General features: G+C 40.3%; 3 protein-coding genes across 8 annotated transcripts in view; all 3 read left to right on the top strand.

The window, feature by feature from the left end:
• Window positions 1-5,100: 5,100 nt before the first annotated feature.
• On the top strand, window positions 5,101-34,629 carry LOC113425497 (ubiquitin carboxyl-terminal hydrolase CYLD-like). 2 transcript variants are annotated; one of them, XM_087947601.1, is made up of 16 exons: window positions 5,101-5,213; window positions 7,327-7,799; window positions 10,182-10,511; window positions 11,548-11,653; window positions 13,071-13,444; window positions 14,527-14,695; window positions 16,443-16,587; window positions 17,455-17,577; window positions 20,191-20,282; window positions 21,373-21,436; window positions 22,057-22,189; window positions 25,816-25,924; window positions 27,539-27,657; window positions 29,441-29,657; window positions 32,005-32,191; window positions 33,493-34,629. In XM_087947601.1, the coding sequence occupies exons 2-15, from the start codon at window positions 7,371-7,373 to the stop codon at window positions 32,187-32,189; spliced, it is 2,595 nt and encodes an 864-aa protein (XP_087803727.1). In that variant the 5' UTR covers window positions 5,101-5,213; window positions 7,327-7,370; the 3' UTR covers window positions 32,190-32,191; window positions 33,493-34,629. The 2 variants fall into 2 exon arrangements, with proteins under 2 accessions (XP_087803727.1, XP_026543453.1); XM_026687668.2 differs by having other exon boundaries at window positions 5,142-5,213; window positions 32,005-34,629.
• Window positions 34,630-37,117: 2,488 nt separating this feature from the next.
• Window positions 37,118-49,595, top strand: LOC113425498 (vomeronasal type-2 receptor 26-like). 5 transcript variants are annotated; one of them, XM_087948329.1, is made up of 7 exons: window positions 37,118-37,594; window positions 41,536-41,677; window positions 44,092-44,280; window positions 45,664-46,527; window positions 47,093-47,320; window positions 48,091-48,217; window positions 48,554-49,595. In XM_087948329.1, the coding sequence occupies exons 2-7, from the start codon at window positions 41,636-41,638 to the stop codon at window positions 49,462-49,464; spliced, it is 2,361 nt and encodes a 786-aa protein (XP_087804455.1). In that variant the 5' UTR covers window positions 37,118-37,594; window positions 41,536-41,635; the 3' UTR covers window positions 49,465-49,595. The 5 variants fall into 5 exon arrangements, with proteins under 5 accessions (XP_087804455.1, XP_087804453.1, XP_087804454.1 ...); XM_087948327.1 differs by having other exon boundaries at window positions 43,989-44,280; XM_087948328.1 differs by lacking the exon at window positions 37,118-37,594 and having other exon boundaries at window positions 41,375-41,677; window positions 43,989-44,280.
• A 10,300-nt stretch (window positions 49,596-59,895) lies between these two features.
• LOC148129257 (vomeronasal type-2 receptor 26-like) overlaps window positions 59,896-65,223 on the top strand; it is a 19,766-nt gene continuing 14,438 nt past the window's right edge. The window contains exon 1 of the mRNA XM_087947251.1: window positions 59,896-60,600. Within this exon, the coding sequence (XP_087803377.1) occupies window positions 59,896-60,600 (705 nt within the window). The remainder of the gene's footprint in view (window positions 60,601-65,223) is intronic.

The raw sequence follows: 65,223 nt of genomic DNA, 5'->3' as shown, positions 1-65,223 counted from the left end.
CCTATTATAAGTGATTGACAAATCAAATAAATAAATAAAAATAAAATAAACAAAACACGGGAGGCAGCAAAGCCTAGATTTTAGCCAAACTGGCTCAGTTCATACAATAACCTAAGGGACAAATAAGTGAACTCTATTTGGAGTTAGCATGTTGTGTGGATTTGGGGTGGTATACTAGTTGTCAGCGTTCCAGAAAAAACAAACTCCAATCAAAAACTCCGATACAGGCATTTTTTCAAAGTTTTATTTTCTTAAGAGTTGTCATACTGGCACATCTGGGAAAACCTGAATCTGGGAGTTCCAGGTTTTCCTTCAATAATTAAAAATACAAAATCCATCCCCCGCACCCATCATTCCATCACATGGTCTAATCACCATCTGTTCCAACTTGAGACATCCCTTCAACCACTCCTTACCCAGGTGTAGGAATAACATAAACTTGACTGTAAAGAAAAATGCTATTATGTGATAACCACATACGCTCCAAGAAATCCTCCCTTTCAATTTCCCAAGCACAAGAATGTGGCAGCGTGGGAGCCTCTGGTGATACTATGGCTTTCAAAGCTGACACCAGTCTTGTACCTTTCATAGGGACACTTATCATAAGACAATTTGGGCCAGTGTAGTAGCTTATTGTAAACTACTCTTTTACAATTGAACACCTATTGCAACTCATGAAGACAGGCTGCAAACTCCATTCCTAACTCACTGTCATCCATCCAAGTTTCAGCATACAAGGGAAAGACATACCCTTCACAAAGCAGCAATGAGGGATACTACAACTTCATTCTCTTTGCTGGATTTAAGAGATTTAGAAAACTTTTAAAAATAATGCCAAACCCCTAGTAGAATATTTCCAGGAAGAAGAAACTCCCAGATAACAACTTGAACAAAGGCAGCATTTTGTTTTAAAGGGTCATACATCCCCTATAAGAATGGGAAGACATTTGGATAAGAATTTCTTTTTCTTTTTTTATAAGGATATATCATTGTTTCTTTTTTTAACTCTCATCTTAGACTGGGTCTTTTTAAAAATATATAATTTAATTGATTTTCAGAAACACCAGATTAAAATATAAGCAAAGAAGAAAAAATAATTTTAAAAATAAAAAAAGAAAAAGAGAAGATAGATGTTTAAAAAGAAAATAAAAACTGATTTCCAAGTAGAAATAAAATTAGTCAAAGTCTTTTCTTTAATCAAAGCTGCCAATGTCTCCATCTCTTCCAATCCCATCAGCATTGTTACCAATTCTTCCATTGTAGGTATTGCTGAGTCCTTCCATCTTTGTCCGCATAAAAGATTCACTAGTATTATGATACATTAAAGCAAAGTTCCATAAAACTAAGCCTTCTCTTCTGAACTGAGATATAATTTGGAAGTAGGAAGAAAGGGCTTGCTAATTGTAACATATGAGTGCCATATTGTGGTCCATTGGTTGCATGTTTTTGATGTTTGCATCTTTTTAAAATTGCTGTCCCTAATTGGTATGTCTCTAGCATGTATCTTTATCTACTTTGACTTTTTTGTAGAGAGAATGTTTCAAGTTAGGATAAGTGCTTCACACTCTTTCTTCTTTCTTTCTTTCTTTCTTTCTTTCTTTCTTTCTTTCTTTCTTTCTTTCTTTCTTTCTTTCTTTCTTTCTTTCTTCTTTCTTTCTTTCTTTCTTTCTTTCTTTCTTTCTTTCTTTCTTTCTTTCTTTCTTTTCTCTTTCTTAGCTTGATTTTGCAGATCATTTGGCATCTTTTCTCGCCTTAGTTAAGTGTTGACCTAGATGTGTGGGATGGCTGCAACCTCTAGGACAAAATTTCTCAATCTTGGCCATTGGAAATGGGTGACTTTCAATTCCCAGAATGCTCCAAGCAGCTAAGCTGGTTAGACTATGAGGTCTATGGAATTCTGTGAGTTGAAATCCATCCATCTTCAAGTGCCCAAGTTTGAGAAACACTGCTCTAGTTACATATCTCTGTGCTGAAGAGGGAGGAGGTTATAGAACTGTATAAAAAAGATTCCACCTGTAACTTTGTTAATAGCTAGTAAAGCAGGCAGTGTTGGGGGAGGCCAATCTCTCTCCCATATTAATTTTTTGGGAAAAGGTTAGGAAAGAACATCTCTTGCCAGTCACATTAGAGCAGGGAGGCAGGGAATGTTGTGGGTCCCATCCCTGAGGGAGATACACCTGGTGGGACCCAGAAGAAGGACCTTCTCCGTGGTATCTCCCTCTCTCTGGAACACCATTCCCCCAGAGATTAGAACAGCCCCCACTCTAATACTCTTCTGAAAGGCACTGAAGACCTGGTTCTGCCAGCGGGCCTGGGGAACCCAGAGCAGGATGGAGCCCATCAAATGGCTCGTGTGATCTGCTGCCGTCGGGGTGGTGTAGTGGGAGTTGGGGGGGTATGATTTTTTTCCAGATTTCATTCTATTGTACTTTATTAATTTATTTGATTCTTTTTGTTAGTTTTTTTTTTTTTTTAAATTTTAAATATGGTTTATATTCTGTAAGCTGCCTCAAGTTGCCATGGGCATATAGGCAGCAATATAAATTCAATAAATAAATAAACAAACAAACAAACAAACAAATAAATAAATAAATAAATAAATATACATCTCCTTGAAGACCGCTAATGGCCTTAATAACTACTAAGCAGATACACCATGACAGATGGTGGCCTTAAGATGGGGATACCCACCCTAAAGAAGAATTGGATACATGACATACGTGTATGTAAATGTGTATATATGTAAAATACTGTAAATATATAAATATGGTAATTTAATAATAACATAAATAAGTAAGAACTTGGTAAACAAGCAATAGATTTATTGGTAGTAAATGAATCGAATTGTCACTGAAGAATATGCATACTATTATAACAATGCTGTAAAATGTGAGAACTTGTTTCTCTTTTTAAAATTTTCTTGAAATCTTGAATAAACTTTATAAACAAAAAACAAAAAAGATGGGGATACCCAGCAGCTTTCTGGAGAAGGGGTTTTGAAACTTTCCACCCTAGAGGGCCAACTGTGTTACCACATATGTTCATTTTAATATATAGTATGTATGCTATCATTTGAATCCAGGAATGGCCTGTAGCCTTGAAAGGCTTCTGGGCCTCTATTTCCCTAATTTTATCTGCCATGAGAGAAAAAGTCTCAATTTTAATTCTGAAGAAGCAAAATACTTTTTTATTTCAAAAGAAAAAAAAAACAAGAAAGTCCAGTTGCCTCCTAAAAAAAAAAAAAACCACCTTTGGGACTAAAGCAAGGTGGTTTAACTGAATTGTGTCTAGCTCCTGATCTTTTTTTTTTTTTTTGCCATGGTTGTTAAGCAAATCACAGCAGTTAAGTGAATGATGTAATCATTAAGGAAATCCGGCTTCTCCCATTGATTTTGCTTGTCACAGGGCAGCTGAGAAACTCACCAATGGCAATCTGAGGTGCTGCAACCATTGTGAATACATGCTGGTTACCAATCACCCAAATTTCAACCACCTGATCATGGGAATGCTGCAATGGTCATAAGTATGAGGACTGGTGGTAATTCACTTTCTTCACTGGTGTCCTTAAGTTCAAACTTGTCTCTAAACAATTGGTTTTAAGTTGAAGGCTACCTGCACATGCCTTTGTGTATCCTTGAGATTCTCTATTGCCCCCTAGTGGATGAAATATGTTTCTTTTCATTGAGAGATTTGTATCACCCCCACCCTGATTTCAAAAGAACTTCATCAGTATTTGGAAGGATTTAAAGAAAAATAGATAGTAAATTACATTTGGGTGTGAGGGGAGATGCCCAAGAAAACACACGTGCTGGAAGAATTCCTCCTTCACAAAATCATAGAGCTGGACCCAGAGACCATCAATTCCATCTCTTGCAATGATAACAACCCCACATAAAGTATCCTGTAACTGATTTGAAGCAATCAAGTGAAAAAGACAATTCATTAGAATAGCATAAGTCAGAAGCAGCCTATAAAACAAGGCAATAGTCAGGAATCAGCAAAGGAATCAATGAGTTGAATTACAACTCAAATAACAAAGTTGGAAGAGATCTTGGAGGTCTTCTAGTCCAACCCCCCCTACTTCACAAGGAAACACTATTGGACAAATAGCTGTCCAATCTCTTCTTGGAAGCCTCCAGTGATGAGACACACACTACTTCTGGAGGCAATGCCTTTCCACTGATTAATTATTCTCACTAGGATTTTCCAGCATTGGTGGATGGCATCAAAACTTGCCAATTTTTGTCTTGGATGAGATCTCCCCCCTCCCTCCACACACACCATGCCATCCTCGAGTGCTGGAAAACTCTGAATAGGATTGGCAACTTGCATAGCAACTGTCAAAATTTCCTACATATTTGTTGTTACTGTAAATGAGGTTCTATTTCAGCCCTCTCCATCCATTTGCCTTGCTGCCTTCATGTGGCTGTTGGTGGGGAGTTTCCCTGACTCTTTCCCCTCTCCCTATGACAAACGGAGGGGTTCTCCCGCTCCCCCTCCCAAGGCTGCTGCAACTTCCCTTTTGTGCACGTGAGAATGGTGCTCTGTTGGCTCCGCAAAGCTTATCGGGACGCTAAAGACAGTCAAATGCGCGTTCTTGCCTTCTCCCTCTTCGAAGATTTGCGCTCCTGGACAGAGACGGACATTTCTTAGCTCCAGGCGATTGAGCCTGGCCGTACCCGAAATTGGGAAGCATCGAAGGAGGAATGGGCAAACGTGTCGTGGGAACCCAGCCGCGTTCACGTGCTAATGGCTGCAGATCGCTGCGTGCGTCGCGCCGTCGAGAACAGGAAGAAAGTTGGCATCTAATTGTTCGGTGGGGTATCCAAGCCGAATTAAAACTCTTTCATCCTTTGCCTTGCCTCTCTCCCTGGCCAGGTCGCTATTTGAGCGCTCGAGCACGTTTACATCTGATTCTGCCCCCTTTGTACCAGTATAAATGCTATTTCCCCCCAAAACGATTCAATAATTGGGGAAAGAAAAGAAAAACCGGGGAACTCCTGTTGTTTAGACTTCTTCCCCCATCAGGCACACCTACACTCCGTTTTGATTGGCTCCCTTCCCCTCCACCTGGCTTCTCATTGGTTCCCGATTTCCGCCCCTTTAAAAACTTTCAGCAAACTTCCTCAACTTCATTTTTTCTTCCCGCGGCGGCTTTTGAGGGTGTTCATTCTCCGTGCAGTCCAGGAAGTTTAATCCGCTGGGCTTTCCAGGTGAGTTTTTCAGGGTCTCGTATTGCGGAGTTTATTGCTATACATCTTTCTTGGTTTGCACGCATTCTCACGATCTCTTGCCCGCGGAATCCTGGTCTGCTACAACGAGGGGAAGGATGCGGAGATTGCGGTTCGGTGCTTGCTAAGAAGGCCTTCATTCTGCCATCTCATTTGAAATTAAACAGCATGAGCAGGTTTTAAATACGTCAACTTACAGAGTTGTCAGCAGACCAGATCAGTGGAGGCTGTCCTGTTTTTGTTTTCTTTTAAAAGCAACTTTGACCCGGAATGAAAGTGCAACCAGGGGACGCTTTAGAGATATGGTTTAAATAAGCAACTCTTAAAAGACAGAATTACAAGGCTCAGTTTCGAAACTGGCACATTCTGCGGAAGAAAGGGTCAGGAAAAGTGAGGAAGGAGAAAACTAATGGATTAGACTTAATTCTTTAGGGATGCCTTTTTATCCACTTCTTCCTTTTAAAATAATAATAATAATAATTTAATAGAATAACAGAGTTGGAAGGAACCTTGGAGGTCTTCTAGTCCAACCTCCTGCTTGGGCAGGGAACCTTATACCATTTCAGACAACAGTTATCCAATTTCTTCTTAAAAACTATCAGTGTTGGAGCATCCACAACTTCTGAGGTAAGCCTTTCTATTGATTAATTGTTCTAATTATAACAAACTTTCTCCTTAGTTCTAGGTTGCTTCTCTCCTTGATTAGTTTCCATCCATTTCTTCTTGCCTTGCCTTCAGGCACCTTGGAGAATAGCCTGACTCCCTCTTCTTTGTGGTAGCCCCTTAGATTCTGGAATACTGCTATCATTTCACCCCTTAGTCCTTCTTTTCATTTAACTAGTCATATCCAATTCCAGCAACCGTTCTTTTATATGTTTTAGCGTCTCCGGTCCTCTAATCATCTTTGAAAATATAAAATAAAAGTAACAGATACGAGATAAATGTACACGCTGTTTTTTTAAATCAGATTGAACAATAGTTTTCAAAATTCATCACCTGTTTCCTAATACAAACTCTGAAATAAAAATTGGCTGCCTTTAGAGTGACATCATTCTGATGAGAAGAAATGAAAGCTTAAGATTTCATCAGGGAGTTCACTTAGAAGTGGCGTGAAATGTGAGCAACAGGTTTTATCATAAAATTGGCAGCACAGTATCATATTAATGAGATCAGAGATGGAAGAGTTCAGTCGTACAGTGTTAGTTGAAGATATGTCTCAAGGGCTTCCTAATCAGTAGCCATTGAACTTCATATGGATTGAGATGTTCATTGTGAGCTATTTTTTTAACCTTTTGTGATGATGGTGTTGCCAAGAAAAGAGACCGAGAGGGAACTTTTTAAACTACAGGTGCAAACTAAATAAGATACCTAGACTATAGGGTACTTGGTGCTGTCCGAGTTTGGTTGTTTTCTTCCAGACATTTAATTATGCAACTAGGTAACACATCAGTGCTAGAAGGGCACTTCTAGTACTGATGATGTTACTTAGTTGGGTAATGAAATGTCTGCAAGAAAACAACCAAATTCAGAAAGCATCAAAGCTACAGATATTCTCACGAATGAAGGCAAATAAGATATTTGGGGCCATGGTGGCACAGTGGTTGGAATGCAGTATTGCAGGCTAATTCTGACTGCAGTTGGCAGTTCAAATCTTACCAGGCTCAAGATTGACTCAGCGTTTCATCCTTCCGAGATTGGTAAAATGAGGACCCAGATTGCTGGGGGCAATAGGATGACATTGCATATGGTGCAGTGGTTAGAGTGCAGTACTGCAGGCTACTTCTGCTGCCTACCGGCTTCCTGCAATTTAGCAGATCAAATCTCACCAGGCTCAAGCTTGACTCAACCTTCCATCCTTCCGAGGTGGGTAAAATGAGGAGCCAAATTGTTGAGGGCAATATGTTAATTTTGTAAACCACTTGGAGAGGGCCGTAAAAGCACTGTGAAGCAGTTTATAAATCTAAGTGCTATTGCTATTGTAAACCACTTAGGGAGGGCTGTAAAGCATTGTTAAGTGGTATATAAGTCTAAGTGCTATTGCTATTATCTTCTATTGATACCTGAACTGCTTCACTTCCTTTTTTTCCCCTGGCAGGTAATTGGGGTGTCTCTCTTTTGTCAATATCACCATCCAAAGCAATGAAGCCGCGACGACTCTATATAGCTGTGAAAGATTTCACAGGGGAAGCGAAAGCAGGTGGAGAAGTCAAGGTACCCAGGGGTAGCTTACTAAGCCAGGAAGATGCCCGCGTGGTCTCCCCCAATGGAACATTTTGGGCCAAGGTCTTGGATGCAGAAAAGGTGGTGCGGGTACCACCCTCGATGGCCAGAGAACTGAGCGGAGCCCAGTCTGGATTGCTAGAAGCCGTGACCAATGGAGACGAACGCCTGGCACTCTTCAAGCAGGAGCGGTTGATGCAGAAGCTCAGCGCCCTGGGGAAGGGTGACCAAGTGAGGGTCCAGATCACCTCTGCTTCTGGGCAGAAAGTTCCAGGCATCATCCGATACCGAGGACCCATAGACAAGAACAAGCAAGATACCAGCATCATCTTTGGGGTCGAGCTGGTGGTGAGTAATACCGTTGGCAGAGCGTGACAAGGGTTGTGCAAACGCATCTGAATGGAAATCCCAAGCCATTTGGACTATGTTGATCACATGAGCCGCGGTGGCACAGTATTTAGAGCACACTACTGCAGGCTACTTCTGCTGGCTGCCGGCTGCCTGCAATTTGGCAGATCAAATCTCACCAGGCTCAAGGTTGACTCAGCCTTCCATCCTTCTGAGGTGGGTAAAATGAGGACCCAAATTGTTGGGGGCAATAGGCTGACTCTATAAAACACTTAAAGAGGGCTATAAAGCACTGTGAAATGGTATATAAGTCTAAGCGCTATTGCTAACTCTGCCCACTGCCAGGAGTTCAATACTGACCGGCTCAAGGTTGATTCAGCCTTCCATCCTTCCGAGGTGGGTAAAATGAGGACCCTGATTGTTGGGGGCAATATGCTGATTCTGTAAACTGCTTAGAGAGGACTGTAAAGCACTGTGAAGCAGTATATAAGTCTAAATGCTAATCCAAGCTTGGAACCAAAACACATTGTATTTCTAAGTTTTGTTTCACATGCAGGTAAGTCCTCAACATACAACAGTTCCTTTAGTAACTGTTTGAAATTACAACGGCACTGAAAAAAAGTGATTTATGACCACTTTTCACATGGCCGTTATAGCATCCCCATGGTCACGTGATCAAAATTGAGATGCAACTGATTCATATTTATGACAGTCACTATGTCCCAGGGTCATGTGATCCCCTTCTGCAACCTTCTGGCAAGCATAGTCAATGGGGAAGCCATTGACCACGTTACCGACTTAACAATTGCAGTGATTCATTTAACAACTGTGGCAAGAAAGGTCATAAAATGAGGCAAACTCACTTGGGCTAATTGTGATCATGAGGATTACCTGTAATGTAATTTAGAATGGGAAGTCACTACAACTTTCCTTTTTTATATCTTGGCTGCAAAAATAGCTGATATGATAGTTCACGTTAAGTGCTTTTAAAGAAAAATTGGCCAAAAGGGTGATTTTAATATCCCTACAGCAAACAAATAAGCCACTATTTGCATTATGCTGCCTTGCTTATTGTGGGAATCTGTAAACACCTTTTTAAAGGCTAGTTTTATTATGCCTTCAGTATGTTTATGGGGTCAGAGAGAAGTGTTGCTCAAAAAAGCAAGCTGGGTTTGACTGTTCATCGAAGAATCTTCTATTTATTAAAAAAAATAGTTTAACTCCTACATATGACAAAACTTTGTCAATGATTCTGTGCATGGTTGGATTTTTATTTGAGAACCAGTCAGAAACAAGAATTTGGGAAAGGAATCAAATTGCATGCCCACCATTTGAAAATTATTTGAATATTAAAATCATAGAATGCAATAAGATTTCCTTGTTGAGCCTGGCACATCGCTATCTTCTCTTGAATAACCAGAGCAGGATTGAATAGATAATTCTGAAGAGATTTTCTTTAAAAAAATTGTATAATGGTCTCGAGCAATGTTTCTCCACCTAGCCAATTTAAGAATAACAGAACAGAATAACAGAATTGGAAGGGACCTTGGAGGTCTTCTAGTCCAACCTTCCTGGGTCAAGCAGGAAATCTGATACCATTTCAGACAAATGGTTGTCCAATCTCTTCTTAAAAACCTCCCATGATGGAGCACTTAACAACTTCTGGAGTCGTTCCCTGATCAATTGTTCTTATTGTCAGGAAATTTCTCCTTAGTTCTAAGTTGCTTCTCTCTTTGATTCGTTTCCATCCATTGCTTCTTGTCCTTCCTTCTGGTGCTTTGGAGAATAGCTTGACCCTCCCTCTTCTTTGTGGCAAATGGGTGAACTTTAACTCCCAGAATTCCCCAATTCCCCAGGAATTGTCCACATAGCTTGCTGAGATCAAGAAATATTGATCAAAAAGATTCTCATCCTCATTTGACCACCAGAATTCAATGGTTAAACTGAGGTGCAGTTTCTCAGTTAAATCTACCCCCTGAGGGATGGAGACAGAGGTAGTATTCAGCAGGTTCTGACCAGTTTTGGAGAACCGGTAGCAGAAATTTTGAGTAGTTTGGAGAACCAGAAAATACCAACTCAGACTGGCCCCGCCCCCATCTATTCCCTGCCTCCTGCATCCCAGCTGATAGGCTGGGTCTTCTTTTGTTGCCCTGCATAGGAGAATGGAGCTGGAAAGTAGGTTCGTGGAGTGGGGAAGGAATGGAGATTTTGCAGTATCCTTCCCCTACCATGGCCACCAAGCCACACCCACAAAGCCATACCATGCCCACCAAGCCACGCCCACAGAACCGTTAGTAAAAAAAAATTTAATCCCACCACTGGATGGAGAGAGAGATAAGGAATAGATTATCTTTCTGGAAGAGCCATTGTCCTCTTTTATAGGGCTCAGCCACCGGGAAGGGTTTCACAGATGGCTCCTTCAAAGGACAGAAGTTCTTCTCCTGCCGTGAGAACTGTGGTGTCTTTGTACCCGTCAGCCGGATTGAACCTGACAGACTGGTTGAGGGTAGTCCAGCAGCACCTCAAAAAGGAGGGATCCGGAAATGTAAAAGAGTCCAGCTTACCACAGGAGATCCCTTGTCATCCCCAGAGCTAACAATTGGAGACCGAGTCTCCTTCAAGATGGAAAACAGCACCCCTACTGGTACTGTGGTATACTGCAATCATCTTCCAGAGAAATTCGAAGCAGGAGTATTTGTGGGAATATTTCTAGTAAGTACTTGTCTGGTTGAGAGAATCTCCTGAACATTAATTTGACACCCTTTTTCAATATTCAGTATTTCCTCCCACTGTTTCAGCATTTCTAAAAATGTTGAAACAGTAGGAGCAGGGGAAAGTTAGATGTTTGTTTCTTCTACCAGTGGAAATTAGGACAAAAATGGAAAACGTTTGTCATGCTGAATTATCAATAGCTTTTCAGATCTAAACTCATGTTAGTATTTTGTAGACTTTGTTAAATGTCATGGGTTTTTTCCCCCAAAACGTTTTGAGTTGTGGATGTATGTCTGTATAACTAATTGAAATATATTGTTGATTTGGCCAATTATGCATACATTTTTATTTTAAAGTAAATATTGATTACTGTATTTATTGATTAGATTTGTAAGCCGCTCAACACTGTGCTAATTCTTGGCTCCTTGCAAAATAGAACTACTTTAAGAAAGCAACTTATATAGAAAGAAACCTTTATTTTTTATTTTTGTTGTAGATACAGCTACAAGTAGTTGAAATGTAATAGCATTGGAGCCTTTTCTTCCTGTTTAAGAGAAACAAGCAGAAAAAAGGTTAGCATTGAAAATAAAGAGGTTATCATTTTTAGATTTCCTCTACATCAAACCAAGAAAAGTTTTCAGCAAAAAAGAAAAGTTCAGATAAATGAAAAGAAGGAAATGAAAGGTCACAATTAGGGATCTGAAGCCCAAAAAGTGGTTTAATGTGAGCCCACAAGAAATAACTGCCAGCGTCATAGCTGTGTCTTTTGCTTGACTTCCTTGGTGAGGTTTCCTTAACTTAAAGGTCTCTTCATTTATAATTACGGAACTACCCTATGAACCCAAGAAAAGATGCAACATCTTTAGAGAGGTGCCAACAAGGTTAGTCTGCTCTAAAATATCTGGACTTTACATCCAATGCCTTTGGATGGCTGGGGAATTCTGGGAGTTGAAGTCCACATTTTTCAAGTTGTCAAGACTTAGAAACTCTAAATGAAGTATTCCATCATCTTCACTACTTTTAAATCCTGCTACAGGATCAGCCTGTGGGATCCTGGGATGGTTACTTCAAAGGCACACCTCTCTGTCATTTCCCATCACCCAAATATGGGATATTGCTCCCTCTTTCCAAGGTATATAAAGGTAAGATTTATACTAATCAAGGTTTGGGGATATTCTTGCATTTTTCACATTTTGCCAAAACATTGAACCTTTGTGTTTTTTGAATAAACTTTGATTGTGGTAATAATTCATTATTGTCCCTGTCAAACACTGACATCTTGGTTAGTGATGCATTATTTTTCAAAACCATTGCATATTATAATGTATAGAACATTTTCTGCAAATTATTTGAATTTTCAGCCAACAATAGAGCTTTGTCTATCTCCATATGATTTGTCTCCACAACCGGCACATCTTTAAGGCACAAGCATTCCTTATGTATCTGTTCATAAATAGATTAAATAACCAAAGGGGCTTTCACTCTTCTTTTTCTTTGTGAGGTTTTATTAGGTACTGCAAAGCTTTAAGAGTTCTCTGCTAAACAAAAAATTCCCTCAACACTGTCCAACTATTTACAAAGTCTGTATTACTATTACTCCTCTCATCACTCTTGATCACACACCCCATCCCACTTTTGACTGTATGACTGTTAACTTTGTTGCTTGTATCCTTACGATTTATATTGACTGTTTCCTAGTATGATTGGATTGCTTATTGTACCTTATGACTATCATTAAGTATCGTACCTTATGATTCTTGACTCTTGACGAATATATCTTTTCTTTTATGTACACTGAGAGCATTTGCACCAAGACAAATTCCTTGTGCATCCAATCACATTTGGCCAATAAAGAATTCTATTCTCTTCTCTTCTCTTCTCTTCTCTTCTCTTCTCTTCCTATTCCTATTCCTATTCCTATTCCTATTCCTATTCCTATTGTATTCCTATTCCTATTCCTATTTCTATCTTATCCTATCCTATCCTATTCTAGAAACTTGCTCTGGAATTGTTGAGATTTTCATTTTAATTCAGATTGTTAAAAGGATAAATTGTGTGTCCAAAATCCAAATTGCACATTGGGAGGAATTGAACATCAAAGACATACACTCTTCTAAAACTACTGGTTATCCTCTTCTTACAACAGTTCATTTAGTGACTTTGAGGGGGGGGGAAAGTGATTTATGGCCATTTTTCACACAACAGCGGCAGCAACCCCAAAAATTCAGGGGCTTTGCAACTGGTTCATATTTCTGATGGTTGCAGTGTCCTGGGATCACGTGATCATCTTTTGAGACCTTCTGACAAGCAAAGTCAGTGGGGAAATTCAGATTCACTTAACAACCATGTTACTAACTTAACAGATGCAGTGTTAAGAACTTAAGAATTATGGCAAGAAAAATGGGGCAAACTCACTTAACAAATGTTTTACTTGAGCAACATAAATTTTGGCTCAATTGCGGTCGTATCTTGAGAACTACTTGTATATTGGCATGAGATTGTGGTTAAAATATTTAGTTTTCTCTCTCCCTCTCTCTCCCCCCCCCCCTCATATTCAAGAACAAGTTGATAAAAGTAAAGAGGTCCTGAATAGCAGCTCCTCCACCCCTACCTCAGATGAATATGAAGACTGCCCATCCCCTTCCTCCATCAGATATCCTCCACCAATGAAGGAGTGTTTCTCCCAGAATTCTCCACCTTTAGCCCCTTCATCAAATTTTGAGGACCTCAAGGAAGAAATAGCACAAGTTTTTGAGAGGAAGAAGAAGAAAAGCGAGGCAGAATCCGAGGAGGACCAGGACAGCAGAGAATATGACCACCATTCCTTGGAGATCAATTCCATGGTGGAGGTTTATAATCCACCCATCTATGGTGTGATACGTTGGATTGGAGACTTACCAGATGCAGATGAGACAGTTGCTGGCTTGGAGCTGGTGAGAGGGGAAAAAATAGGAGAAGAGGCACACCCAAAGGTGCTTTTCCAAAACGCAACTGGACTTCCTTATTTTTTCCCTTGGAAACATTTCACTTCTCATCTAAGAAGTTTCTTCAGTTCAGAACTGAAGAAGTTTCTTGGATGAGAAGTGAAACATTTCAAAGAAAAAAAACCAAGAAAGCCCAGTTGCCTTTTGGAAAAACATCTTTGGGACTACCGTGACCAGGATGATTGAGCATCTCCATAGACAAGAAGAGGCACATTTGCACATTTTATTCTTACTAGTCTAGTTTTCCATAGATATGCAGTGATTCCACATCACTTTCAGAAGGTTATTTCCCAGATGAGTTAGATGCCTGCTAATTCCTTGATGCTAATAAAAATGTATCTGTAAATCAAAATCAGTCCTATTATGGCCATTCAATTAGAGAATAATAATGTAGTGCTTCTCAACCTTGGAAACTTGAAAACATGTTGACCTCTTGCTGGTTGGAGAAGTTGAAGTCCATACATCTTCGAACTGACAAGTTTGAGACACACTGGCATATTTTAACATATTATAACACAGGGCCATCTGAATCCTCCTTACCTCTGGGCCAGCAAGATGTTCTTTTAATTATGATCATAATCGGGACCAGAATTCTTGTTACTAAACTTCAGAATTTCTAGGCTGTTGGTTTGAGCTCCAAGCTTGGTAATTTGGTTGCAAACGTTTCATCACCATTTGAGGAGACATTGTCAGTGTGTTTTGAGTTGTGCTTGTCTGTCAGAACATAGGTCTTTAAATACCTTTTAATGAGATGTGTTCTGACAGACGAGCACAACTCAAAATGCACTGATGATATCTCCTTGAATGGTGGCGAAACGTTTGCAACCAAATTGCCAAGCTTGGAGCTCAAACTAACAGCCTAACTACCAATACAAGCTACTAATATTAAAACACATTTCAGAATTTCTGGTTGCTAACAGTAAGGTATGTTAATAAACAGAATTGAAAGATGTTATAAATTGTATGACAGAGGGAATAGGTTGAGGGCAATTGGGGATGTACAAGCTCACCTCTTTTTTACTTTTTCCTAGGAAGAACCGCTACCAACAGGCTGCACAGATGGACAATATAAAGGGATCCGCTATTTCTACTGCCAACCAAACAAAGCCCTCTTTGTCAAGCTGAGCCACTGCCATCCTGACTCACGTTTTGACACCTTGCAAACTCCTGAAAATCCTGTTTTGCGATGCAACTCCTTGGGTATGGCTTACAGCAATGTTGCTCAAGCTTTACAGCAATAAGATATGTGGAATCCAATTCCTGGAATTTCCTACTCACTATGCAAGGTGTCATGCCCCTGTTGGAATCTGATTCCGAGGGGAAGGCTGAGCAGCTGACAGGGAGTGTGAGCGTGGCTTCGATGGCTGTGGAAGAAACTGGGGAAGGGCAATATCTGGCTGGGCAGAGCAGGGGATAGGTAGAGCAAGGCAGAAGAAGATCCAGGCCCAACCCCTCTTCATCCTAGTTCATGCAGGGAGGAACGGTGAAGGGAGCAACATGAGTTGTGTGGCTTACAGGGAAGGGAAATGCCCTGGTTCCCTTCATTAGCTACAGCTGGGAACACAGCGTTTAAAAAGGGAGATTGCGCACAGCAACTTGTTGGAAGCAAATCATGAGTTATCTTTTATTGTCGAGGCTTATCTGGGTTCCTGGCGTCTTCCCAACTCTGTGTGTTTTGTTGGCCTTTGAAGTCTACAATTCCTTATCCTGACCTGTCCAGTTAATTGCTGCAACGTGGTTTGTGTGAATTTTTACTTACAGTTGATACGTACTTTGTTTTCGGACTGAATTTCCTCTACCTAAATACTGTTTTTGAGAGAGTTTTTTCTCCAGCCGAAGGTAACTGGACATTGGGGGCAAAGTTGGAGGTATTAAAGGGACTTTTCTTACTTATGAGACTGTGTTACCTTTGTGCCACACTCCAGGTCATACAAGGGAATGGAATTCTGGAAATTGATTCCAGATTTAAAACAGTGTTTCTCATATTTGGCAACAGTAGATATGTAGATTTCAACACTCAGAATTCCCCAGCCCACATGCTGGGATATGGAATTCTAGGAGTTGAAGTCCATAGATCTTAAAGTTGCCAAGAGAGAGACTAGAAGCAAAGCGGGCTGAAGATTGGAAATTGACTAGCTTCTTCTTAACCAACAAGGGGTCTCGCAAAAGTCATTTGACTAAAGTAGGGGGTTTCTGAGCTTGGCAACTTTAAGACTTGTGAACTTTTAATTCCCAGAATTCTGCACCAGCCTTAAAGTTGCCAAGTTTGGTGACCTCTGGACTAAAGCATCCACTCTCCATAGCTATTGGATAGATTGGCTGGGACATGTAGAATTGTAGCAACTTCCAAAGGGTTATCAATCCTCCTCTGGAACTAGTGATTAAACTTTGGGTTTAATCAATAACTCTCAAGCTAGGTCATATAGGAGAGAGGCTGAAGAATTGGGTCTCCCTCAGAAGTTGGGTGTAAGAGGTTTTGAATCCTCATTTCCTCCCTGTTTCTTTTTTCCTCCTTTGAAGTGAATGATCTAGTAAATAGAAGTTATAGGAAAAACTAAATCACTGTAATAATTATTTGCTTATATTTTAATATAGACCTTTTCATTGGTTTTGCTTTTGTTCCATTTTTTTTAAGTGGAAAGTCCCATCTGATTGTTTCCAACACTAAATTGTACTTTGGAGGAATACTCAACCTCTGTTATACATCTCTGTGTTGGAGGCAGAAGTTCTCTGACACTACTGATTATTTCTCCCATTATTCCTAATGTAGGACTGTTGACTTTATCCTAATGGAGAGATGGGAGACAACTTACAGGGTTCCTGTTTTAGCCTATGTTAGCCCTGATGGGGAATCTTGGAAGCTTGTTTCTGGAAAGGATGAAGGAGCAACCATGCAAGAAGGGTGTCTGCATGGCTGTTAGTTCCATCCTTTGCTCTTTTCTCCTAGACTTTCGGGTCTATGCCAGTGCCAAGGTGGAAGAAGATACTCCACCACCACCATTGGGCAATCAAGGTTTGGAATTTCTCTCAGGGTGGAAGAAGGGGATCCAAGGTCATTGCAACTCTTGCTACCTTGATGCTACTTTGTTCTGGTAAGGTGTATTATCCGTATAGACCCTGCTTTGGTTTCCCCTTTGGGGCTGAAATGTCTGTGGCCTACAATTAGTTGAATCTGGGAAGGTCTGCCAGTACTTGGAGAATTGGAGAAAACATTGGCAGATCACATTCCTTTTCATGCAAGGATAAGATTAAGGATAAATGATGTGGAGAGCCATAATCGTGGCGATTGGATTTGGATGAGGGAAGCTCAAGTTCAAGTTTTCACTTGATCATGGAGGCTATCAGAATGGTATATGCCAGTGATGGCTAACCTTTTCGTCCTTGCGTGCCTGCACCTATAATGCACTCCACATGCAACCCTCCTCCCCCTGCGCATGCGTGCATGACCCCCATTTGCTGCGCGCCTCTCCCCATGCACGTGCAATCCCTCTGCACACGCCACACCCCTCTGCGCATGCACACGTATCTCCCGCATACACCCAGTTCAATTGTGGTTGTAAGTTGAAGCCTAATGTGTATTATCCAATTTTTCCTTTCCCCGGTTTCTCTTATCCCAGTTCGTAACCACTAGACGAGGGGTGTCAAACTCAATTTTATTGAGGACCACATCAGTGGTTGACCTCAGGGGGCTGGGCGGATGGGCATGGACGACTGGATAGGCATGGCCAACTAGGTGGGCGTGGCCAGCTTGATGCCACTCCCCAAACTGCTGGCATGTTTCCTTTTCACAGTGGGTAGATCGGGCCAAAGCCACGCTGGCCAGCCCTTATATTTTCGGACCGGATTCAACCACATCACGGGCCAGATCAGCCTGTGGGCCTTGTGTTTGACATCCCTGCACTTCTCTTCAAAGCTGGGGGAAAACCTCTGAAGATCCCATTTTTCTCTTCTGCTTACAGTATGTTCTCCTTTACGTCTGTGTTGGATTCCATGCTTTTACGCCCAGCAGACAAGAACGATGGGGAATCTTACACTGAGACACGAGATCTCTTGAGAACGGAGATTGTCAACCCTTTGCGCAAGTGAGTTTGGGTTTATCCTCTGAAAAAAGTCCAGTCGCTCTCTTTCATTTATACATATTCTGCAAGACAGAGAACAGCTGGGAATTTCTAAGCTTGCCAAACATTTTTGTGAGAATGCAGTGTGAGAATACGGTGGTGGGTTAGTGCAAGACGGGGTGGTTTCCTAAGTAGATGAGTCATCTTCACTCTGTCTCTTTCACTCTCCCTGAAACAGACTATTTCATTATGTAAATTCTTAAAGTCCAGCACGTAACAACACCTAGTAGCTATTGTTATTGGTAATCGTGGCCTTGTGGAAAATTTTGGAAACATTTGAGCTTTCCTTGGGCTTCATCATTGAAGAAAAGGTTTTGGGGGATCCTTTCACAAATTCAAGACAGAAGACACAGTTACAAGTTTAATGAAAAGCAGGACTAGAGGGTGACATGATAGCATTGTTCCAATATCTAAGGGGCTGCCATAAAGAAGAAGGTCCAAAGCACCTGAAGGCAGGACGAGAAGTAACGAATGGAAACTAATCAAGGAGAGAAGCAACTGAGAACTAAGGAAAAAAATTCCTTATAATTAGAACAATTAATCAGGAGAACGACTTGCCTCTAGAAGTTGTGTGAGTTCCAACATGGGAGGTTTTAAAGAAGAGATTGGACAACCATTTGTCTTAAATGGTATAGGGTTTCGTGCCTGAGCAGGGGGTTGGACTAGAAGACCTCCAAGATCCCTTCCAACTATGCTATTCTGCCATTAAATAAATTGCTTTCTTCAGTGGCATTTCTTTAACGGCACAAATTCTTTGTGTGTTCAATCACACTTGGCCAATAAAGAATTCTATGGTTAATCCCATTAGGATAATAGGAGAAACATCACCATTCCCTGCTCCCTTTTCACTTTATTTCATGTTTCTTAAAGTGGCAGGGTTGAATCTAGTTAATAGTGGGCTGGATGCCTTTAAGAATTCTCAGGGTTGGTCTGGGAGAAGTGGGGAAAGGAGAAGGAAGGAGATGATTTTCCAGGAGGAGGTTTTGGCTCATCAATCCACTAAGCTTTTAATTGGTGAATCACAGGAACATTCACAAGGGTGGTACTCAGTGGTGGGATTCAAATTATTTTACTACCGGTTCTGTGGGTGTGGCTTGGTGGGCGTGGCAGGGGAAGGATGCTGTAAAATCTCCAGTCAGAGGTGGTATTTACCGGTCTCCGAACTACTCAAAATTTCTGCTGCTGGTTCACCAGAATAGGTCAGAACCTGCTGAATACCATCTCTAGAGTAGTTTTCAGAAATAAAGGCCTGTTTGAGGAACTGAATCCTTTAGTTGGGGTTAAGAGACACATAGGTTCTTTTCACAGACTGGAATATTGTGCTTTATTATCTCATAATATGATTCGTTTGCTCTGGCTTAGTCTTATCTCCAAATCAAGATGCAGCATGGTTTCCAAACCCAGGGGGTAGACAAAATCAGGCCATTGTAGTTTAGCCAAACATGAGATCCACCACTAATTTGTACACGTAGTTCTCAACTTACAACCCTCGCTTAGCGACCATTAGAAGTTGCAACAGACCTCCCTGGAGGTACTGAACAACTCAGTTCCAAAGTTCTGAGAGCTGTTTCCCTCCCTGCCATCACATGACCACCTCGATGCTCGATACTCATGAATTAATTAGGGCATCCGTCAGAACCCTGACAGTCAGATGCTTGTCACATTTACCTCTATTTGCAGCATGACTGTATTTTAGAACAGTTTTTTTTTTTTTTTTGCTGAAAACCAGCATTTATTTCTGACTTTTTAACAAAAAATACCCATAGTGAACCATTGGTTTACTTAATGACCCTGGCATCTACTTAATGATCATGCAAAAGAGATCGTAAAATTGGGTCCCTCACATAGGTGCCCTGTTTTAAGACTTATCACGATTTAATCGTATGATGGACAGGCTCCGTTATGACTATAAATCAGGGACCACTCAGTCATGTATTTTATGGAAAGACTGACAACTCCTTCTTGCCTATCAATCTCTTGCCATCTCTGGAAAAAGGCAAACTTTTTAATAACCCTTTGTTTGAGGTACTTTTGTTTGAGGTACTAATACCACTCTATAAAGCCTTAGTAAGACCACACCTAGAATACTACATCCAGTTTTAGTTACCACACTATAAAAAATATGTTGAGACTTTAGAAAAAGTGAAGAGAAGAGCAATCAGGATGATTAGGGGACTGGAGACTAAAACAAATGGTTGAAGAATGGTTACAGGAACTGGGCATGGCTAGTGTAGAGAAGAGAAGGACCAGGCGGGACATAATAGCAGTGTTCCAATATTTGAGGGGCTGCCACAGAGAGGAATGGGATCAAGCTATTTCCCAAGGCACCTGAAGCCCACACAAGGAATAGTGGGTGAAAACTTAAGGAGACATTTTCTGACCGTGAGAACAATCAACCATTGGAACAGCTTGCCTTTGGAAGTTGTGGGAACTTCATCACTGGAGTTTTCAAGAAGAGATTGGAGGAAAATGGTGTAAGGTCTCTCGACTAGATGACCTACAAGGCCCCTTCCAACTCTGTTAATCTTAAAACTGACTTTGTGTGTGTGTGTATGATTTTTTCCCCCTACCTGATAGGAATGGCTACGTGTGTGCTACCAAAATCATGGCCTTGCGGAAAGTTTTGGAAACAGCTGGACACTCCTCTGGCTTCACCAGCGAAGAAAAAGGTTTGAGCCTGTGCACGTCTGATTGTGAATGGCAGGATGGGGGGATGGGTTGAATAGTAAGCTGAAGGACCCATTTTGGCAATTGTAAAAGATGGAGAAAGAACGGGGAAGGAAGGGAAGAGAAGGGAAGGGGGTGGAGAGTTGAGTGATCTGTATAATGTTAGTATAAATCTAGTCCAGTCCTGTAGCATATTATTAATTCTGGATCATACAGAACCATATTTTTGTGGCGTGTCAGCCGTCGGCCCCTCCAGCAGCCGAATCAGATGAGGAGGAGGCATGGGAGTCAAGGTCAGCATCAAGGCAATATCAGATTGATGGGGAAGAGGGAATAGAGCTGGGGTGGGGGGAAGAGAGAGAGAGAGAGAGAGGCGGAGCCTGGGCCATCCATCAGCCCTCAGATAGAGAGTCAACAGCCCCCAGGTCTGGAGGTGACTGATAAGGAAGAGGAGGAACAGCTGGGTCCAGTGCTTGATGTGCAGAAGACAGAGGAGAGGAAAGCAGTGGAAATCTGTGGACTGATCCTTAGGATGGAAGAGTCACTGCTGCTAGCAAGGCCCCACCCTAGCTCTGGGGATAAAAGGCAGTGGGCGGCGATGAATAGATGTGGCAGACAACTATTCATCTTCCGATCAGCTGGACTTGTTAGCTTGCATTGAAGGAGAAACTTTTTGCCAGGGTTCCTGGCATGCCTAATAAAAATTTTCTGTGTTCACTTCAGAGGGTTTTTCGTGTTTGGGAAGCTGGGTCAGAACACATATTGACACATCTTTTCATTTTATGGAATATTGTATTCTGTCATCAATTGATAATGAACTATCTTGGCCATCAGGAGTGTCCATCTCTTTCCAACAATGTATTAGCATTTACAGATCTTCTGACAGTTGGGGAAATAGGAAGAGGTCTTCTTGTTATCTAAGATGGCTCCCACTGCTGTTGAGCTTCAGAGGAAAAATGGGGATATAATTGGGAAGGAAGGTTATTTCTATTCTTCCTTTCTTTCCTCAAGGAAAAGTAGGTTTGTCTGAATGGGGCATACAAGTGGGGGAGGAAAAATTACCTCAGCATTTTTGCTTTTTTCTCTTGACAGACCCAGAAGAGTTCCTCACCCTGCTCTTCCGAGTGCTAAAGATGGAGCCTCTCTTTCAGATCCGGTGAGAAGGATAAGCTGTTTTCTATTTCATAGTCCCATGCTGTACGTTTGTGGTGTGCAGAACAATTCAGACTGTCTCAGATTCAAGATTCTCCATTTGGGGCTCAAAACGTTTAGTTTGGAGGCAAAGGTGTCTGTTTTGCATTCAAAATGAGGTGGTTTCAATTACTCAGAACTCACAAAGCAGCCCATTTTACATGTTTAACAACTGTTTCAAACTCAAAATGGGGCATACACTGAGGTAAATTAAAATAGGGACTCATGGATATTTGTGTGTGTGAGGGGGACAGAGAGAGAGAAAGACTGACTTTGATTACCTAAGATAGGTACAGGATAATAATATATAATAATTTTTAGTTATAAAGCAATGAAGTTACTGTGCCCACAAAACACCCCTAAATTTCTATTTCACCTTATTTTGATTGTTCTGTTTTGCTAGGCAGTATCTCTGCACTCCTTAGAATAGTTTTTGCAACCCTGAGGGACAGAAACTTTGATCAAGAAAGTAATCCATAGTAGACTCTGTTTTCCCTACATTTTCCCTACATTTACAAATTTTGTCACAGTTTATTCCAGTAGTATCCCCTACTCGAATTCTCTTTTTCTCCCCTTTGAACACAGCTCAGCTGGCCAGGACCCTCATGGCTGCATATTCTACCAGATATTTACTGAAGACCACCCAACTCATGTGGTCCCAACAGTTCAAGAGCTTCTGGAGGGATCACTGGTGATTGGGGATCTCAAATTCACAGAGGTGAGATACAGGACCGAAAAGATACACAGATGTGACCTTCCCATCACCTCAGAATATTGTTTTCAGCAAGACAACTTGTACCACATTTGAAGGACTGCAGGGTACAGAAGGTTGGTCTAAGGCAAGGGTCTTCAAACTTGACAGCTTTAAAACTTGTGGACTTCACCTCCCAGAATTCCTCAGCTAACATGACTGGAGGAGGGATTCTGGGAGTTGAGGTCCACAAGTCTTAAAGCTGTCAAGTTTGAAGACCCCTGATTTAAGGTCAGGCACATTGCACGATCAGAGTGATTTAGTTCCATTATTGTAGCCATCATCTTGACTACAGGTAGCCCTCAAGTTACAACAGTCCATTTAGTGACTGTTCAAAGTTACAATATCACTGTAAAAAGTAACTTATGACAGTTTTTCACACTTATGACCATTGCAGCATCCCCATGATCACATTTGGATGCTTGGCAACTTGCTGGTACTTATGATGGTTGCAGTGTTCTGAGGTCATGTGATCATGTTTTGTGCCCTTCCGACACGCAAAGTCAATGGGGAAGCTGGATTCATTTAACAACCATGTTCCTAACTTAACAGTTGCAGTGATTCACTTAACAACGGTGACAAGAAAGGTTGTTAATGGGACAAAATTCACTTAACCACTTGTCTGACATAGCAATAGAAATTTGAGCTGGATTATGGTCGTATGTCGAGGACTACCTGTATTACATGTTCATGTTTTGGGCCAAGCTGCCAGGGTAAGGTTTCCCCAAGTCTCCATGTAGTCACCAAATGTTTTAGTTCATTCCCAAAGAATTGTGATGGCGCAGTGGTTAGAATGAAGTACTGCAGGCTAACTCACTGCTCACTGCCAGGAGTTCGAGTCTCACCAGCTCAAGGTGGACTCAGCCTTCCAACCTTCCAAGCTGGGTAAAATGAGGACCCAGATTGTTGGTGACAATAGGCTGACTCTGTGTGATGACCTGGGGCATGGCACAAAGGCAACACAGTCAGGTAATCATTAATTAATTAATTATTAATTCCAATTTTGCCCCCAATGTCCTGGTTACCTCTGGGCTGGAGAAAAACTCTCTCAGAAACAGTCTTTCGCTGCAGAGAATCAAGTCCAAAATGTGGTCAACAAAAACTGTAAGTATAAGTCCAATCAAGGCAAGATGAGGTAATTCGTCTGCCATGGCAAGAGAAGGAATTCCAGACCTGAAGGAATGGTAGTAATTCAACATGGTTGGGAGGGTGCCAGGAACGCAGATAACCAAAGTCAATACAAGATAAACTCACGTTTGTTCCCAGCAGATGCCGCACTCAGCATGCTATTCTTTTAAACTCTCTTCCCAGATGTGGCTAATGAAGGGAATCAGGGCCCTTTCCTCCCCCATAAGCCATGCAACCCACGTTGCTCTCTTCTTCATTCCTTCCTGCGTGCTGTAGGATGAAGGGATAGGTGGGCCTGGGTATTCCTCTGAACTCCCTCTCCCTTGTTCTACCTCTGCCCAGCCAGACTTTGCCCTTCCCCTGTTCTGCCCAGCCAGACTTTGCCCTTCCCCAGTTTCCTCCACAGCCAACAGAGCCACACTCCCACTCCCTGTCAACTGTTTGTCTTCTTCCTCGGATTCAGACTCCGACAGAGGCATCACACTCTGTAAACCACTTAGAGAGGGCTATAAAGCACTGTGAAGCAGTATATAAATCTAAGTGCTATTGCTATTGTCATTCTAAATATTATAAATAAATGCTATGTAATGGCCCTCTTTGGAACAAATAAAGGGGATTACAAATTATATTGTGCTATATACATATAAGTAGTATAGCCCTATTTTAGTTAACTATAGCTGTAAATAAAATTGAATCAATTGTAATTTCTCATTTGGTCACTCCCAATTCTTTAAATTACCGTATTTTTCGGACTATAAGACGCACTGGACCATAAGACAGACCTGGGTTTAGAGGAGGAAAACAAGAAAAAAAAATAGTTTGCCTCTGTGCGTCCCAATTTTGCTCTTCCCGGCATCCAGAAGCACTCTGCAGGCCAAAAAACAGGCCCATTTTTGGCCTCCCAAACCCTCCACAGGTCCCATTTTTGCCATCCCCAGTGCCCAGAAGCACTCTGCAGACCAAAAATGGGCCTGTTTTTGGCCTCCGGAGACATCTGTGGGGAGGCTGAAAAAGGGACACACGGAAGGTTTGGGAGGCCAAAAATGAGCCCACTTTTGGTCTGCAGAGTGCTTCTGGATGCTGGGGAGGGCAAAAATAGGACCCGCTGAGGGTTTGGTAGGCCAAAAACAGGCCTGTATTCACTCTATAAGACGCACAAACATTTCCACCCACTTTTTTTTGTGGGGGGGAGTGCGTCTTATAGTCCGAAAAATACAGAATGTTTTAATTGCGATTGTGCTCTTTTTCTCCTTTCATCCATGAAACATAATGTAAAGAAATTATTGTTTTTTAAAAACCTATGGCTATATCTTGAGGGTAGAAAATTATCAGCACATTTATAATTGCACAGAGAACAAAAATTAACGAATTCAAATTAATTTTTAAAGCTGGACTGCCTTGAGTAATCTTATCCAAGGCAGTTACTGTATGCAATACAGGTAGTCCTCAACTTACAACCACAATTGAGCACAAAATTTTCTGTTGCTAAGCAAGACATTTGTTAAGTGAATTTTGTCACATTTTATGACCTTTCATGCCAAAGTTGTTAAGTGAATCACTGAAGTTAGTGACATGGTTGCTAAATGAATCTGGTTTCCCCATTGACTTTGCTTGTCAGAAGGTCACAAAAGGGGATACATAGCACTGCAACCATCAAAAATATGAGTTAATTGCCAAGCATCTGAACTTTGATCATGTGGATGTTTTTAAGTGTGAAAAACCCTTAAAAGTCAAACTTCTGTTTGAGATTCTCACTAATCCAGGTCATGGTTGCCCCAAAAGTGCTTTTCCAAGAGGCAAGTGGACTTTCTGATTTTTCTTTGAACATTATTTTGATTTTTCTTTGAAGATGATTATGCTTTTCATTCAAGAAGCTTATTCAGCTCTGAAGAAGCTTCTTGAAGAAGCTCTGAAGAGCTGAACAAGCTTCTTGGATGGCCTTCAAAGAAAAACCAGAAAAACCAGTTGCCTCTTTAAAAAGCACTCATAAGTCACTTTTTTCAATGCCATTGTAACTTTCAATGGTCACTAAACAAACTGTTGTAAGTCAAGGACTACCTGTACTACCTGTACTTTTCCATGGTTTCTTGAAACAGATTTGAAAAACATTAGATCTGCCTTTTTTTTGGGGGGGGGGGAGTTCTGTATGCAAAATGGGGGCCCAACAGTAGTCCTCCCACTGATTGACTGTAACTTTGTCGCTTGTATCCTTACGATTTATATTGACTGTTTCCTAGTATGATTTGATTGATTATTGCACCCTATGACTATTCTTAAGTTTTGTACCTTATGATTCTTGACTCTTAACGAATGTATCTTTTCTTTTATGTACACTGAGAGTATTTGTACCAAGGCAAATTCCTTGTGTGTCCAATCATACTTGGCCTATAAAGAATTCTATTCTATTCTATTCTCATCTAATCTTTATTCCAATCTCATCCGGGTGCTTCCTTTCTTCTTGACAGGCCCCTTCATGCCTCATCCTTCAGATGCCTCGGAATGGGAAGAACTTCAAAGCCTTTCGGACTATCCAACCCAGCCTGGAACTTGACCTCACGGATCTTCTGGAAGAAAGTAAGGGATGAGAGAGAGAAGCATATATCTCTGTCATAGGACTTCAATCGTATGTGCTATGTACATCATCTGAGAATCTAGAACAGGGGTCTCAAAATCGATTTCATTGTGGGCCACATCAGGGTTGTGTTTGACCTTGGGGGGGTGGGGCCATGGTGGGGAGGCAGCTCGATGTCAACTCATATCGGGGGAGCCTGTGGTGGCCCAAGTGTTCTGCCAGCAAAAACGGGCTCCTGAGCTCCGTTTCCAGCTGCGACAGCCTCCTGCAACCTTCTGCCAGTAAAAATGGAGCTCGCAAGGGCCATACGTGGCCCTCCCAAGCTCCATTTTTGCTGGCAGAGGCACCACAGACTGGTCCTTTGCTGTTTCCAGGGTGGCCCCACGGCCCAGATCTAACCTCCCCATGGGCCAGATCCAGCCCACAGTTTTTGAGTTTGACACCCCTGATCTAGAACAGGTTAAGGGCAAAAACTGGTTCAGTTTAGCCTCCCCACAAGACAGACAAGACCAGGAAATCACAGGAAAGCTAAAACTATTTTGTAATGAGATTGGCTATGTTAATAATAATAATAATAATAATACTAGAATCTTGGAAATATGATTGTGCGTTATCTCCTCCCCCTTGTAATAGTTCAGTGAAATATGAAGGTATTTGCCTGACCCGTTTCCATATATTATCTTCTAGTTCTGGATCACAACATCTTTTGCCTAGGTAAACATTGCTGCTTCATCTTTGTGAAGGTTATTTTCCTTAATGGTTTTGTCTACTATGCTAACTGCCATAGATATTTTGTGGAATCTCTCAAACCTTCCTCTACTCATTGTGGTTGGTTTAATGTAATGGTAATTAAAATGGTGGACAAGGGCCAGAAAGTCCCAAGCTGAAATGTCCTTCACTATTAAAATTATTTGGATTAACTAATAGAGCATGATTACTTTCGGTCAATCTTGCTCTGTTAGTTCAATCTGGTGAGGTGGTTGTGGGGAGAAAAGGAGAATAAATGTTATTTATGCTGCCTTGAGATCCTAGAAGAAAGGTGACTAAACAAGTAAGGAATCACAGAGAAGTTGAATGCTCCCTTTGAAAACTTTTGAGCTTCTCCTTCACTGAGCTTTCATCCTTCACAATTTGCTACTTTGCCTTCTTTAATATTTACCTAAACCTGTGGCCTTCACTACATCTTGGAACAATGAAGGCCCATAAATGAACTCCACTCAAGGTTGACTCAGCCTTCCATCCTTCCGAGGTGGGTAAAATGAGGACCCAGATTGTTGGGGGCAATATGCTGACTCTGTAAGCCGCTTAGAGAAGGCTGTGAAGCACTGTGAAGCAGCATATAAGTCTAAGTGCTATTGCTATTCTTACTGTGTTCCTTTTGTCTGTTGGTAGATTTCAAAGTCACCAACTGATTTTTCCCCCCAGTTTTTTAGGCCTGGAGAAAGGGAAAAAATGTTTGTGGTGAATGCCTTCCTCTTTGTAGGGCAAACAAAATTTACATCAGTTTTTACTTGGCAATAATTACCGAGTATTGAATGTCATTTCACATAATCCACAGCTAACGTGTTGCTTTTAACTTCTAACTTAGCCCAACATTTCTGATTTTACCCCTGCAGCTCCCAGAGAATGTTCTTTATGCCAAGGACTGGCTGTGATGGAGTGTCCAGATTGCTACCGGGATCCTAGTTTTGGCATGCAACACATCAAACAATTCTGCAAGATATGCAGTCAGCAGGTATCTTTGTGCTGGCTTTCCTTCCCAGGTTACTTCCTTAAGCTATGTTTTGTTTGACAAATAATATATAGCCAAAGGATGGCTCAGAGTTTCTAGTTAGGATCCACCCCCCACTTAATGCAGAAAAGTTGGAATGTATTTGACAGATGTAATTCTGCTGAGGGTAAAACCATGAGTATCATGATACTGTGGTGGCATAGTGGTTAGAATGCAATACTGCAGGCTATTTCTGACTGCCGGCTGCCTGCAATTTGGCATTTCAAATCTCACCACGCTCAAGGTTGACTCAGCCTTCCATCCTTCCGAGGTGGGTAAAATGAGGACCCAAATTGTTGGGGGCAATATGCTGACTCTGTACACTGCTTAGAGAGGGCTGTAAAAGCACTGTGAATCGGTATATAAGTCTAAGTGCTATTGCTATTGTCAAACTGTCTTTTAAAAAATTTGGTGTCAGTTGCATGTACTAAAATTAGAAATCCAAGGTTTCAGCCCAACACACCAAAGCCATGTTAAAGAAGATTCCTGTGCTTGCTTTGCCTTATTTTTTTGTATTTATTTTTTTGTTAAATTTATTTGCCGCCTATCATGCAGTGGAGCTATTCTATGTGGCTTATTCTGGGTATGTATAGTCTTCAAAAAGGTGAGTGAAGAGGAATATAATTCTCTTCTTCTAATATCTGATAACTCGTTGAATAGAATACCTGCCCTCTCCTCTTCCAGAAAGCAGGATATGGATTAAAGGAGAAAACAGGTAGTAATTACTTATTAGAAGATGCTTATAAAAAATGCTTTAGACCAGGGGTCCCCAACCTGTCAGCTGCAGCCCACTACTGGGCCGTATCCTACTAGCAACCAGACTATGTGAGTGGCTGGCCAGTGCACATGTGTCTATGTGGTCACCCACACTCCACACTAGTGTGACAAGCATTGCGCAGGTCACACAAGCGCTAGCGTTGTGAGCATCAAGCTGAGTATTGTGCTTGCACTAGCATTGCGGTGAGCTTTGTGCTCGTGGCCCTGTTTGCATTGTGTATGCACTCGTGACCTCATTCGTGCACTTCACATGTGCACATGCGTGTAAAGCCATCGCGCCCCTTCTGCTCTCAGGCCGACAACCTAGAAAAGTTGGGGAATTCTGCTTTAGAAGAGCAGTTGCACAATTACTCAGGTTGCTCTCCTTCATTGGATGTGATCAAATGGAAGCTAGATAACCATCTATCTGGGAATTTTAGACTTTCCAGAATGTGGATTCCTACACTGAGCAAAGGGTTAGGATTTCATGCCTAAAGGCTTCATGAATTCTGAGATAGGAAATACATGCTTCTAGTCCTGTTTATAGTGGAGCTTTTTTTTAATAAAAGGGAAAAAAGGTAATGGATAACTCAATAATCAAGAAAGGACCTTGCAAAAGAGTCATCTGAGTTTGTGTTGCTTGATTAATTCTGGTTTTATTGTTGTTACCATATTTTCCCGAAAATAAGCCCCTCCTAGAAAATAAGCCCTAGCATGATTTTTCATGATGCTCAGAATAATATCCATACCACCCAAATAAGCCCCAGTTAAGATGGTCAGCCAAACAGACATGTTTAGTACCGTATTTTCCTGAAAATAAGACCTAACTGGAAAATAATGTCTCTTTTGGAGCAAAAATTAATATAAGACGCAGTCTTATTTTGGGGGAAGCACGGGAACAAATTACTAAGTGTGTATGTTTGCCCAACTGGAAAGACTCAAGGCAGATTTGTTTACTATCTTTTGGTGTTCTTTGGGCACTAATCTACAGGTTCACAAGCACCGGGCCCGACGGTACCACCAACCCCGTCCTCTGCATCTTCCTGAGGAGTTTTCTCACTTTGGCTCTTTGCCAGAGACCATTCCCCGCCAGACAATGCAGCTCTTTGCAGTTCTCTGCATTGAAACAAGTCATTATGTGGGCTTTACCCGCCACGGCCCAGATGTCCACCAGTGGCTTTTCTTTGATAGTATGGCAGACCGTGAGGGTGAGTTTTTTCAAAACGTGTTTTCCAAAGAAAACCAAGGTTTGTTTAGCTTGTGAAATTGGACTGATTTGTTGACTCAGTTACATTCCAGTAGTGAACTGACTTGGAAATCTCCCTCTGTCTGAACGTTGAAACTGAATCCTCAGAATTAGTTTGATTTGGACTTTTTGAGGGGATTCAGAAAACAAAAAAGCCTTCTTTGCAAATAGGTTGAAGTATTAAACGCTGTCCAAATTGACAATTGGAAAGTACAGGAAGTCAGAGGTAGGCTGCTCGGGGTTTGCCAGGATTCGAGAGAGCCCCTAGCTAAGATTCTATGCAGTTTGGAGAAACCACAAATCCCACCCCTGGCCCTCCCCTCCTACGAGTCCCCACGCAGCCTGTTTTGGATGCAGATAAATGCAGGGCGTGCGCGGAGGCTCAAGGAGGGTGAAAAACTGGCCTCCGGAAGTTCAGGAAGGCCAGAAATGGATCCATTTTCAGCTTCCAAAGAGCCTCCAGAGCCCGGGGAGGCTGTTTTCACCCTCCCGGAGACTCGAGGAAAGCCTCCAGAGCCAGGGGAGGGCAAAAACACCCCCCCACACACACCATGGTGCAGGAGGCCAACTAGGCCATGCCCACCATGGCCACGCCCACCCAGCAACTGGGCAGAGAACCCGTTGCTAAAAAATTTGACGTCCATCCCTACAGGGAGTCCTCAACTTATGACCACAATGGAGCCCAAAATTTATATCGCTAAGTGAGAAATGACTTCTTACTATTTTACAACTTTTCTCGCCACATTTGTTAAGTGAATCACTGCAGTTCTTAAATTAATAACACGGTGGTTAAGCTCCCCCATTGACTTTGCTTGTCAGAAGGTCATAAAAGGGGATCACGTGACCCTCTCAGGATGCTGCAATCGTCATAAATGTGAGTCATCCTGTCAAGCATCTGAATGTAAATCATGTGACCATGGGGATGCTGCAGTGGTCGTAAGTGTGAAAAATGGCCAAAGTCACTTTGTTCAATGTTGTTGTAACTTCAAATGGTCACTAAAAGAACAGTTGTAAATAGAGGACTTAACCTGTATCCAATTCCACAAATTAATCAACTGTTCAGTTTGCAGTTTGGTTGAATCATTCTTATCCCCTCTACTATTATTGTTTATAGGCAAGATTATTTGCACACAAATGGGATTTAAAAAGTAAATGGAAGTTCCAATAACCTAGGCAGAGTTAAAATGTGTATACAGTAACTTAAAGTGAGCCATAACTGCAATAACTGCCTGCAGTTGGGCAGTTTGAATCTCACCAGGCTTAAGGTTGACTCAGACTTCCATCCTTCCGAAGTCAGTAAAATGAGGATTCAGATTGCTGGGGATAATAGGCTGAGTCTGTAAACTGATTAGACAGGGCTGTAAAGCATTGTGAAGTGGTACATAAGTCTAAGTGATGTGCTATAACAGGGGGCAGTCCCTAATTAACTCTGACTAATCTTGAAAAGCTAAATCAGATCAGACCTGGTTCATACTTGAATATGAACCTCTAGAAAACCCCATGGCTTTTGGTTGGATCAATGTTTTTCATCATTGACCATTTAAAGAGGGATTGACTTCAAACTGCCAAGGTTGAGAAACATTGGGCTAGCCTAAAACAATAATCAATTAATAATGAATTAATTAATTAATCAGAAGGTGGCAATGGCAAGCTACCTCCATTGAGAGCTGTGATGGTGCAGTGGTTAGAATGCAATACTGCAGGCTACTTCTTTTGACTTCCAGCTGCCAGCAGTTCAAATCTCACCTTTCGCTCCATTCTCACCATGCCTTTCACCATTCACTCACCCTTCCATCCTCCTGAGGTCAGTAAAATGAGGACCCAGATTGTTGGGGGCAATATGCTGACTCTGTAGACAGCTTAGAGAGGGCTATAAAGAACTGTGAAGCGGTATATAAGTGTAAGTGCTATTGCTCAGTGCTATACCAGGCATTGAGCTTAGCTCAAAGGAGTCTTTATTTTTCTCTTACTTTTGAGAACATAAAACATACAATTCAAATGAACAGCAGCCATGATAGCCTGAAATCTAAACAATATGTTTGTTGCTTGGATAAATATCTTATAATGGTCTTAATAAGCAAATTTATTGGATACTTGATGGGGACTTTTGCTTGGCCTGAATTTTTTTTCCCCTAAATCTCAGAAAAATAAATAAAGGTAGACATTTTCAGAGATGCTGTTTATTGAAAGGGCCGAAATCCCACTGATCAAAGGTTGGAATTCCAATAGTAAGTTGATTTGCTTTCCTCTTCTGTTTCTTTCCATGCATACCCTCAATCCTTATGCCTATATTTTTTTTCTTTCCCAAGGTGGATTGAATGGCTTTAACATCCCTCAGGTCACACCTTGTTCAGAAGTAGCAGATTACTTGGAAATGCCCATAGAAACTCTGCAAGGCTTGGATCCCAAATCTTTGCCCTCTTATGCCCGCCGCTTGCTCTGTGATGCTTACATGTGCTTCTACCACAGTCCTTCCCTCAGCCTCTACAAATAAAGGTTTGGGTGAGACAGGAGATTGTAGAAGAGAGAGAAACTATGTGGCTGCAGGAATCCTGTGACTGATGTGGCTGCAAACCTGAGTGTTTAAACCAGAACCCAAAGGTGCTTTTTTTCCAAGAGGCAACTGGAGTTTCTGGTTTTTCTTTGAAGACATTTTGTTTCTTGTCAAAAGAGCTTCTTCAGCTCAGGTTGCCTCTTGAAAAAAGCACCTTTGGGACAACCATGACCTGGATGATTGAGAATCTCCATAGACATTTAAACCAGAACCTTTGCAAGAAATAACCTGAGAGAACAATTCAGAAGCAAAGTCTATATATTGTAACCTAGAACTTTACAGATGGAAGCCATATTGGAATCTGCCCTTCCTTTAATGCTAATCTAGACGAAATGTTTAAAAAAGACTTCCCCTGACCACTCTTCACCATTTTAAACATTTTAGGGATGGTGGACACAATCAAACTAACTCTATCCACTTGGAACAACTTATCAAAGGATGTTTGGATATTGTATGTGAATGTAAAAAAAAAATTAAGACAATCATGCTTCTAAACCCATCCTCTGCTTGGGTGCTTCTAAACCAATCCTAAAGGATCTTTTTCAACTGCATGAAACTTGTGGGCTGTTCCAGTCCTTTCACCGAGTCATCACACTCTCAGATTAAAGAAGTGGTGGCAAAAAACAGAGTCTTCTCAGTGATGATACTTTGTCTCCAGACACATAGACCTGATGTGTGTTCTGGGGTCCTTTCAAAATCACCTGTAAATTAGAATCATGTGGTAAGGCCACACTTGGAATATTGCTTTCAGTTTTGGTCGCCACGATGTAAAAAAGATGTTGGGACTCTAGAGAGAGTGCAGAGAAGAGCAACAAAAATGATTAGGGGACTGGAGGCTAAAACATAAAAATAATGGTTGCAGGAATTGGGTATGTCTAGTCTAATGAAAAGAAGGACTAAGGGAGACATGCTAGCAGTCTTCCAATATTTGAGGGGCTCCCACAAAGAAGAGGGAGTCAAGCTATTCTCCAAAGCACCTGAGGGCAGGACAAGAAGCAATGGGTGGAAACTAATCAAGGAGAGAAGCAACCGAGAACTAAGGAAGAATTTCCTGACATTTAGAAGAATTAATCAGTGGAACAACTTGCCTCCAGAAGTTGTAAATGCTCCAACAGTGGTAGTTTTTAAGAAGAGATTGGACAACCATTTGTCTGAAGTGGTGAAGGGTTTCCTGCCAAGGCAGGGGGTTGGACTAGAAGACCTCCAAGGTCCCTTCCAACTCTGTTTATCTATTCTATTCTAGAATATGAATTGGACACCCTTTTCAAGAGAGATTAAAACAATGGTGTAATATGGAAAAATTGAATGGAAAGAGAGCTATTGAATTTGTACCAACTGATAGAGGATGATGAAACTTAACGGTCTGTGTTAAAAGACAAAAATTATTTACTTCATGGTTATATTTACAGTTACATTGTTTGTTAACAACATTGGATCACCAGTATGTTTAGCTTTGAGACACTTGATATATTAGAACAACTTGTTAAATCCTTTACATTTAAAAAAAAACTGTTATTCATTTTAAAAGATACTTCTTATCAATTATTCAATATGATATGAAGATCATAAGAAATTAATGGAATAAATAATTTTGAAATTCTTCTGTTGCCTAGACAATTAGAGACTATTTGAACTTCTGTAGCAAGAGTGCCACTGGATTCAAATTATGACTTATAGAACAAAAAATATTACTTAGAATTTGTTATGTATGTATAGAAAAGGATTTTTAAAAACAACATTTTGTTGGAGATAAAGTAATGGTTTTTTAAAACACACCTTTTTACAGTCTTGCACTTACCAAGTTTTGGGAGAAAGTACTAAATTACATAAATATAATCATATGAGAAAAAACTAGAATTTTCAGTCAATAGTATTCTTTTGAACTATGTACCTTGTCCTTAGAATTTGACAACTGGGCAATGGCTTCTCTGTGTCTTTATTATAACTAAATAACTGACATTATAACATTGGTAAGGTAAATGTATGGCTTTTCCTTCAATGGATTGAGGGCCTGACAGCACTTGACATCTGTAAGTGAATTGCCTATAGATGTAGAATTTGTATGGACAAATATAATGAAATACAGGGCTCATTTAAACAAAATACAACTTAAAATGATACATAAATTATGTGTGTGTCTGTGTGTACTTGAATAAAAATTGCAATAAATAACTATTTTATCTAATAGAATTTTAACTAGTTACTGCTAAAACGATACACCTTTTTTTTCCTTTATATTTTTTTCACTTTTTAAAAGAACTTTCTATGTGGGTTTTTTTCCTTTTGGCAAAGTATGTATTTTTATCTTTTCCAATGTTGTTTTGTTTTTTCAATATTTGTCATTATTTTAAAAGAGCTATTAAATTTTTTTAAAAAGAAATTTAATGGTTTTTTCTATATTGGTGTTGCAGTATTGAAATTATGACTTGATTACTGTTTGGTTTTATTGCTTTAAACCAGTGGTTCCCAAACTTTTTCAGTCCACCACCCCCTTGGTGCTGCAAACTCATCCTTGGTGCCCCCCACCCAGGAATGGGATTCAAATTTCTTTTTTTTTAATAAAGTTTTATTTGGGTTTTCACACACAAAATACAAGTAAAACATCTTTTTTGAAAATAGCATGGTCCCGGGTTGAATTTCTTTATACAGACACAAAACTCAATTTCATGCTCCTTTTTGTATTCTGTTCCATATCTTATACTATTTTACATTTTCTATATAGTTTTTCCCCTCTTTTAATTTTCTCAATTTTATTTTGATTATCTCATCTCAATTCAAATCATTATATTTATACTTTTGTCTGTTCTGTTTCAATTTCATATTATCTTTTCTCATTAAACAAATTTTCTCCTGTAGTTACTAATTGGAGTATGACACCTTTATACCTTTCAATTACATCCATTCAACTCTTATTTAAACTTCAATATATACCTTAAGTTTATGACCTTCAATATAATACATAATACATAACTTCCAATCGAATTCTGCTTGGTACATTCTTATAATACACACTATATTCTTTAAAAAAGAAAGAAAGATTGTAAATATATGTAATTATAAACCCTCATTCTATTCCAGTTCAGTTCTATCATTAATAATCATTAAAATCTTAACATCTTTAACACTTCTTTTCAATTAAATATCATACTTCCTTAAAAACACACATAATCTCCATAATAAATTTTTCCCTTATTTCTCTTCACATATGTTTTATAAATTATTAAATATACCTTTTGTTACATTTATTTATTGACAAGCATTCCACTGAATTACAATAGCTATTTTATCAGACATTTTAATCATACATTGTTTCATATTTTCTAAAATTATTTCTGCTTCTAATATAACCATACTATCTTATGTACCTTTGCAGAATCCCTTTTTCCATTAAGTTTTCACCCATTATCTCTAAATAGGCCCTGTTTCTCTATATTTTGCTTCTGTCCTTTATAACTTCTTTTCCTTTCTTCCCTCTCATCTTCTCCCTCCCCCTTTTACCCCCTTGCCTCTCTAGTTCTAATTCTCTCTTCTGCATTTGCCTGTTCTGTTGCTTTCTGATTTTATACTTATTTTTCACTCTATTTTTTTTGGAGTTGTTTTTCCCAATCTTAAACTTTCCATTCTCTTTCCCCCCTTTCCTTTTTTTCCCCCATCTAAGATTACTTGTTCATTAAAGATGGCTTCTTTGTTGCAATCTTCTTGTTCTGCAGGCATTTCTTGTTGTTTCTCATAATTCCAAATCTCCATTTCCAAAAACTGAAATACGAAGCCAAAAGAACCTCTCTTGTGCATCTTCTTTGTACTTTTTAAGTTTCATTTTCAGTTCTTCTAAAAGTGGAGCCATTTTAAACAGTTTTAAACAACCATCCGATTGATTTTAGTCATTCAAAACAATACCCAAGAATCCAGAAATCATCAAGTAATCCAGATAATCCCAAGTTATATCTTCTTATTTCTTTTTCAACTTTCTCTTCCTGGGATTTTTGTTGCGATATTTCAGTTAGAATGTATCTTTTGGAAGTCTTGTTGAGATTTTGCTGTAAATTCTTTTTTAATTCCAGGCAGTCTCCTCCCTTCCAGATCCTACCCTTTTATTCTTTTTCTCTCGTTTCCTGTTTTCAAAAGCTTTTAATTATCCAGAAATCTTTATTATCCCTTTGAATTTTTATTTTCAGCATTAAATGCCTATTGATGTCAAAGTGGATTTTTTTTTCCAATTTCTTGCTTAAGTCTCTTAGCTGTCAGTATAAGAAAATGAGAAAACCAAATCTTTTCCCTTTTCTCTCTCCTTCGCAGCTTAAAAATCTTCTTAGGGAACAATGTTATTGTTTTTTAACAGTTTCAATTCCAGGGTACCTTGTTTGTTACTTTTGCTGTTTGACCCGGTCAACCAAAACTTTCACTTATCTTCCTCCTGCACATTCTTTTCCGGTCGAGTTCTTCTTTGAGGTGGCCATTTCTGACCACCGCTGCAACTGCCTTCAGGAAAGGAAGTAATGGCCAGCTGGGGAGGAGAGATGCGGCTCTCCTCAACCCTGCTGGCAGTCTCCCCTCTTCATCACCTCTACGGGGTGGCTTAGCCCGAAGCCAGCCGGCTCGGAGCACTCCAGTGGCGAGCACGGATCGAAGCGTCGCAGAGACGAGGTTTTGGTCTGTCGCTGAAGAAACTCAAACCGGAAGTTCCTGGGATTCAAATTTCTGTGGGTGTGGCCTAATTTGAGGGTGTGGCTTGCTGGTCACGTGACTGGGTGGGTGTGGCTTACTGGTCATGTGACTGGGTGGGCGTGGCTTGCTGGTCACGTGACCGAGTAGTTGTGGTTTGGTGGTCATGTGACTGGGTAGGCATTGCCAGGTGACTGGCAAACCAAATACAAGTAGTCCTCACTTAATGGCCGGTTGCTTAGCAAGTGTTCTAATTTATGACTGGCCTCCCCGGAGCTTCTTGACCTGTTTTTGGAGTTTTGACAGCCATGCACACACATACACACACACTCCCTTCTGACCCTGCTGGAGCAGGTCATTGCACTAAAATCGGCAAAGCATCTCTGATTAGATTCTAGTAGTGAATAGAATCTAACCAGAAATGCTTTGCAGATTCTTCTTGATTTTTATTTGTATTTCTTTATGTTGCTGAATTGCATTGACATGTGTGTCTCTTCTTGTGCACAACCCAGAAGCTTTTGTGATTCTTTGCAGCAAAAATTACTGACCTCTGGCTTTGCTCTACTTTTCAAACGTGCCGCCACTGCCGCGTTCTAGGTGCCAGCCCTGCAATCCACCCCATTGAGCCCGCTTCACCGGAGGGACCTGCACCGGAGAGACCTGCCCAAGCAAAAGTCAATGGGGTGAGCCTGAGAGAGGGAAAGAGAGAGAGAGAAAAGAAAGAGAGAGAAAGAGAGAAGGAATAAAAGAAAAAGAAAAGGGAAAGAAAGAAAAAGGAACAGACAAAGAAAGGGGGAGGATGGAAGGAAGGGACAGAAAGAAAAAGAAATAAAGGAGGGAGAGAGGGAGGAGAAAGATAATGAGATATCTATACTAGTGCTACACCTGCTCCAGCAGGGTTAGAAGGGAGTGTGTGTGTGTGTTCTTGTAATTTACCAGTTTTGGTTTTGCCTTCTTCAGAACTGGCACTGTAATACATTGGGGAAAAGTAATTTTTTAGGGTGGAGATCTGGTCCAATGGATCGTGTTTAAAGCCTCAACAAAATGTGAGAGCTTTCTGATAGTCTTGACCATGTTTCGTCCACAAAACCTTTAATAGAAGCCAAAGAGGTTTCAATGTGCTGGCAAAGATGTTTCAATGTGGAAAAGGGCCTCAGTCTAAACTAGGCCTCATTTCAATCTGATGCATCAGGTTTCTCTCTCTCTCTCTCTCTCTCTCTCTCTCTCTCTCCCTCCCTCCCTCCCTCCCTCCCTCCCTCCCTCCCTCCCAGACTGGCTTTGCTCTACTTTCCCGATGTGCCTGCGGGCCCAATGCTTCGAACGTGGATGGATGGATGGATGGATGGATAGAGAGACAGACAGACAGACAGACAGACAGACAGATAGATAGATAGATAGATTGGTAGATAGGTAGGCAGGCAGGCAGGCAGACCTTTTGGATGAATGTATGGATAGGTAGGCAGGCAGGCAGGCAGGCAGGAAGACAGACCTTTTCGATGGATGCATGGATAGGTAGGAAGGTAGGTAGGTAGGAAGGTAGATAGATCTATATTGATAGGAGGTAGGTAGACAAAAAGACAGGCAGGTAGGTAGGCAGGCAGGAGAGCAGGCAGGCAGACAGACCTTTGGGGTGAATGGATGGACATATGGATGGACAGACAGACAGAATGGGACAGTGGCAGCACGGAAAATAGAGGTACTTTCCCAATGTGCTGCCGCCACTGCGTTCAACGCGCCGGCTTCGCAGGCTCACCCCATTGAGCCCCTTGCACCGCTCCGGTGCAACAGCCAATGGGGTGAGCCTGCGGTGCTGGTGCCTCGAACGCCCCCCCGCTGACTCTTAGCGTCCTCAAGGGGGTCGGCAGAGAGGCGCTAAGAGGCAGCAGGGGGGTGTTTGAGGCACTGGCCCCACAGGCTCACCCACTGACTGTTGCACTACTCTGGAGCCAGCGCCTCGAATGCAGCAGCACGTTGGGAAAAGCCAACTCCACCGCATTCGAGGCACCAGCTTCGATGTGGTGCAACAGTCAATGGGGTGATCCTGCAGGGCCAGTGACTCGAACGCCCCCTGCCGCTTCTTAGCACCCCTCTGCTGACCCCTTGGAGGTGCTAAGAGGCGGCAAGGGGCGTTCAAGATGCCAGCACTGCAGGCTTACCCCATTGACTGTTGCACTGGAGTGATGCAAGGGGCTCAATGCGGAGCTGGCGCATTGAACGCGTACCACCTCTGCCACATTTGAGGTGTCAGCTCTGGAGCAGTGCAACAGTCAATGGGGTGAGCCTGTGGGGCCGGCACCTCAAACGCCCCCTGCCACCTCTTAGCGCTCCCCTGCCAGCCCCTTGCCTTTTAGCACCCCCTAAGGCATCCCCCCAGGGGCAGTACCGCCCACTTTGGGAACCACTGCTTTAAACCCAATATTTTAAAATAATATATATTTATTAAAATTTGTCAAAATTTGTCTAATGCAGGATTTAGCTATCTTCAAACATTGAGTATCACATTGCACAGTGTTGAATTACTATATAGCATAAACACTAAAAACATTTTTTTAAAAATTTAAAATAATAAAAATCTGGAAAAATTAGCATTTATCTCAAGGAATCAGCCATTTCACCTTGTGCTCTCATGTGGGAAAAATCATATATGCCATTGTATAAGTCCAATCATGGATAAACAAGGCCCTCTTAATATTTTAGCTAATATACCAAGAAAAATGGACCATCTACAGATAAAATGGCTCAATTTTTATTGTATTTTGATTCAGAAAAAGTATCACCATATAGTCTCATGGATGATCCTCATGGATGATCTCATGAATTTTGGGGTTGATTTTGGCCCCTAGAATTCTAGGCTTATCTGCAAGTATATACAGTAGGTCTATTTTTGAACTTAATTTAAAACAATGTACTGCACCACACTTTTTTTAAAGTGCAACTTATATTAAGGCTCTGTTTTACAGCATTGTTACTCTGATCAATAGAATGCTATGGGAACATCAAAAAGGGGATTTAAACCAGTTAATGAATTTAATTCAAAACAGTGAGTCATGCATAGCAGGGGTTGCCAACCTTTTGGATCACAGGGACCACCAAACTCAAAATTTTAAATCCCACAGACCAGAGATCTTGGGAAAATCCCCCCCCAAAAATCTGCAGGAAAATTCCCCATCCCGTTTTCCTACTGATTGATTCATTCTTTATTTGGGATTGCAGGATACCGTCTCCAGCTCTGTTCTCAGGGGGAGAGAGGGGGAGGGGAGGGAGGGAGGGGAGAGAGAGAGAGAGAGAGAGACTGACTGACTGACTGACTGACTGACTTTTGGCTTCATGCAAGGAAAGCAGCAGAAGTCTTTCTTTCTCTCCCCCCAAACACTGCCAGAAATGAGTCTTTGTGAGACTTGTTGCAACGGTGCAGCCTCTTGGAGCAGGATGCCTTGCAGGGTCCCAAAGATTCATTTCTGGCAGTTTGGGGGAGAGAAAGAAAGGCTTTTGCTGCTTTCCTTGCATGCAGCCAAAAGCAGAAGAAGAAAGAAGCAGCCCAGTGGCCAGATGAGGTATGTAGAGCGAGTGGGGCATGTTCCCCCACTCCTCCCTTTCCCTCCTTCCCTCACTATCGTGTTGTTTGCAATGCAAGCAACACAAGCCTTGTGTTCCCATGGGACATGTGGGCGGCGCAGCGGTGTGTTCCCACACAGTCTGGATTAATTGCTTTGGGGGAATGCTTTGGTGGTGACATTTCTCTGAGGACCATCAAAATTTTCTCGCAGACCACCAGTGGTCCCTGGTTGATGATCACTGATGTATAGCATTAAAGTGGCTTTACTTAATCCTGTTGTGAGAATCTATGAAAGCAGACGTGAATATTTTTTACTACCTAGCATTCTAGGAGAAAAGGAGCACCTGGAAAAGCAACTCATTTATTACAAAACTCACAGCTAAGACTTCACACTTTTAAACCCTGACTAGTACAATGGCTCACTCATACTTATTGCCTGCTAATTAGAGATGAGGCCACAAATTCCTGCTTATACAAGGGTTAATAGGATACCAACTACCATAAAGCAGAAGAAGATTCTGCATCCTTAATATCTATTGATCCAGTTCCTATGACTCTGCTTCCAGAACCACAACCCACCAGATCCAGCACGATGAAAAACTTAATTAAGCCTGTCATAAGGAACAAGGACATTAAATATTATCATTACAAAATACTATACCTAGGTTCTCCAGTTACATAGAGGAGTATGATGAAAGAGTAGAGTATTAAGGTAGAAGCCAGTACAACCTTTGTTCAGAATGATCCTATCCAAGAAGACCACAGGTAGAAAATATATATCCTGTGAAGAACATGGAGTTATGCCCAGGTTGGAGATATCTCATCCTTTTTGAGAGTTTCTGGGAATTGAAGTTTTGAATAATCCAAAGGAATCCAAAGGAATCTCTCTTTATGGAATCTCTCATTTTATTTTGCCTTTAGGGCCTCCTTTTTAGAATCTTGACCACTGCCTTATGGATATCCTTGTTCCACAGGATGTAAATGATATGGTTGACTAAGGGGGTGACCACAGTATAAAAGACAGCAATTTGGTTGTTACAATTGGAAGCTGACTCAGACTTGTTTCAGGTGCATAGAGATGAGGGTGCCATAGAAAAGATGACCACTGCCAAATGGGAGGCACACATGGAGAAAGCTGGACAAAACAGCTGACGCACAGCAATCGGCTATGCCGCGCGAAGCAACTGAGATTGAAAATCAGGAAATAAAGGTTAGTATAGAGATGGGGCAGGTGGAGGGCCCAGCAGCTGATCTTTGGAGAGAACTGGTTTGCTCATAGAGGATTATCAGAGCTACCGGTTCAATCGAACCGGACCGGACCCGTAGAATACCACCACTGGTTGGCACCCATCGATGCTTCTTGCCCATAGTTATAGCATAGGTCAAGGGATGACAGATGGCCAGGTAGCAGTCATAGGCCATGGCAGCCAGCAGAAAGCATTCTGTGCCTCCAAAAGTTGTGCTTATGTACACCTGGATTGCACAATGAATAAAGAAGATGGTTCCATGATCTAACAGGAGGTGAGCCAACATTTGGGGCATGGTACTAGTGGTGTAACAGATCTCCAGGAAAGTACATCGGAGTGTTGAACTGAACCAACATGATAACTGCCAGATTCCCAAGAAGGGTAAGAGAATAGATGAGGAGAATTGTAGCAAAGACTATCATCTGGGTTTTGTGATGAACAGAAAGGTCCAACATGAGGAATTCCCAAATGGAGGTGAAATTCTCAACCTACATTCTAATTCCTACCTACACTAAAAGAAAAACACAGTAAGAAGAAACAGTAACTGTGAGACAAAACTGACCAAAAGATCAATCTTAGGCACATGAAAAGCCATTTTGATGCCCCAAATGTACTCTCAGTTCATGTAGAAGACAAAATTTCTTGAACAGCAAACATTCTATTATAATGAATTTACCTGGGCACAAAAGGCAGCAAATTTAATAAGAAATATATTATCTAAACAATAAAACTCCATTTATTTAAGCATTAGGAGATTTAAACACTCTTCTTGTCCTTCTACAAATGAAGGAAAAGTTTTGGAAGTTAACATTAGAATTAGGATCTCTAATGCTCTCAGTCATTACAAACATCTTATCACTTGCCACCACACTGCAGAATTCTAAAATAAATCTCTACTGACATAGTAAAAACATGTTTTCCTGTTCAAGATTTCCCAGGACTTTGCTTCCAAAATTGAGAATTATTCTATTGCAATTAACAATCCCTATATAATTATTTCTACTTCAGCTCTAAATCCTTGGGGTGGGTGGGAGGAAGGTGAGTTATTAACCCAAGTAGAATTATACTTAATGAAAGAGAATGTTGATTCACAGAAATTGATGTAAAAAACAACATGCTGTTGTCAAAGAAAGTGATATTTGCAGTATTGGTTATTGTGCCTTTACCGCAAGTGGTGTGCAGGATTGGCAGGACCAAATGCAGCATTGGTGTTCCTCTGCCATTTCTTCACAAGCAATATCAGTCAGGAGACCTCATTGTTGTGAACATGCTCTCTCAGATCTATGTCTTCCATGCAATGATAGACTTCAGCAAACATCCCTCTAAGGAGCTCTTTGAGGACACCTTGTAAGGTTTTACTCACAAAAAAAACATTAATTTGAACTAGGAAGTCTGTTCATATTAGCCTCGCTTCCATGCTTGACTTGACCTTTTCTTTGCTGGATAGCCCTATCTCCACTCTTCCTCCTTCTCTGTTATCATCTTACTTTCCTTTTCTTTTTCATAAGCCTCCTCCATAATCCATGACTACTATATGATGAATGTATCCTACAGGGGGTTAAAAACAGCCTTTCATTTATTTTTCAAATTTTCCCACAATTATGTGGAAAAAAATGAAGCATATCATATTAATATTTTTATTTTCTTGCGGGGGTGTTTCCTCATTTCTAGCTATCCAGGGATACATGTTGCCTGTAGGCTGCAAGTTGGAAATGCTTGATTTAGAACTTTTCCAGCAAGTCTGTATATTCCCTTTTGTTCTCTGAAGTTCTTTAGAGAAATGTTTCTGAAAGTCCTCATCTTTACTCTTTCTGACATAATGAAAGAAGTTATGGTCCACTTTGGGATTATCAGCTAATAGGTAATGCTATGGTAGAGTGCTACTGTTAATCCATTTTTAAAAAACACCCAAGTTATTTCAAGAGGAATCTGGATGGCCCAAAGCTATGTATTATTAGTATAATCAGCTAAACCATCTTCTGTGTCTTCTTTGCTATAGAGCTATCAATAGACTTTGAAATTACTATCAATGGTGGAATGGAGGTTTTAAAGAAAATGGAGTGTCTCTCCAAAAAGCATCAGCGCTCTTTTGAAAAATCAACAATAAGTGACATCATTTTCTGAAATTATTACTCAGAAGGATGTCTATTGGAAGATTGTTATCAGAATCAATGATTTCAGCACTGTTTCATCACATTCACTTATAAAAAAAGTATGTTATGTGCTTTCATTTCAGTTGAATGCACAGTGAAAAAAATGTATTTCCTTTTCCAGGGTCATGACTCCAATCTACCAGCATATCTCGGCCTTAGAATTTGCCATCAAGGAAATAAACAGAAATCCTCATTTTTTACCCAATCATACCCTTGGATTTCAGATCTATAATACCTACTTCATGACAAGTTGGACGTATCGTGCCTCATTGGAACTTTTCTCTACAAAGGGCCAATTCATTCCTAACTACAACAGTGACAAACAGCACCGACCAATAGCAGTCCTTGGAGGACCTACCACTGAGGTGTGTCTACACATGGCTACCATCTTATCCCTCTATAAGATGCCACAGGTATGAGCTTCTTTTTTCCTCATGTTTTATTTACTTTATTTGTATAAAGTATCAAAAATTCAATTTCAATCAAATAGTGTGTTGTCTGGGTACAATTGTTTTTTTAGGCAATTGTAATCAAAATGTTTACAATAGCATTCATCACAATAACATCAATACTATAATAACAATTATATTTAGCTTGTCTATTTTATCGAGTTTCCATTTTAATATTTATCCTTTTTATGTCCTTGCATTTCTAACTTCTGTTTTTATTGTCTAACCATTGATAAAATAGATCCCATGTAAGTTTCTTCTTTATCCTTAATAATAAATGTTTGTTCACTCCACAGATATGAGCCTGATGACCATGTAGATAGCTATCAATGCCCTTTTATCCTTCTTTTTATGTGAACATTTATGGCAGTAGTTCTCAACCTTTTCTTCACCATGGACTCCCTTTAAACACTTTTGTGATCATGGATCATGGCCACAGACCACCAAGATTCAAATATAACATTTCTTCCAGACTTTGTAGACTCCCTGTGATGATATTACAGCCCTCCAGGGGTTTTAGACCACAGGTTGAGAACCACTGACTTATGGCATAGAAAAGAAGGCATTCTTCCCAAAATAACAAGATTATTGTTAAAAACTGATAGCTTCTGATGACTACAAGGGAATTCTGCTATAATGTACTAATGTCCTCAGGTTTGCGGCCATGACTTTTTGTGATTTAAAGATTTAATTATCAATGTTTGTGCTATTTTTTCCAAAAGATTAATTTTCCACTAAAGCAATGTTTAAGAGAAACTGTGACTAAAACTATAGAGAATTTTCAGAAGCATTCTCAGAAGTACCTCAATTAAAGATATATTTAAGACAAAATGTGACTAAGAATATAGAGTATTCAAATGTAACAAACAAAATGTTAAAGAGTTATGTTTATGTAGTTACTTACCAAGCACATCTAAATTATATCAAAGTAACCAAAATATTTTTATAATCCCCCCAAAATGAGCACCCCTAATGTTTGGGCATCGAAAGTTGAAAAATTTGACACACCCTAGACTATTCTCACAATTGTAAAAAGAGGAAAGTTTTTTTAGGGGATAATCTACCATTTTACAAATACAAACTGTTAAGAAATTTTGGTACAACATGTTTGATCAAGTTTGCTGATGCAGCTCAGCCTTTGACTTAAAAAAATACTCCATGTAGGATTCTTTAAATATTTCTGTGAAATATCACCTTAGTCAAAATATGAAATATGTTTTGGGCATTGATAACTATATTGTAGCTTAAGTGGGTAAATAATATTACTATGTAATAATTTTTTAAAGAAAGAGAAAAGAAAAACAAATATTCTGTTGTCTATTTCCCAGTATTTTTCTTTTTCTGAAGATAATGTATGGTTCCACTACCGAAAGTAATACCAAAACAGAGGCTGTTTTATATCAACAAATGTTCCCAAGTATGGACCACCAGTATAAGGGAATTTTTCTATTACTGCTGCATTTCAGATGGACATGGATTGGGATCTTGTCTTTGAAAAATGACAGTGGTGAGAAGTTTATACAAGATCTGGTTCCCATGTTAGCCCAGAAGGGGATCTGCTCAGACTTCATTGAAACATTTCCAATCATTGATGATTCAAGCAGTATTGCTGAGTTGGTGGAAATGGGACTTGAAATGTACATGGTGGTTATGAAAAGCACAGTAAATGTAGTACTGGTTCATGGTGAAATTTATGGAATTATAGTTCTGAGACTTCTTTCCACCAATTTGAAAATTGAAGATGCATCATTATGGAGAAAAAATAAAATCTGGGTTATGACAGCTGAGATGGATTTCACCTCACTTCCCTTTCTAAGGAATAGTGACCTAGTCTTCCTCCATGGTGCTCTGTCTTTTGCAATTCACACAGAGAAAATGTTAGGATTCCAGCAATTTGTTCAGATGAGGAAACCAAACTTAGAAGAAGAAATTAGTTTTATCAAGCTCTTCTGGGAAAGTGCTTTCCAATGTTCCTTCTCCGTCTCTGTTATGAATGAAGATAAAAATGAGGTTCCCTGCACTGGAAAAGAGAAACTGGAAGATCTTCCTACATCTGTGTTTGAAATGGACATGACTGGCCACAGCTACAGCATCTACAATGCCATCTATGTTATGGCATATGCTCTGCATGACTTCCATTCATCAATGATGGAATACAGAGCTAGAGGGCATGAAGCCAAACTGGAACTTCTGGATCAAAATATGTGGAAGGTAAAACCTTAAGCAAACCAACTCTGGTTACTCCCTGTATCTGCCACCCCAATCCTAAACCTAAATGAAATTAATTCTTCCAAGGAGAATGTACATATCTAGGGATGTAGTTTTACTCAATGTCATCATCTGTCTAGCTTTATTCCAAATAAAGTCATTATCAATTATTATATCTGCAATATGTATTAGGATGGGAGCATCCAAATTTTATTTTAAGTTAACTGAATTCTTTATTTGGCCTTACAATATCTAAGTTTTCCATGCTTTCCTGAATTTCTACATTTCTAGAATTTTCTTAAGTTGCAGCATTTATTTCAGAAACAATTTGTTTCAAAGAAAGTCCACAAAGACTGTTTTTATTTCTGTCACTGATGTCTTTCTGTCTGTCTGCCTGCCTGCCATTTATATCTGTCTGTCTGTCTGTCTGTCTGTCTGTCTGTCTCTCTCTATCTATCTATCTATCTATCTATCTATCTATCTATCTATCTATCTATCATCTACCTACCTACCCACCTACCTACTTACCTATCTATCCAACCTTCTCTTGACTTCTTTTCCAATGTAGCTCAACAAATTTATAAGAGCAGTCTCATTCAATAATAGTGCTGAACAAAGGGTTTCTTTCAACCAAAATGGAAAACTAGAAACTGGATTTGATATTATGAATTGGAGAACATTTCCCAATCTATCTTTTCTGAGAGTCACAGTCGGAAGGATGGACTCCAAGAACTCCCATGAGGCATTGTTCACCATTGATGAGGATGATATTATATGGCCAGAGAGGTTTAATCAGGTATGGCCAGTTTCATTTTGGCTTTTAGACAAATATCTTTCTGTCAATCCTCAAATTGTCTCAGATTCAAAATCCTACACAGAAATTGGATTAAGTTATAGAATATTTGAAATATTCCAAGATTCCTAAATGTTCTCCAGGCAAATCTCTGGATTACCTAGTGAGCTCTTGGTTGTCTTCTAAATTAGATGTGTGATTACAAGGACTAGGCGTATTTAAGAGCTGATGTTTCTTATCATATTGACATAAAAGTGTATACCACAAACTGCAAAAGAAAGAATGTGCCAAGGATTTAGCACACATTCTGGACTTTGTAAAAAAACACAAAAGTAAAAGTAGTTTATCAAACATACATGCCTGGATGCCTATATACTGACCTTATAATCAGTGGTGGGATTCAATTTTTTTTGCTACTGGTTCTGTGGGAATGGCTTGGTGAGTGTGGCAGGAGAAGGATACTGTAAAATCTCCAGTCAGAGGTGGTATTTGCCAGTTCTCTGAACTACTCAAAATTTCCACTACCAGTTCTCCAGAACTGGTCAGAACCTGCTTGAATACCACCTCTGCTTATAATTCTTATTTAATGTTATGAAGTGCTGAAAGAGTTGAGCACTTTCTCCAACAGAAATAATTTCTCTCATATGAATTAACTAAAACAGAGGCTAACCATTTCTAAAGGCACAGAAGCAAAGCATTATGACACTCCATTATTGTATTACTATTTAAAAAATTGTCAAAGCAAGACATTTTCTTCTGTCCTTCTTGAACAGGTCCAACCTATATCTTTGTGCAATAGCAAGTGCAATTTAGGTTATACAAGAAGCAAGATAGAAGGGAAGCCATTTTGCTGCTATGATTGTCTACAATGTCCCCATGGAAAGATTTCCAGCCAAATAGGTGAGATCTTGCAGTGGTATCCTAGAAAATACACAATACCTAAATGAAAAATGTGCGTCAAAAGAGCAATGAAAAATTTAGACTAATGTTCTGGATTAAATTGTTCCACCTGACCAATGGATGGAGTACAACATGGAACTTAACCAGCATTCAGTTTATGGAATTGATTTCTATAGTGATACCAAATAGTGTTTTGTAGCAAAGGGGTTTTCAAATATAATTTTATTGAAAGTCTACCAGTGTAATTGTTTTTCAAATGTTAAAAACTTTTTTAATGTGTATCGCTCAGTTTTGATTTTTCCCATGCAATTTATAAGTTGCTAATTTATTTTCTAGATATGGATGATTGTTTTCAGTGTCCACAAGATCAGTATGCAAATATGAAGCAGGATTTGTGTCTTCCAAAGATTGCAACATTTTTAATGTATGAAGAAACTCTGGGGATCATTTTGGCCAGTTCTGCTCTTTTCTTTTCTTTGGTCACATCTGGAATCCTTTGGATCTTTATTAAGCATCAGGACACTCCCATAGTCAAAGCCAACAACCGGAATCTCACCTATGCTCTCCTTATTGCTCTTTTCTTGTCTTTTCTTTGCTGTTTATTATTCCTTGGAAAACCTGACAAAGTAACATGTCTCCTTCGTCAAACTACTTTTGGTATCATCTTCTCTGTGGCCATTTCTTCTGTGTTGGCCAAAACTATCATTGTGATTTTGGCATTCATGGCCACTAAGCCTGGGTCTAAGATGACTGGATGGGTGGGAAGAAGATTAACTGTGTCCATCTTACTGTGCTGCACCTTAATTCAAGGATTTATTTGCACTATATGGCTGACAACCTCTCCTCCATTCCCAGATACTGACATGAGTTCAGGGTCAGAAGAAATCTTTCTGCAGTGCAATGAAGGATCAGTCTACATGTTCTACTGTGTCTTGGGCTACATGGGTTTCCTTGCCATTATTAGCTTTACAGTGGCTTTCCTAGCAAGAAAATTGCCTGATGTTTTCAATGAAGCCAAGTTTATCACCTTTAGCATGTTGGTATTCTGCAGTGTTTGGTTGTCCTTTGTTCCAACATACCTGAGCACCAAAGGAAAATACATGGTTGCAGTGGAGATCTTCTCCATTATTGCTTCTAGTGTTGGGTTATTGGTTTGCATTTTTTTCCCCAAGTGCTACATCATTGTCCTGAGGCCTTCCCTCAACAACAAAGAACAGCTAAGAAGACAAACCCACAGAAAAATATGAATTATACATCTCATTATTTTAGATTGTTTGTAAGAAAACAGAATCAATTAATGCTCTAATCCAATTCTACTTAACTTGAGTAAAGGTTTTAAATCTTCTGGTTTAATTCTCACTTGATAGACAAAATAAAATATTTCCATTTACATACCATCTATTTTTTTTGTTATTGTCACTGGTTATTTTTTTAAAAAAATATTGGAATTTATGCTGCCTTGGTACTTCCTTATTTATTGCTTGCTAACAACAGATTTCAACAGACATGCATTGCAACGGTGACATTGTAAGATGCCCAAGCAGGCAACCATGTTTGTGAAACTAACTTAGAGGTGCTAGAGCTCATGCTATAGATCAGCTTGAATACATGCCAGATTCCAAAGGTCCAAAATTTACAACTCACTGTGCAAGACAGTCACTGATTCACCTCACATGCAACTTTGTCCAATTAACATCTGGCATGGAAGGAGTAGGATTGATTTTATCTGAAGAGAAACTAACTCAAAGTATGAGCTCTTCTACTTTCTCACTAAACCTCTGGGTGACATTCAAGAAAACCAGAAACTTGAGACACTGTGTGAGCAGACAAGTACAACTTGATAGACCTGAATCTATGCTTAGACCTGTCCTCAAATTCACTAGGCATCATTCTTCTTCCTTTGTTTCTCTTATCACCATTGAACCCCAGATTACATGTATCTCCACCATCCTTCTCAGGAATGATGGCTGATATATCTGAGGGGGAACATGTTTCTGAATTATTATTACCTTCAAGTTATAATATAAGATCTTTCTAATTCAAGGAATCTATTGTGCATGAGTATCCAACCTTTTGGATTGCCTGGGGCACACTGAGTGAAGAGGAAGTCTTGGGCCACTTATAGAATATACATTATGGTTAATGTTTATAAATAACAAGTTTCCTTTTATATATACACTGCTCAAAAAAATAAAGGGAACACAAAAATAAGACATCCTAGATCTGAATGAATGAAATATTCTTATTAAATACTTTGTTCATTACATAGTTGAATGTATTGACAACAAACTCACACAAAAATTATCAATGGAAATCAAATTTAGCAACCCATGGAGGTCTGGATTTGGAGTTACACTCAAAATTAAAGTGGAAAAAAACACTACAGGCTGATCCAACTTTGATGTAATGTCCTTAAAACAAGTCAAAATGAGGCTCAGTAGTGTGTGTGGCCTCCATGTGCCTGTATGACCTCCCTACAACACCTGGGCATGCTCCTGATGAGGTGGCGGATGGTCTCCTGAGGGATCTCCTCCCACACCTGGACTAAAGCATCCCCCAACTCCTGGACAGTCTGTGGTGCAATGTGGCATTGGTGGATGGAGTGAGACATGATGTCCCAGATGTGCTCAATTGGATTCAGGTCTGGGGAAAGGCAGGCCAGTCCATAGCATCAATGCCTTCGTCTTGCAGGAACTGCTGACACACTCCAGCCATATGAGGTCTAGCATTGTCTTGCATTAGGAGGAACCCAGGGCCAACCGCACCAGCATATGGTCTCACAAGGGGTCTGAGGATCTCATCTCGGTACCTAATGGCAGTCAGGCTACCTCTGGTGAGCACATGGAGGGCTGTGCGGCTCCCTAAAGAAATGCCACCCCACACCATTACTGACCCACTGCCAAACCATTGCCAAACAACATGCTGGAGGATGTTGCAGGCAGCAGAACATTTTCCACGGTGTCTCCAGACCTTGTCAGGTCTGTCACATGTGCTCAGTGTGAACCTGCTTTCATCTGTGAAGAGCACAGGGTGCCAGTGGCAAATCTGCCAATCTTGGTGTTCTCTGGCAAATGCCAGACGTCCTGCACGGTGTTGGGCTGTAAGCACAACCCCCCACCTGTGGACGTCGGGCCCTCATACCAACCTCATGGAGTCTGTTTCTGACTGTTTGAGCAGCCACATGCACATTTGTGGCCCGCTGGAGGTCATTTTGCAGGGTTCTGGCAATGCTCCTCCTGTCCCTCCTTGCACAAAGGTGGAGATAGAGGTCCTGATGCTGGGTTGTTGCCCTCCTACGGCCTCCTCCACATCTCCTGATGTACTGGCCTGTCTCCTGGTAACGCCTGCATGCTCTGGATACTGTGCTGACAGACACAGAAAACCTTCTTTCCACAGCTTGCATTGATCATCCTGGATGAGCTGCACTACCTGAGCCACTTGTGTGGGTTGTAGACTCCATCTCATGCTACCACTAGAGTGAAAGCACCGCCAGCATTCAAAAGTGACCGAACCATCAGCCAGAAAGCATAGGAACTGAGAAGTTGTCTGTGGTCACCACCTGCAGAACCTTTATTGGGGATGTCTTGCTAACTGCCTATGCTTTCCACCTGTTGTCTATTCCATCTGCACAACAGTATGTGAAATTGATTGTCAATCAGTGTTGCTACCTAAGTGGACAGTTTGATTTCACAGAAGTGTGATTGACTTGGAGTTACATTGTGTTGTTTAAGTGTTCCCTTTATTTTTTTGAGTAGTGTATATATGTACATGTACACACACACACACACATGTATGTATGTATGTATGTAGGTAGGTAGGTAGGTAGGTAGGTAGGTAGGTCTAGGTGTGTTCGGGTCTTTTCCCGTGTAAGATTAAGAGTATCTTGGCAATGTTTCGGTGAGGTCCCACTCGCCATCCTCAGGCTGGTGCTTTTGGCTTCATGCCAGTGCAAGCAGTGTGTGATCGGAGCTGCTGTCTCACTATAATTACTGGTGATGGGGGTTGGTGTGCTGGGCTGGTTGGCTGTGCTGCTGCCTCTTGATTGATTGATGGAGTTGATGTTGGTATAATGGGCTGTGTGATGGCCTTGTGAGTTTTTTTGCGGAGATATCCTGGATCTTGTGTTGTAATCTCCTGGGTTGTTTGTTTTATAGTGATCTTTTTTCCATTAGCCTCTTGTGTTTTAACAGCTTGGGTAATGGGTTATGTGATGGGCTTGCGAGTTCTTTTGTTGTGGTATCCTGGGTCCTGCATTGTAATCACCTGAGTTGTTTGTGTTTTGATCTCTTTTCCATTAGCCTCCTGTTTAGTAACGGCTTGGGTAATGGGTTGTGTGTATATATATACACGGGAAAGAAAAACTGAACAACTTCCTCACACACCTCAACAGCCTACACCCCAAAATACAATTCACCATGGAAACAGAAGCTAACAATCAACTTCCCTTCCTAGATGTCTTGGTATACAAAAAACCCAATGGCTCCCTAGGACACACCATCTACCAAAAGAAAACACATACAAACCGCTATCTACACGCACTCTCACACCACCACCCAGCACAGATCAATTCCGTAGCTGAGACACTCATCTCCAGAACAAAATGCTTAGCTGATGAACAACACCTAAAAACCGAACTAAACACTCTCACCAACGTACTAACAGCCAATGGATTTCAAAGAAAGAAGATCACCCACCTAATCCAAAAAGAAACCCCAACCAAAATCCAAGACAGAGAACAAGAGAACGGCAAAGCCCTCCTCCCATATATAAAAGGCACTACAGACAAAATCAGCAAGATCCTCCAAAAAGACAACATTAAAACAGCATTCTGCACAAACAGAAAAATATCCACCATCCTAAGAAACCCTAAAGACAAAATCGAGTTAGAAAACCAAGGAGTATATGAAATCCCTGCACTGCCTGCCTCACCACATACATTGGACAAACTAACAGAAGAATAAGTGCACGCGTTGAAGAACATAAGAACTCAATCAAAAAGAAGAACCAACCTCTTCCCTGGTCCAACACCTCAAAGCCACAGGACATGAGATTGACCTTAAAAATACCAGAACTATCGCCAAAACTGAACACCACAGCAGCAGAATAATCAGAGAAGCCATAGAGATAGAAAAACGCCCACACAGCATGAATAAAAGAGATGACACCTCCCGGTTACCAGCCATTTGGAAACCCGCCTCATGAACAGACGAGTACCCAACATGATAAATGACACCAGACCCACACCCATGAGGGCCACACAAGATGCCACCACCACACTTCCACGTAAAAATCAGACTCACACCCACACAGATGAGACACGACCACAGACCAGAAGCCGCACTGCAGCTGCATCACTACCCACTTCAAACTCCTCTGAACCATACATGAAGCGAACTGACCCCCACCATGAAGATGTGGCACGACCACGAACTCGAAGCCAAACGAACACAGACCCAGACCCCAAACTCCAAGCCATATTAAAAACCCAAAATGCTACATCACAGCCACCCGCTCAGGACATCACATCAGAAAACTCAAGAAACTACACCTCAAGAACTCAAGAAGTCACAACACAGCAAATGACCCAGGATATCACAGCACAAGACCAAGGATACCACAGCAATAAATCTCACAAGGTCATCACACAACCCATTACCCAAGCTGTTACTACACAGGAGGCTAATCAAAAAGAGATCAAAAACACAAACGACCCAGGAGATTACAACGCAAGACCCAGGATACCACAACAAAAGAACTCACAAGCCCATCACACAACCCATTACCCAAGCCGTTAAAACACAAGAGGCTAACGACCCAAGAGATGACAGCACAAGATCCAGGATATCTCTACAACAAAAGGCCATTACACAGCCCATTATACCAACATCAACTCCATCAACCAATCAAGAGGCTGCAGCACAGCCAACCAGCCCAGCACACCATCCCCCACCACTTGTATATATAGAGAGATGGCAGCTCCGGTCACACACTGCTTGCACTGGCACTAAGCCGAAAGCACCAGCCTGAAGATGGCGAGTGGGACCTCATGAGGAATATCTGGCATTAAGGTTTGAGCCTGCTTTGTTGAGTGACACAGACGGGAGTCAGGAGGAAGAGGAGGACTTGGCTCTAAGATTTGAGCCTGCTTTGCTGGAAGTTTTGGAGTTGTCTTCCTCCCCAGAATCTTCCTCCCTGATTGTGCCTCAGGTGTCGGCAGATAATCAGGAGAGTGTGCCGGAGTCATTGGCTGAAGATCAAGCCGAGAAATGCTGGTCTGATGCAAGGCAAAGACGCAGGCAGAAATGTGAAATACAACGTAAAAGGAAATGTCAAATCAGGGACTGAGAAAAGAGACTGACACGGCCCTCAGGGAATATAAGGAGGCGTGTTAGCTCTGAATCCCTGTTCAGGTCAACTTGTTTATTTGAGTTAGCAGTTTGGACAAATTATTCTGTGTGGTGTTCGCCTCTGATTTATGGTTTTGCTCGTTATCAGACTTGGCAGGCAGCTTCTGGGAAAACTGCCGAAGACGGATTCAGTAAAAGGAAGTTAACTCTGTGTCACAATCAGAAGCCTGATGATGGCAGATGAGATTCTGCCGAAGTGTTGCTACAACTTTAAAAGCACAACTACAATGACGTGGGAAAATACCCGAACAAAGCTGAATGCCACACACACACACACACACACACACACACACACACATATATATATATACAAACAGATCCCCCCTGATACCTCCAGCTCAAACACACCCCAACCAGGCACCCAGATGAAACCCAGCTTCCTAACTAATGATAGCCGTCCATTTACCCGAAGCCAAGCTGCACTAAAGACCTCCATTAAAGTAACACAATGCTGCCAGCCAATCAAGATACAAAAAGAGCCAAAAAACAGACAGAAGATATCAGAAACACCCATCAAGCAGAACACAGCAAACTCCGAGACCAATAAACACAGACCAAGACTCCCAACCAATCAGGATGAAGAAAAACCATTCTGGCACAGCAATAGGCTGCCCCAAATTTAAATCTGAAACCACTGTAAAAGTCTGACCCACAGACGGACACAATACAGAAGCCTGATGATGGCAGATGAGATTCTGCTGAAAGGTTGCTACAACTTTAAAGAACTACAATGACGTGGGAAAATACCCGAACCAAGCGAACACCATACATATAAGTACCCATGAAAACTTAAGAAAACATATATATATATATATATATATATATATATATATATATATATATATATATATATATATATATATATATATATATGTTTTCTTAAGTTTTCATGGGTACTTTGGCATGTATGGTGTCTGCTTGGTTCGGCATATTTCCATCGCCCTCTGCATCATGCCCGGCCACATACATTGGACAGACCAATAGAAGAATAAGTACCCGCCTGGATGAACACAAAAATGCAGTCAAAAAGCTGGAACACACTTCCTCACTAGTCCAACACATGGAAGCTACAGGTCATAGCATCAACTTCAATGGCACCAAAACCCTGGCCACTATGGAAAACCCTAGCCACAGAGTCATCAGAGAAGCCATAGAGATTGAAAAAAGACCAGAAAGCATGAAAGAAGAGATGATTCCACCAGGCTGTCAATCATTTGGAAGCCTGCACTCACAAACAAAAAAATATCCACACCACAAGCCAGGCAAACACCTGGGCACAAACAGATCCCCTGATACCTCCAGCTCAAACACACCCCAACCAGGCACCCAGATGAAACCCAGCTTCCTAACTAATGATAGCCGTCCATTTACCCGAAGCCAAGCTGCACTAAAGGCCTCTATTAAAGTAACACAATGCTGCCAGCCAATCAAGATACAAAAAGAGCCAAAAAACAGACAGAAGATATCAGAGACACCCATCAAGCAGAACACAGCAAACTCCGACCAATAAACACAGACCAAGACTCCCAACCAATCAGGATGAAGAAAAAACATTCTGGCACAGCAATAGGCTGCCCCAAATTTAAATCTGAAACCACTGTAAAAGTCTGACCCACAGACGGACACAATACAGAAGCCTGATGATGGCAGATGAGATTCTGCTGAAACGTTGCTACAACTTTAAAAGAACTACAATGACGTGGGAAAATACCCGAACCAAGCCGAACACCATACATACATACATACATACATACATACATACATACATACATACATACATACATACATATATATATATATATATATATATATATATATATATATATATATATATATATATATTTTCTGAGGTTCTCGAGGTACTTTGATTATTCGGTTTCCCCCGCATGATTGGAAGTATCTAGGGCAACGTTTTGATGAAGTCTCATTCATCATCTTCAGGCTTGTGTCTTCCAAAGATCCATCTATCTATCTATCTATCTATCTATCTATCTATCTATCTATCTATCTATCTATCTATCTATCTATCTATCTATCTATCTATCTATCTTTATTCAGGTTTGTTCGGGTATTTTCCCACATCATTATAGTTGCGCTTTTAAAGTTGTAGCAACGTTTGGCAGAATCTCATCTGCCATCATCAGCCTTTTGTATTGTGTTCGTCTGTGAGTCAGACTTTCACAGCCGTTTCAGTTTTAAATTTGGGGCCAGCCTACTGCTGTGCCAGAATGGTTTTTCTTCATCCTGATTGGTTGGGAGTCTTGGTCTGTGTTTATTGGTCTTGGAGTTTGCTGTGTTCTGGCTTGATTGGTGTTTCTAATATCTTCTGTCCGTTTTGTGGCTTTTTTTGTCTTGATTGGCTGGCAACATTGTATTCCTGTATTGGAGGCTTTAGTGCAGCTTGGCTCCGAGTAAATGGATGGCTATCATTTATTAGGAAGCTAGGTTTCATCTGGGTGCCTGGTTGGGTGTGTTTGAGCTGGAGGTATCAGGGGGATCTGTTTGTGCCCAGGTGTTTGCCTGGCTTGTGGTGTGGAGATTTTTTGTTTGTGAGTGCAGGCTTCCAAATAATTGACAGTCTGGTGGAATCATCTCTTCTATTCATGCTTTCAGGTCTTTTTTCAATCTCTATGGCTTCTCTGATAATTCTGTGGCTGGGGTTTTCTATAGTGGCTAGGGTTTTGGTGCCATTGAAGTCGATACTATGACCTGTGGCTTTCATGTGTTGGACTAGTGAGGAAGTGTGTTCCAGGTTTTTACTTCATTTTTGTGTTCATCCAGGTGGGTACTTATTCTTCTATTGGTCTGTCCAATGTATGTGGCAGGTCATGATGCACAGGGACTTCATATATGCCTCCTGGTTTTCCAGGTCAATTTTTCTTTGGGGTTTCTTAGGATGGTTGCTATTTTTCTGTCTGTTTTGAAGGCAGTCTTGATGTGATGCCTGTGTAGTATCTTACTGATTTTGTCTGTAGTACCTCTTATGTAGGGCAGGACAGCTGTTCCATAGGTCTGTTCATCTTCTAGGTCTCCATTATGTCTCAGTGTGTTTTTGTGGATCAAGCCAGTGATTTTGCTTTTGTGGAAGCCGTTAGCTGTCAGTACTTTAGTCAGGGTGCATAGTTCAGTCTTTATGTGTGTTTTTGTCTGCCAGGTGTTTGGGTCTGGGAAATTGTTTAGGTTTTTTTTTTTTTCCCATGGGGCCAAATCACAAATGTGTCATCGATGTATCTTAACCATAGTTTGGGTTTGTGGGTGGCATTGGCTAGGGCTCTGGATTTGAATTCTTCCATGAACAGGTTTGCAATGACTGGTGACAGTGGTGATCCCATAGGGGCTCCTTCAATTTGCTTGTATCTTTGTCCTTTGTATATGAAATATGTGTTGGTTAAGCAGTGTTCTGTTAGTTCCATGAGGTGTTTGGGTGGTTGGTATTTATTTTTGATGATATCGAGAGTTTCTTTTATCGGGACTTGAGTGACTCACAGATGAACACTATACAGAAGCCTGATGATGGCAGATGAGATTCTGCCAAAACGTTGCTACAACTTTAAAAGCAGAACTATAATGACATGGGAAAATACCTGAACAAAGCTGAATACCGTACATATAAATACCCGCGAAAACTTAAGAACACACACACACACACACACACACACACACACACACACACATATATATATACACACACACATACATATTATAACTGTTGGGTTTCATGCAACAGGTTAGATATGCCTGCTGTAAAGGATAGACACAGGAAAAAAAATCTCCCAATGCATTATAAGAGAACAGGCAGAAATGCATTCAGAGATTCCCAAATCAGTCTGAAAATCTGGAAGACAAACTTCCATGTAGTTTGTGGGGATCAGTGGCTACGTCAGGGGCCTGCAAGCTGTGGCTCTGGATCCACATGCCGCTTTTTTAGCCCTCTCCTATGGCTGATCCCACTACTGGCTGGCCCCACCCCACATCTCCTTTCCTCATCACTCCTTGCCTGGCTTGAGAAAGTAAGGGTGATGGTGGGGGATGGAGACTTGCTCCATATTCCAGAGCAGGAGGTGACTCGGTGGAAATGAGTGATGTTGAGTTGGCCACGCTCACCCTAGTCATACCGCTTGTTAAAGTATTGGCTCCCGGTGTTTTCTTTTTTGTGGGAAATGGGCCCAAATGGCTCTTTGAGTGTTTAAGGCTGCAGACCCCTGAGCTAGGTCATTCTTTGAAAAGTGAGACCAAATACATATGTATTTGAATCCATTTTAAAGGTGCTTGAGAAGTGAAATCTTGAAAAAAAACCAAGACGGTCCAGTTGCCTCTTGAAAAAGCATGTTTGGAACAACATGGAGGTACATTTTATGGATGGTGGAAATGTAAAAAAAAAAAAAAAAGAATCTTTAAAAATGGATTCAAATACATATGTATTTGGTCTCACTTTTCAAGGAATAATCTGGATGATCCAGAGATGTCCTTCCATTATGTTTTATTATATATATAATAAGAAAAATGGCACCTAAACATATATTCTCAGAACTAGGAGCAGAGAAACAGTGTTTTACATGGCAATTCATCAGTTTATCAGTTCCAGTTCCCTTTAATGGTTTGACTAAAAACAAAAGAATGCAGGATTAATTGGGGAAAAGTTACTATAGTTATAGAATGTGGCAGGAATTGGGGCAACAGTGATGGAGAAATTAGATTAATTGTAATGGAATATTACACCAGTAGTGTCTGATGTACTGTGGAGAAATTCTTGTATATTGCATATTGTCTCTTTATATTGTTGCAATATAAAAGTGGAAAGCAAGCAAGAGGATGTTAAAAGCATTGTTTCAGTAATACTGTATAAACTCAATGCTTCATTTCCATAAAACTCAAACCAGTAGCACATTTTTAAATGTATCTTAAGCCATATTTGCTGATATAACTCAGCCTTTGGAATGATAACTTAAAAATTCCACATGAGATACTCTGAATATATATGTGAAATAGAGGTGTAATCAAAATAAGAAATATGTGTTGAACCTTAATAACTATGTTGTAGGTCAAATGGGTAAATAATATCATGCCACCTTAAAAAAGAAGACAATAAGTACCTTGTTGCTTATTTGCCTGTATTTTTCTTTTTAAGTTCCTCTATTGAAAGTAATAACAGAAGAGAGGCTGCTTCATATCTACAAATTTCCCCAAATATAAACCATCAATATAAGGAGATTTTCCTTATATTTCTACTGCACTTTGGATGGATGTGGATTGGCATATTGACTGCAAAATATGACAGTGGAGTTTGTACGAAATGTGGTTCCCACGTTAGCCCAGAAGGGGATCTGCTCAACCTTTGTTGAAATATTTCCAATCATTGATCATTCAAATAGGATTGCTGAGTTGGTAGAATTGGGACTTGAAATGTACCTGATGGTTATGAAAAGCACAGTTAATGTAGTACTATTTCCTGACCAAATTCACACAATTATAATTCTGAGACTTCTTTCCGCCAACTTGAAATCTGAAGATTTACCATTATGGCAAAAAGATAAAGTCTGTTTTCTGACAACCCAGGTGGGTTTCACCTCATTTCCCTTTCTAAGGAATGATGACTTAATCTTCCTCCATGGCACTCTGTCTTTTGCAATTCACTCAGAGAAAGTGTCAGGATTCCAGGAATTTGTTCAGAGGAAGGACCCCATCTTAGAAAAAGAAAATACTTTTATCAAGCTGTTCTGGGAAAATGCCTTTGAATGTTCCTTCTCCATCTCTGTAATGGAGGAGAAAAATGTGATTCCCTGCATTGGAAAGGAGAAACTGGAAGTTCTTCCTACATCTATGTTTGAAATGGACATGATTGGCCACAGCTATAGCATCTACAACTCCATCCATGTGGTGGCACATGCTTTGCATAACTTCCATTCATCAATAACTGAATACAAAGCTAGGGAGCATGAAGTCGAATGGAAACATCTGGATGAAAAGCTGTGGAAGGTAAACCTTGAGGAAATCAGTTACTGGCTTCTCACAATATCTGCAACTGCGATCCTAAATCTAAATTTAATGAATTCTTCCAAGAGGAACGTATCTAGGCATGTTCGTTTTGTTACATGTCATCTTCTCTCCAGTTGTAGTCCAAATAATATCATTATTTGTTGCTTGCAGAGAGATGGGCAGCAAACAAAAGTAATATGTAAATAAAATAAATAATAAATTATAATTTATTATAATATCTGCATATTGCCTGCATCTGCAAAGAGTGTGAAATCTGTTGTGCCTTTCATTTTATGTTATTTATTTGGCTTTATGATGTATATTTTTCTATTGGGAAAGGTCTCCATATCCCTTCATGTTTCCTACAGCACAAATTTCAGTTGTTGACTGCAGTTTAATCACAGGTTCAAGACGTGTTGTAGATATCAGATTTCTTCTTTGTTTTCATGGAGAAAATATATATATATTTCCATGGATTATCAATCTGCCCTTTCCATACTCAAAAGAAAATGGAAAATATAATCTATCAGGTTTTCAGAGATATTACCTTAGGGCACTGACTTTGATATCCAGTGCTCTCTGACTGAAGAATTTCTGAAAGGCAACATGAGACATTGATAATCAGTCTATCAGTCTATCAATCAGTTGTAGCAATACTTTCCAAATGTACTAAAATTATTTTATTTTGTATTTTATTTTTGGTATTTTGATCCAAGTTACATTTTGGTTGCTTTATTTTCTCTTTGTGCTCTACAGCAGTGATCCCCAACCTTTTTGACGCCGTGGCCCGGCACCGGCATCAGCTAGGCTGCTGCCCGGCACCGGCATCAGCTGGGCGCCGCCATCTTTTTGATGAAAAAGTGCTTCCGGTGACCTCACCGGAAGCACGTTTTCATCAAAAAAGATGGCGGCGCTAGTAAGCTGTGAGCTTTTCCGGTAGAAATGGCTTTCTACCCGGAAAAGCTCACCGAGCGCTACGCCGCCATCTTTTTTGATGAAAACATGCTTCCGTGAGCTTTCTACCCGGAAAAGCTCACCGGAAGCACTTTTTCATGAAAAAGATGGCGGCGCCTAGCAAGCCGTGGCCCGGTAGGAGTTGTTCCAGCTGACCGGTACCGTCCGCGGACCGGTGGTTGGGGACCCCTGCTCTACAGGACGCTTCATTTAGTGATGGTTTACAAAATTATTTACTATTATTGCATTGCCTACTAACTTTCCTTATGGTATGAAAAAATATTATAGATATCTTTGAAAGGATTTATGAATATTATCACTTTTGGCTATCTGAACGCATACTCTCTCTTTCTTTCTTCCTGCTTCTTTTCCAATGTAGCTTAACCAATTTATGAGAAGGATCTCATTTAATAATAGTGCTGAACAAAAAAAATATTTCAACCATAATGGTGAATTGGAGACTGGTTTTGATATTATGAATTGGATCACATTCCCCAATCTATCTTTTTTGAGAGTCAGAGTTGGAAGAATAGATCCAATGGATTCCCAGAAAGCATTGTTCACCATTGAGAAGAAGGATATTGTATGGCCAAGGAGGTTTAACCAGGCATGGCCAGTTTCACTTTGGCTTTTAGACAAATAACTTTCTGATATCCCTCAAGTTTTCTTAGATTCAAAATCCCACACAGAAATTAGATTCAGGTGCAAAATATTACAAATATTTCAAAATTCCTAAAAATTCTCCCAACAAATCTGTGGACTATTACAATGTTTCTCTATCTGGTGAAGTCTTGGATGCCTTCTATATTAGATTTATGAATAGGGAGATGGGAGTATTTAACAAGTAGAATTGATACTTTTTGCCATATTGAAATAAAACAGTGAGTTTTCCTATTCAGCAAGAGCCATCTAGATATGGAAAATGAAGGTTGTGCCAAGGATATTGAAATCATTTTGGATTTTGATGAAAAATCAAAGGAAATAATGGTTTATTGAGCTTTGCAACATACCTTCCTACTTTTTATTCACAATAATTAAGAAACAATGGTCAAAAACAAAGATTTTTCTTTTTCTTTCATGAAAAGGTCCAACCTCTGCCTTTGTGTAATAGAAAGTGCCATTCAAATCATGCCAGGCACAAGATAGAAAGAAAGCCATTTTGTTGTTATGACTGCCTATGATGTCCACGTGGGAAGATTTCCAACCAGGTTGGGGAGTTCTTGCATTTGTATCCTAGAAAATTGTGAGTCAGAACAGAAATGAAAAGTTTAGACTGATACTCTAGACTAGATGCTCCCTTTAACAAATGGATGTAATAAAATGTAGTATAGCATAAATATAAAATGTAGCAGATTGATCAGCATTCAGTTTATGGAATGAATTTCAACAGTGATACCAAGAAGTGAGTCTTGGAACAAAAGGGTTTCAAATGGAATATTTACAAGTGTCTTTGGTTTCCACATCTCAGAAAATCAGTTCTTTTTTTCTTAAAATATAGTGATCAGGTTTGATTCTTTCAATGCAATTTCTAAGTTGCTAAGTTGTTTTCTAGATATGGATGATTGTTTTCAGTATCCAGAAGATCAGTATGCAAATGTGAAGCAGGATTTGTGTCTTCCAAAGATTGCAACATTTTTGATGTACGAAGAAACTTTGGGGATCATTTTGGCCAGTTCTGCTCTTTTCTTTTCTTTGACCACAGCTGGAATCCTTTGGATCGTTATTAAGCATTAGGACACTCCCATAGCCAAAGCCAACAACTGTAATCTCACCTATGCTCTCCTTATTGCTCTCTTCTTGTCTTTTCTTTTTTTTATTCCTTGGAAAACCTGACAAAATGATGTGTCTTCTTCATCAAACTGCCTTCGGTATCATCTTCTCTGTGGCCATTTCTTGTGGGTTGGCCAAAACCATCATTGTTGGTCATGGCCACTAAGCCTGGGTCTGAGATGACCAGATGGGTGGGAAGAAGATTAGCCATTTTCATTGGGTTGGGTTGCACCTTAATTCAAGGAATTATATGCACTATGTGGGTGACAACTTTTCCCCCATTTCCAGGTGGTGACACAAACTCAGGGGCAGAAATAATCTTTCTGCAATGTAATGAAGGTTCAGTTATCATGTTCTACTGTGTCTTGGGCTATACAGGTTTCCTTGTGATTATCAGCTTCATGATGGCTTTTCTAACAAGAAAATTGCCTGATGCTTTCACTGAAGCCAAGTTTATTGCTTTCAGCATGTTGGTCTTCTGGTTGTCCTTTGTTCCAATGTATCTGAGCACCAAGGGAAAGTGTATAGTTGCTGTGGAGATCTTCTCTATTATTACTTCTAGTGTTGGGTTACTGGTTTGTATTTTTTCTACTAAATGTTGCATCATTGTGTTGAGGCCTGACCTGAACAAGAAGACAAACCTACAGAAAAACATAAAATTCTATCCTTCATTTCTTCAGATTGTTTATCTGGAAAGAAATAATTGAAAATTGTAATCCAATATTATGTACTTTGATTTACACTCTTTCAAATCTTTGAGCTTATTTTTCAGTTTATAAGCAAACATACTATTCTGTACTATATTTACATACTATTTCATTTGTGTTCACCTGGAAAAAAATTTCAATCTTTGATTTAAATCTATTCTACTAAGTATCCTTCAACTTTTTTTCATTCTTAAGAATGTTTTCATTCTTAACATGTCTTTCTTAATTTCATCCCCATTCTTAACCTAATTTTGAAATAGTTAACACTTCATAAAAAAATAATTTTTTTCTCAAGCTTAAAATTATTTTGGCATCCGTTCTATCTGAATTTTTTTCATATGTTTTGTTAATGTCTTCCTCTTCTGATTATTATTGATCTTAAAACCTGCTACTATACCAAAAAAAATTAATTTTCCCATTAACATTTCTCTCCTCTCCTGTGAATCTTCTAAAGTTGCTATTATTATGGTGTGTTGACTAACCAGCAGGATGTTTAGCCTGGACTTGGCATTTTTCTCCATCTATTGAGTTATTCCCAAGGAATTGAAATACAGTAGGCAGATGGTATTGTTTGCTGGTAGTTGGCATTAAAAGTATCATCACAGAATGTTCTGAGTAAAACTGCCTTTTACTCAGAAATGAGTGGTAGACTTTTCCCAAGCAAGACAGCTTTGCATTTCTTTATTGGGATTTGCCATCCATACTGTAGAAGTGTTGTCTTTGGATGCATAGGCACTACCTGTGAAAAAGAAGTTGAGAATTGAGGGATATACTTATCAAATCATTAGCCAATTATTATGACTAAAGATAATCCACAGCTTACAAATGTCTCTCATTGTTAATTTGTTCTATAATGCCTACAGTGGAAGATTCAACTATAAAAATAACTAAATTTGTAGAAGTGGAAAAGATGGTCAGTCTGGTTAGATTAAAAAAAAACCCAAAAACATTTGAAAGACTGGAAAGACATAGAAGTTTTGTTGAATGATGAAAAGATCAAATTTAAGATTTCTGGGATTGGGAAATAAATAACAGAACAACAGTGTTGAAGATATCTTGGAGAACTTCTAGTCCAACCCCATGCTCAAACAGGAGATCCTGAGTGCACAAACACACACACACACAAACAAACACTAGAAAGAGACAGATGCATGCATACAAAAATCAGAGTTGGGACATCCAAAAGAGGATG

The sequence above is a fragment of the Notechis scutatus genome, chromosome Z (assembly GCF_049901735.1).
Source record: "Notechis scutatus isolate UNSWTSFEM ecotype Mainland chromosome Z, rNotScu1.2, whole genome shotgun sequence".
NCBI lineage: Eukaryota > Metazoa > Chordata > Lepidosauria > Squamata > Elapidae > Notechis > Notechis scutatus.
Note: the sequence above shows the minus strand (reverse complement) of the source record. Positions and strands in the feature narration are given on the sequence as shown.

What these genes read in the sequence shown, in the direction of transcription:
- LOC113425497 (XM_087947601.1), top strand. Translation starts at nt 7,371, where the DNA reads ATGAAGCCGCGACGACTCTATATAGCTGTGAAAGATTTCACAGGGGAA. An exon ending in TCTTTCCAAGGTATATAAAG is followed by an intron (nt 11,654 to 13,070) that starts GTAAGATTTATA and finishes CTCATATTCAAG; the next exon opens with AACAAGTTGATAAAAGTAAA. An exon ending in CAGTTGCTGGCTTGGAGCTG is followed by an intron (nt 13,445 to 14,526) that starts GTGAGAGGGGAA and finishes ACTTTTTCCTAG; the next exon opens with GAAGAACCGCTACCAACAGG.
- LOC113425498 (XM_087948326.1), top strand. Translation starts at nt 42,829, where the DNA reads ATGCTGTTGTCAAAGAAAGTGATATTTGCAGTATTGGTTATTGTGCCT. An exon ending in CCCTCTATAAGATGCCACAG is followed by an intron (nt 44,281 to 45,663) that starts GTATGAGCTTCT and finishes CTTTTTCTGAAG; the next exon opens with ATAATGTATGGTTCCACTAC. An exon ending in GGCCAGAGAGGTTTAATCAG is followed by an intron (nt 47,321 to 48,090) that starts GTATGGCCAGTT and finishes CTTCTTGAACAG; the next exon opens with GTCCAACCTATATCTTTGTG.